At 35.8% G+C, this 72089-nt stretch overlaps 4 protein-coding genes across 6 annotated transcripts in view; 1 reads left to right on the top strand and 3 right to left on the bottom strand.

The window, feature by feature from the left end:
* Positions 1-4568: 4568 nt before the first annotated feature.
* Positions 4569-7165, bottom strand: LOC123526992 (trichohyalin-like). Its single transcript, XM_045306250.2, has 3 exons — positions 6399-7165; positions 5667-6070; positions 4569-5428 (listed from the first exon to the last, which is right to left on the bottom strand). Exons 1-3 carry the CDS (start codon positions 7163-7165, stop codon positions 4569-4571), a joined length of 2031 nt encoding a protein of 676 aa, XP_045162185.1.
* A 10144-nt stretch (positions 7166-17309) lies between these two features.
* Positions 17310-53312, top strand: LOC123527800 (uncharacterized). Its single transcript, XM_053523741.1, has 18 exons — positions 17310-17497; positions 25726-25771; positions 26022-26278; positions 31445-31515; positions 32940-33182; positions 33761-33865; positions 34171-34226; positions 34908-34993; positions 35565-35658; positions 36923-37025; positions 38446-38623; positions 40107-40247; positions 41908-42047; positions 46566-46778; positions 47662-47759; positions 48288-48415; positions 50591-50656; positions 50958-53312. Exons 1-18 carry the CDS (start codon positions 17401-17403, stop codon positions 51281-51283), a joined length of 2448 nt encoding a protein of 815 aa, XP_053379716.1. The 5' UTR covers positions 17310-17400; the 3' UTR covers positions 51284-53312.
* A 2082-nt stretch (positions 53313-55394) lies between these two features.
* LOC123527799 (methylenetetrahydrofolate reductase (NADPH)-like) lies at positions 55395-66032 on the bottom strand. 3 transcript variants are annotated; one of them, XM_045307475.2, is made up of 10 exons: positions 65893-66032; positions 65123-65367; positions 64124-64365; positions 63389-63505; positions 62901-63094; positions 62126-62692; positions 61599-61781; positions 60109-60207; positions 59480-59602; positions 55395-58395 (listed from the first exon to the last, which is right to left on the bottom strand). In XM_045307475.2, exons 2-10 carry the CDS (start codon positions 65347-65349, stop codon positions 58132-58134), a joined length of 2016 nt encoding a protein of 671 aa, XP_045163410.2. In that variant the 5' UTR covers positions 65350-65367; positions 65893-66032; the 3' UTR covers positions 55395-58131. The 3 variants fall into 3 exon arrangements, with proteins under 3 accessions (XP_045163410.2, XP_045163409.2, XP_045163411.2); XM_045307474.2 differs by having other exon boundaries at positions 65911-66031; XM_045307476.2 differs by having other exon boundaries at positions 65907-66022.
* A 3498-nt stretch (positions 66033-69530) lies between these two features.
* The window catches only part of LOC123527798 (MICOS complex subunit Mic10-like), a 7921-nt gene continuing 5362 nt past the window's right edge, over positions 69531-72089 (bottom strand). The window contains exons 3-4 of the mRNA XM_045307473.2: positions 71958-72067; positions 69531-71020 (exon numbers count right to left, since the gene is read on the bottom strand). Coding sequence (XP_045163408.1) covers positions 70994-71020; positions 71958-72067 — 137 coding nt within the window. The 3' untranslated portion in view covers positions 69531-70993. The remainder of the gene's footprint in view (positions 71021-71957; positions 72068-72089) is intronic.

The following is a 72089-nucleotide window of genomic DNA, read 5'->3' on the forward strand; positions in this document are numbered from 1 at the left end:
TCAGTGGGAAAGACATCAAAAATGGGTATTTTGTTAGTGTGACCTTGACCTTACTTGAGTTAGTATAAGTTTGTCATTTATGGATGGATTTTGAAATAACTAGGCATAAATGTGTAGCACAGTTAGATGACTTGTCATACTGAAGACCCAGGTCCATAGCTCAAAAACAATGTTTCTATTTCTTTTTTGTTTCTATTGTTATTATCAGTGTAGTAGTACTTCAAAAGAACTCGTAAACTTTGTATTTGAAGAAGCTCAGACAATTTTTTGTTGATATATATACAGATTTCATGACCAGGAATAACTTACACTTAGTTGAAAAATAACATTGAGGATACTGGTGGAAAACGTCATTCGTCAGATCTAACTGAGCAGGCAACCCAAGTATGGTCACTGTAGTAGCAATGAACTACCCTAGAGTCTGCGGCTAAACCAATGGTGTAGACGTGGTCCAGACAAGATCCTGATGCATGTGTAGGACTGGAAACTTGCTGGATAAATCCCTCAGATGATAGTCTGTCAAACACATGAGACTTTCTTGAGCCAACAATGTTTTGATTGAAATCTCCTGTGCATATTATGGGACAGTCACCACTTAAGAGTCGTATTGACTGAACTTGATTATATATTTCAGTATCACAAGCTCGTAAATCATTCCCTATATTTGGAGAATTGTACACTGCTATCAAATAAAGAGGCTTGGTCGATTTCGGACCGAGGTTGACGGTTATAATCTGGAGAAATCTTTCCTGAACTTTGTCGATTTCTTGACAAGTAACAAATGAACGACGCTTTGCCAACACTGCAACTCCACCAGCATTACTTTCATTCTGATGTGATGGTTTGTCTGTTCGTAAAACATAGTAGTCTTGTGAAGGGATTTTTGAAGTCCTACTTTGTTCAGTTAACCATGTTTCAGTAAGTATCACTATGTCGGAAAGACTGAATAGAGGGTCACTCAGAATATCAGCTTCATGTCGCAGATATGAAAGCACATTTAGTACAGAAACAGTCAACACGGCTTGGCTTGCATTAAGGAAGTTGTAAAACAATGGACACTTTTGTGTCATTTCAAGTTGGTTCATTTCTGTCTTGACATCTTTACTGGAAGTTATCTTTCTTGCATCAAAATTCAGTAAGTGCAAACCATCAAGACTTTTCACTCTACTGAATGCAACATATGCTTGTCCTGGCGCGAATTTGTGTTCTAACGAAACAACAATGCTGTCAAGAGTGAGTCCTTGTACCTTATGTATGGTGCAGGCCCAACAAAGTTTCAATGCGAACTGGTACCTTGTAATCTTTAGATTTGTATTCTTCTGTGTAACTGTGAAGGAGGCCTCTACTCTCAAGATTGGTGTAGCACCAGGGCATTGTTTAAGCTCTAATGCAAAATGTGATTTTTTTCTTGTTGCTTTCCCAACTCTGTCCGAGTCAAACAAAAATAATACTGCTAATACTGACTTGGAAGAACTTGTTTTAGACCTTACAAAACCAACAACTTTACCTTGGCTTCCATTGACCAGCCCATCAGAAACATCCATATTTCGTACTAACATAATCCTTGAAAGCAAAGCTAGTGTTATTTCACTTGGCAAACCTCCTGTGAATTTTGAATCACCTCTGGGTTGATAATTCTCCAAGCTTTTTGGTTTTTTGTCAACTGCTACAATAGTCTCAACAGGATGATGTTCACCCATCTTTCTAAGTTCTTGTTTATTATGGCTGTCTACGTCTTTGTTCCTTGCATAGACATACAGAACATCCTTAGGAGCCTGATCAAGGGGAACATCTCTTGTCTGAAGCATGCCAATATCAGCTTGGGTATGAGAATTTGTGCGAATTCGGTTTAAAAGTTCTGCAAACATTTGATCTTCTTTTTGTCTCATGATGTTGACAAATGGCTTGAAAAGAAATTGCCTCCATAATGACCCACTCAATCTGGCAATCTTGTTGGACACTGGTTTAAACACAAATTTCTGTTTTACTGGGGGAAGTTGATACAGGTCTCCAAAGACCAAAACAGAGACTCCACCAAATAACCTTTTATCAGATTTAATCTCAGATAGTCTGTAATGAAGCTGTAGTAGAAGATTTGAGCCCACCATTGATATCTCATCAATAATCAGCAATTGAAGATTCCCAAGTTTTGATCTCAATGTACTTCTCTTATCATCTGCTAGTTTGCAAAAGCTTTGTGTTTGTCCTAGTGGTAAGAGAAACGCAGAGTGGAGAGTGGTGCCTGAGATGTTGTGCGCAGCAGTGCCTGTTGGAGCAGTGAGAAGCACATGGATGTCCTCAGGGTTTTCGCCTTCTCTCTGAAATGTTCTCAAGGCCATTTGGTACGTAGCTGAAATAAGGTAGGATTTTCCTGTACCTGCACCTCCAGAGATCAACAGGAACAATGGTTCTGGTGTAGTGCCAGTTTTAGCTGTAGATTTGTCTTCACACCATTTCTGAACTATTTGAAAGTCTCTCTTTGCTCTTTATTAAGGTTTCTAACTTCCTGATAATATTGGTCCTCAGAATGATATCGAGGTCTTATTTCAATGGAATAGGTTGTATTTGAAGTTGCAACAGGCATATCATCTGGAAAGGAAGTATTTTCTAAATGTTCTTCAGGGTTCAAAATTGCAAACTGTTCATCCTCTTCATAGCCTTGTTCATCTTCATTTTCCTGAAGTGTGTTTGGAGATATTTGATCGAAAGCGTGTACTGGTGGACCGCAAGTTTCAAATTGTTCAAGTGCCATTGAAATTATTTCACTGTGGTGTTCAACTTCAGCACGATTTTGTTCAATGATATCTACACTTTCATTGTAAAGAAGTTCATATGATGAAGCACTAAGTAAATCAGTTTCTTCTGAAATCCATGGTAAAAATAGCAACAGTTGAGAGTAAAAATACTCTTCTGGTTCTTTAAGAACTGATTTGTGATGATATCTTAGTACAGCTTTCTTCTTCCTTCTTTTCATTGTACCAAGGTCATTTTTCAAGTTTATGATGTCAGTGGACTCATCTGTGTCATTTGCTTCCTCTTCAGAATTTGGCTCAGTTTCACTGGCAGAATGAGCTGGTGAATAAGTGACAGCAAAATGAGCTAGGCACATGTTTTGAAGTGACAATGGTCTTGCACTGTATCGATCAACGATAGATGTGGTGAATATATCCTCTTCATCCTCGTCCATTTCTCTGACAACTGACACTGGTTTCAGGAATGATACTCTCTTGTGCGGCAGGTCTGCTGGAACAAATACTGTTGAAAAACTGGATTTAAAAAGTGGCAAACTTAAAAGCCTATACACAGCTTCCTGTGCGCTTAACTCTCTTGCATTAAGAAATGCATTAGCGCATGATTTAAGTTGATCACTCCAATCATGATTGCACATCTCCTTTGCCACATTTTGGAGAACCTTGGACATCTCTCTTTCATCTTTCGTAATATAGGCCACCATGTACGCTGTACAAGCATACGGGTCTAAACAGTATTGGACATCTAAATTTGCTTGCCAAGCTAGCAGGAGAGTAGTGTTGTAGCAGTTGATGAAGATTTCTTTAGGTTGCCGCTTCAGCACAACAGTTTTTCCTCTTTTAGTTATTGACAACGCATATAAATACTGTTCAACAGTGAAGTGTGTGGCAATCAAGAGATCATCAATAGACTCAATTTTGTGATCTTTGTCATCGTGTAGAACTTGAACTACATTATACAGTATATCTGCTGCAGTCTCCATTGTAGCCGCCGTGAAAACGTCATCTTCAGATTCTACTGGAGCAGCTATTAAAGTACATGGTGAAGGAAGTTTGGGAAAACCAAAGCAACATTCTGTTCCCTTTTTCCTACAGGTTGCAGTGTGGTGGTGTTTTTGTACTGTAGTAACAAGACTGTAAAGCTCTGGGTTGTCTTCTTCTGTAGGTATGGAGCATGTTATAAACTTGTCAATGAACTGAACAATGTCCTCTGTAGGATCAGAAAGCTTAGGTGCATTTTCTGTCCACAAGATGCAATGGGCATGTGGAGAACCTCTTTGTTGGAATTCAATTCTGCAGGAATAGTGTACTACCTTGCCAAGAACTTCAGCTGGACTAAGTAACAGGTCATTAAACAGGCATGTTAGTCTGTGATCAAAGTGTCTTGCAGTTGTAACAGGGTTTGATCGCAACAATGCACATCTTTCTTCCCAGCTTAAACTGTTGATTTCCTCATTCGACAAATGTCTGCCCTATTGTCTCAAGATGGTGTTTATAGTGTCAGGCCACCTCAAGTCTGCCGAGGAGAATGTAAGAAAAAATGTGAAGATCCCAAACTGTTTTACTGCAGCCATCAGTTTGAACATAGCTTTCTGCCAGTAAGGGGGAGAACCACGTACAGTTTGGAGGAAATGGTAAGCCTTGTCTTTAAGAATCAAATTCTTCAGCCTGTTGGGATCTTGAAGAAAACCAGCTTTGATAGTTTGTTCTGATGGTAGGGAACGGTATGATTTTCTCACTGCTATTGAGATATTGTCCATTACCTGTTTGTGTTCAGTTATGTATTACTCTGTGTTGTTTGCAAATTCTCCACTCTTGTTAAGAATACGCGTTTCTTTCAGTATCAAAGCCGAAGCAACCTGTATGGAATAACTTCGGGAAGGCCTGCTCCTCACAACCTGGATCCAACATTATGTGAATTGGATGATGTCCTTCTCCTGGAGCAATACTTATTATCTCTGAAGCATCAACAGCCGGGTCAGATGGTTGGACACAAGTGTCAAACTGAGATTCTTCATTTTCAAAAGTATCTGGCTGTATCATATCGATATCACTTGAAATGGAATCTGAGTCAGAAGACACAGTACTGGCACTATCGTCATCTTGTCCTTCCTCTGATGTTATATCTGGATTATTATTCAGTGTAGATTCCTCTTTGAAATGTTGCCATGCATCTTCATTTTCCTCTTGGCATTTTGCTTGCCAGTTTGGTGTTTCCACTACATTTTGATAATGCCTGTTATTTTTGAGAAGCCACTGGAATGCCTGTTTTATCTTATGTGGTCTAATGTTTTGGTAAGTGACATGGCCTTTGTACGCCCTTTTTCGTTTCAACTTTACAGGAAGAATTCCAGATTTTGACAATGTTCTTGGAAGGCTTGAGCAAAGTTCAGATGCATCAACTGGTACATTTACTACCCTGCCCATTACACCACGCTGTTTCCCTTTTGGCAGCTGCACTATTTTCATAAAGGGGTATCTGCGGGCCAGAAGTCTACTTTCAAAATCAGTTAATTCTGAAATGATCACTGGTGGTTTTGGCACAGACATTTTGTTATACTGTGCCTGTGGTGGAATCTTATTTTTGTTAATATGCCTTTTACATGTAAGACATATATATTGAAACCCATTTGGTGATATTTCATCTGTGCTTAAAAGTTGTGACAGTTCACTTTTCACTGAAAATTTTGAAACACTATTTCTGTAAAGAGTTCTATGGCAAACTGTACACACATATTCAGGAGAATCTTTTATATCTTTTTTAAATTTAGCCATAGCAGTTTCTATATACACTGGATGCCTTTGTAATGTTTTTTGTGCTTTGTCTTGTTTTTTTTCTGAAATCACTTTCTTCAGTTGTTTCACTTCGTCTTTTTGTAAATTTATTTGATCTGTCCATTTTTTTTCTATTATTACTTTCTTCAATTGTTCCATCATGTCGCCTTTTCATTTTATCTGACCTGTCCTTTACTTTCCTGCTTTCAGTTTCAGCATACGTTTGACTCTGTCTGAGTTTATCTTGATAGAATTTCTCCTTTTCTTTTCTTAGCACATGTTGTTCACTTGTCTGAGCCTGTTTTCTTGCAAGTTTATCTGACCTGTCCTTTGCCTTCCTGCTTTCAGTTACAGCATTCGTTTGACTCTGTCCGTGTTTATCTTGATAGAATTTCTCCTTTTCTTTTCTTAACACATGTTGTTCACTTGTTTGAGCCTGTTTTGTAGCAAGTTTATCTGACCTGTCCTTTGCCTTCCTGCTTTGAGTTTCAGCATTGGTTTGACTCTGTCTGTGTTTATCTTGATAGAATTTCTCCTTTTCTTTTCTTAATACATGTTGTTCACTTGTTTGAGCCTGTTTTCTAACAAGTTTATCTGAGCTGTCCTTTGCTTCCTGCTTTGAGTTTCAGCATACGTTTGACTCTGTCTGTGTTTATCTTGATAGAATTTCTCCTTCTCTTTTCTTAACACATGTTGTTCACTTGTTTGAGCCTGTTTTCTAGCAAGTTTATCTGACCTGTCCTTTGCTTTCCTGCTTTGAGTTTCAGCATTGGTTTGACTCTGTCTGTGTTTATCTTGATAGAATTTCTCCTTTTCTTTTCTTAACACATTTGTTCACTTGTTTGAGCCTGTTTTGTAGCAAGTTTATGTAACCTGTCCTTTGCTTTCCTGCTTTGAGTTTCAGCATTCGTTTGACTCTGTCTGTGTTTATCTTGATAGAATTTGTCCTTTTCTTTTCTTAACACATGTTGTTCACTTGTTTGAGCCTGTTTTGTAGCAAGTTTATCTGACCTGTCCTTTGCCTTTCTGCTTTGAGTTTCAGCATTGGTTTGACTCTGTCTGTGTTTATCTTGATAGAATTTCTCCTTTTCTTTTCTTAACACATGTTGTTCACTTGTTTGAGCCTGTTTTCTAGCAAGTTTATCTGACCTGTCCTTTGCTTTCCTGCTTTGAGTTTCAGCATTGGTTTGACTCTGTCTGTGTTTATCTTGATAGAATTTTTCCTTTTCTTTTCTTAACACATGTTGTTCACTTGTTTGAGCCTGTTTTGTAGCAAGTTTATCTGACCTGTCCTTTGCCTTTCTGCTTTGAGTTTCAGCATTCGTTTGACTCTGTCTGTGTTTATCTTGATAGAATTTCTCCTTTTCTTTTCTTAACACACTTTGTTCACTTGTTTCAGTCTGTCTCTGTTTGAGTTTACGCATCTTATCCTTTGCTTTCCTTAGCTCTTTTTCATCATTCGTTTCTTTCTGCCTCTGATGCTGTTTACGTAATCTATCATTTTCTTTCCTTTTCTCACTTTGTTTTGTCAAATTCATTTGTTGAATATTCTCTGGATTAATGACACCAGGCTCTATTATTGTGTGTTTGCTTGTTTGTAGATTCTTTTTAATTCTGTCTTTAGTTTTTCGCATTTGCATCTCTTTTTAAGTCTGTCTTTTTCCCTTTTCAGCATTAATAGATTCACGCTCCTCTTTTAGTGTTTCTTTCATTACATTTGATTTCAGACACTTCTCTATTTGTTTTTTCAATTTCTCTTTCTGTTTATTTAAACCAACATTTCCAGTACTTCTTGTTTTTACTGGATTACTGTTTTTTTGCCTATCAAACCTATGCGACACTCTATTATAAACAATATGTGATGATTTTGTGGTTTGATCCCTTCCCTCCTGTGACTGTATTGAGTTCTGTGAAATCTGTTTTACACCTTCATTTGTAGACTTGTTTTTGTGATAGCCTGTTTCTTTTTAGCAGAAAGGACATTTTGATCTTCAAAATATGAATGCAATAAAGAATCCATTGGAAAGTCTGACACAAAATGATCAATAAAACATTTTCTCAAATGAGTTATTAGGCGACTTTGTCGAACTGTATACTTTTGTGGAGGTCTACCAGTCAACAGCATGTAGGCATTGAAAATTGCGAATGGTCCACAGTCATTAGACAATCCTTGGTGCTGCGGAACAAGATATTTCAGTTCGATGCCGGATGAGTTACTGTAGTCATACAATATTTTAATCTGTGGCAGCAGACTATGAAGTCTTTGGGAATTTGTCAATGAATCGTATACTGTTATTGTCTTTCCCGTTTGACAAGTAACAACATAATATTCACTTAGATAATGAATTTGTGTTGCAAATACACCACTAGGAACTTTTTCTGAATTGTGTAAATTGTGTTCTTGCAAGATATTTGCGTAGAAATATGAAGGACGTAACAACCCATAATTCACATTGAACTGTCTCTTTAATATAAGTGTAAAATAGTCCATTACACGTATATCTAAAGTACTTTGAAATACACTTTCTTCATTGATGTCAGTGAACTGGCAGGGATCCAGAAGCTGCATATCTCTTGACTGTATTGCCACTGAACCCTAAAAAGGTAAAAAAATATATAAAATTCTATGCTTTTTTTGTTACATTGAATTATATACTGTGGTACAAACTAAGATACCAAGCAAATAAATCTGAAAATTCATAATTTTCTGCCTATTTGTCCATATGAAAACTCTCGAAAACGGTTTTAGTTGCAGGAAATAACCATAATAAGTGTTAATTGAAATAAATTCCTTCAACTAAAACTTAAGAATTGATTCAGAAGTAAAGATTATTTAAATAGCAATATCTTATTGTAAATGAATGTAATATTCATGAACAAACTATGATATATTTAATTTAGTTACACATACTGAACTTTCATCTGGAAGTGTACATTCACTAAGGGTGCTGTTGCTTTTTTCCTGTGGCCGCAAGCTTAAGCTACTGTCCCTATCTTGCCGTTTTCGTTCCCTCTCCTTTTCCTTTTGACATCTATTCATGACTGTATATTATATTCTTCAGTGAAGCTTGACCTGAATTTTTTTTTATTCTTTTAATTGTCAAAAACAAAGCAACCAGCTCATAACAATAATAACAACTTTCTTATACCATTCTTAGTTTATTTGAAATTAAAAAATTGTGACCTACATACCATAATGTGAATTAAGGTAGTTACAGAACTCAAAACTCATATTTAAAGATTCAAGTTAAACTATTTAAACAATATACTTAGTAATCAATGTATTATGGAGATTTCTTGCGAGTGTTAACCCCCTAAACTTATTGCGAAACTGCATAAAATAATAACTGGAAAAAAAAACTTGTGAAATGCTTGTATTTTAATAGAAAATTGATAAATATGTTTAAGCATTCTAAAAAATGAAGTATTAAAATATTTTAAATTTAACTTCCAATTCAAAGTACTTTTTCAAGTAATATTATACTCAAATACAGCTTAATGTTAATGCTTGAAATATTGTTTCATAGTTCAGTTTGAAAATTGTCTGTATCAAGGTCTATAGAACTTTGAATGGTATAAGAAATATACTGTCATGAGCTGGCTACAACATAGCATTTTATAAGTGATAAAAATTAGCAATTTGGGAACTTTGTTAATCAAATACATGTACAGGAAATTGTACTAATATGTAGACAAATTCAATAAATCGATCTTCGATATCAAGATGGTAATGTCATAAACTGAAAACATTACTAAACTAAACTCTACCTAGAGCATAAGAAAAACACAAATAGCCCTCATGATATTGGATTTATAAATGATAAAAAATGAACAATTTGTGAACTTCGTTAATCATATACAGATAAAGAAAGTTGTGCTACCGGTAATCTGTAGACAAATTTTAAAAAACCTATCTTAAATATCAAGAGGGTAATGTCTTTAACTGAAAACATTATATAGAATGAACTAAATTCTGTCTAGAATATAAGAAAAACACTAATAGCCCTTATGATAATATCCTCGCGCTGCAATTTAAATCAGTTCAGGTTTTACTAGTTATTTAGTACCGCTATAGCATGAAGTCAAAAAGATAAATTTAGCTGACTATAAGATAGGGTGAAGTAAACCATTGATATATAGATAATCAGGGATGGTGCATACTTGATTAATCATATTTTTTACCACATTGTACAGATATGAAGACAAAATCAAGCAAACTTTTTGTAGAGGGTAAATACATGTAGTTATTATATATATACATTATAAGTTCTTAATCACAAAATGCAATAGACAATACACAAACTCTTCTTAGAGTAAAATGTTTACACATAACAATATGAAACACTGATAACAGAAACTCCATGTACACTTTAAAGTATTAGAAGGTTGTCAAATGATGACATGCTATGGCTTGTCCAACTTTTAATCTTAAAATCTGGCACATCCACTCCCCATGTTCTTGTCTGCTGCCATCTTATTCTCTGATTCACATTCACTCCCCATATTCTTGTCTGCGGCCATGTTATTCTCTGATCCACATTCTCTCTCCATGTTCTTGTCTGCTGTCATCTTTTTCTCTGATCCATTCCCAAATCCGCTACCCACGCTCTTCTCCGCTCCACTCTCTGTTTTGTCTCCTCCACTCTCCACGCTGCTACTCTCTTTTTTGTCTCCTCCACTCCCCACGCTCTGTTCCGCTCCAGTCTCAGTTTTGTTTCCTCCACTCTCCGCTCCACTCTCTGTTTTGTCTCCTCCAGTCTGCACGCTGCTACCCTCTGTTTTGTCTCCTCCACTCCCCACGCTCTGTTCCGCTCCAGTCTCAGTCTTGTCTCCTCCGATCTGCATCCTCTTCTCTGCTCCAGTCTCCATCTTGTCAGTGAAAACATCAGCAAGACATGCTTCTAATCCTTTATATATTTCAAGTCTCCTTCGCAGATCTGCGTTCTCCCGGTGAAGGTGGATATTATATTGTTGTAATGAGGAAGTCTGTTGTTGTAAAGCACAGTTTTTCAAGTTAATGTCATCTAGTGCTGGAACAGTTGACTGCAAGAAAATCTTACTTTCATTTAGTACTTGTTTGACTTGTTGGGTTGCCCCTGCAGTGTCTCTATTACTCAAATCATACAGTGCAGCTTTACAGTTACTTTCCAACTGCACATGAAACTGACTCGCATGATTTTTGTAATCTGGTAAGTTTATTCTGGGTTTCTTAGGACTTTCGGATGAGGTAGATGGGGACGATTGCAATGAAGTATGATGTTTGTTTGGGGTTGTAAAAAGTTTAGTAGGGGTTGCCATGTTGTTAGTGAACTGAAAATAGATAGATAATACTAGCTACAATGCAGAACATGCAAGAAACCCAAAGCATATATAATAGGAGCGACGAAAAAAGCCATGGGTGATTCAGCCTCCATGTAAAATACTCAATGCAAGTTAACTTTAATTTAGTCTGAAAAACTCATTATAAAAAGGTATATGTGTAATCGAAAGGCAAAATACAAGCAAATACTAATGAATATGTAATAAAGCATGTGGTATGCACACTTTTTAATACTTTGATTCATAGTTTTAGAAATTTAATCACTCTTTTATTCCTCAATTAAATGTAAAATGAAAAATGATATTGTACCAAACAGAACCAATGTGGAAAGAAAATAATGGAAGTGTTAAATTTCTTGGTAAGGCATCTGAAAAGACTTACAAAGATCAAGCAGTACTAGTAATATCTACAGATACATTAAGCAACACAGATACAGTGTTAGTTACTCACTGTGACACAATGATAAAGCAATAATATCTACAGCTACATTAAGCAACACAGATATACAGATTGTGATTTCAACTTCAGAATGCACATTTGGCTGACTATGTTACATGGAGTTACCGGGCACACCACACATGCCTTAATGGTAGAGTAGTAGAGTGTAATTATGAATTTAATATATAGGGTTATAATATTTGCTATGAAAATATTGTGTAGAAAGCCTTCACCAAATATCTACAACAATTAAGGCATGCTCTAGGAGGTACATCCATGGTACAATGCATTTAGGACTGTTTTAATAATGTTTTGAAACAGATTGACTGAATGACTGAAATATACTGCTTTGTTTTTGGCAGATTTACTACAGGGCCTCTCTTCCCTATGTACCTACCTGCCTAAATGGTAGCATTCCCATTGGCAGTGATTTTATTGAAAAGATATTAAATAGTTTGTAATAAATTTTCCTCGAAAAATTTTTAGCATGTAAAATCAAATTCTAAGTTTGCAATTATTGTACCATTACCATAATGGTTAGAAAAAAGCCCTACTTACTGTCAAATCAAAAACATAAAGCTAAATGCATTGTATACAGAAATTCCAATAGCTTTGAGTGTAAGGTACTGTTTTTCTTTTGTGCCCTTATAAAAATACATATCATAGTATAAACCATGGGTAAAAGTTGAAAATTTAAAAAATCCTGAAAATCTTTATTTTAGCAGTAATTTTCCTACTGTAAAATCCTGAAATTCCTGAAAAATCCTGAAAACTTTTACCCATGATAAACATACCTCTTCATTAATTTTAATGAAGCATCAATTTGAATCAAAACATAAAAAATACATAATGTACTCACCTAACACATGGCTCTAAGTGTGACCTTGACCTTTCAGCTACGGACCTGGATCTTGCGCGCGACACGTCGTCTTACTGTGCCACACATTCACGCGTAGTTATTTTAAAATCCATGCATGAGTAGCAAAGATATGGACCGGACATGCCTATCAATGCACTATCATGAAAAATGACCTTTAACATCTAAGTGTGGCCTTGACCTTTGAGCTACGGACCTGGGTCTTGCGCGCGACACGTCGTCTTACTGCGATACACATTCATGCTAAGTTATTTGAAAATCCATCCATCGATGACAAAGATATGGACCGGACACGCTTATCAATGCACTATCCTTTAACGTCTAAGTGTGACCTTGACCTTTGAGCTACGGACCTGGGTCTTGCGCACGACACGTCGTCTTACTGTGGTACACATTCATGCCAAGTTATTTGAAAATCCATGCCTATCAGTGCACTATCATGAAAAATGACCTTTAACATCTAAGTGTGGCCTTGACCTTTGAGCTACGGACCTGGGTCTTGCGCGCGACACGTCGTCTTACTGCGATACACATTCATGCCAAGTTATTTGAAAATCCATCCATCGATGACAAAGATATGGACCGGACACGCTTATCAATGCACTATCCTTTAACGTCTAAGTGTGACCTTGACCTTTGAGCTACGGACCTGGGTCTTGCGCACGACACGTCGTCTTACTGTGGTACACATTCATGCCAAGTTATTTGAAAATCCATCCATCGATGACAAAGATATGGACCGGACACGCTTATCAATGCACTATCCTTTAACATCTAAGTGTGACCTTGACCTTTGAGCTACGGACCTGGGTCTTGCGCACGACACGTCGTCTTACTGTGGTACACATTCATGCCAAGTTATTTGAAAATCCATCCATCGATGACAAAGATATGGACCGGACACGAAAATTGCGGACAGACCGACAGACTGACAGACCGACAGACGGTTCAAAAACTATATGCCTCCCTTCGGGGCATAAAAATGCCTTTTCAGAAGACAGAGCAACAAGAGAAACACCCTTAAGGGCCCGACGAAACAGGCCAGAAGACAGATATCAAAACAGTTCAGTCCTGGTAGGATTTAAAGAGTCCTCCCCCTCTTCCGTCAGACACAATCAAAGAGGGAAGCGTAGTGTCCAACTGTAAACGGGTTGAACACTAAACATGCGGTATGTCTCAAAACAGTTGGGTCGTAACCTCTTTTAATAAAACGTTTTATAATTTTACCAAATACATTTGGAAAATTACCATGACCCAAGATCTTACGAAGTTTGTAAACCACATCCCCATAAAAAACGGGTTTTGAAAAACCTTCTCGCGGAAGTGTCTTTAAATTACTATTGAATTTTAAAACTAAATCAGAATTACGATAGTAAAATTTAGCAAAATATTTACACAATTTGTAATAACGGTAGCCTTGCTGAAGAAGTTTACTTGTAATATATTGATTACGTTCATTGAAATGCTTTACACGACTACACGCTTTGGCAAACCGAATTAATTGAGAAATATAAACCCCATAAGATGTAGCCTGAGGTACATCCCCATCCAAATGGGGAAAATTTACAATACTAAAATTAAAATCATCCCTCTTGTCATAAATTTTGCTGTGTATAATATTGTCATAAATAGAGAGATGTACATCTAAAAATGAAGCACCAGTATCCGAATTGTTAGTTTTAATTAACTGAAGCTCCCTAGGATAAATAGTACCCACCAACTGACCAAAAAACGGATTATCCATATTAAGAATATCATCCAGATAGCGTGATGTATTATTAAATACAGTTATAATATCTGCCTGCGTATCTGGAGAAAGGCTCAACATAAAGTCTCTTTCATAACAATATAAAAACAAATCTGCGACAAGAGGTGCACACTTTGTTCCCATGGGAATACCAACTACTTGTCTAAAAACTGCATTCCCAAAGCTGATGTAAATGTTGTTCAATAAAAAGGAAAGGGCTTTACAAACTTCGTCACAGGTCCACATTCTATAATGTTTAATACTATTGCTAGTAAAAAAAGCTTTATCAAAATTGCAAGCGAGAAATGTAGCATTCTCTCTGGCTAAAGTCTTTTGAATTAGGGCAGTTAGTTTGTCATTTATTAAGTTATGTGTTAAAGTGGTATACAAAGTAAAAAAATCGTATGTACTGACTGTAGATACCCTGTAATTATTAATTTTAAACTTGTCCAGGATTTCGCCAGAATTTTTAATCGACCAAAATAAGTGTTTACCAGAGGTTTCGTATACTTTATCACAGTATCTTTCCACGTGGGCTTTCACAGCAGTTAGACATGATGTTAATAGTTTTGAAATATTTGTAGTTGTACAAGAGCTTGAATTAGCGATGAAGCGATTATTATATGGTTGTTTATGCAATTTAGGAATCCAGTACATGGTTGGTAGTTTAATTTGTTGATAGTCTATACGAACTTTTAAATTAGAAACTTCAGTGATGTGATCAGTGACCAAATTATTTTCAACAGAAAGACTCAATGTATCAGTTTTAGTGCTATTTAGTTCGTTTTGTAAAACATTAATATAATTTAGACGTCAAATGATGATAATATTGTTGGCCGCCTTGTCTGCTGGACCTAAGACATACTTAGAGTGAAATTCTTGGATTTCCTTTTTCAAATGTCTTAAAGTAAACTTGGGTTTTGGTGGAAGTAGGTGTTCATTAGTTTGATAAATTTTTATTCGAGAATCAACAATGTTAAAAATATTTCGTTTCCAAGATGCTGTTTGTTTTGAACCATTACGATTAATGTGATTAACAGAAAATATTCAGTTATGATTTCTTCTCATCTTGGTGCTGTAGTATACCATACTTCCTTTTGTTTAGAATATTTGCCAAGTTTTCACATTTCGAGGTATCAGTTTTAATGCTTATATTTTATTCGGGAATTATGGATTATCATTAATGCAAATAATTTTGTTAATAGTACATAAACTTCTTAAAACGGATCCGTTATACAAGATACTGCTATTGCGATAACACCATTTCTTTAATCTTTTAGTGTACACATTTGGTTTTTTTAAGGGAGCTCTGCTTTTTAGGTGGCACATAATTTCATGGAATTGGGGACAACCTGGACCATGGGACAACCAGAACCAGACAACCCTGACCATATTAAAGACACACACAATGGCCTTCATTAAACAGAAACCCGCCTACTTAGCTCAGTAGGGAGAGTGCAGATCTACGGATCGTGGGGTCATGAGTTCGATCCCTGGGCGGGGCGTATGTTCTCTGTGTTGATTTGATAAAAGACATTGTATCTGTTATCATTCGTCCTCCACGTCTGATTCATGTGGGAAAGTTGGCAGTTACTTGCAGAGAACAGGAAAACTGGTTAGGTTATCTGCCCGCCATTGCATAACTGCAATACTGTTGAAAAACGGTGTTAAACCCAAAACAAACAAACAAACATCAAATAGATTTATTGCTATTTTTATTTATTTATTTATTTAAATAAATTTATTCATTTATTTATTTATATTACATGCGAGGCTCTGCTGCGCATTTTATCAATTTTATTCAACGAGTTTAAAAAATTCAATGTGGAAAGTCACAAATGGAATATTCTTTTTATCACATGTTAGCCTTTCCTGTCGAAACATCAAAAATTCTACTTTCTTTTACTATATAAACAAGTCAATTTAAACAACGTCTTCTATATCATTTATAAACGACGTCGACGGATACTTCTATCACATATACGGGACCCCATCATCAGTATCTTTCATTTGAATATTTTTTAATGAAAGTTTATATTAGTTATCTGTATGGGAGTCACAAATGATTCATGCTAACCGCGCTCACTTGCAGCTGATTTAAGTTTGTTGCATATAATGATTTGTTGAAGTAGTTCTACGTTTATATAACTTGACCTTTTGCTCTGCTTATGTCGGTCAATAGCTATACATAGCTAATGTTGTCTTTATATGTTACACGGACTTTAAATAAAATTTGTATCTTGTATCTTGTATCTTGCTTTATTTTTGTTTATGTACGTTTATGTTTATCGTGTCTCTTAGTGCCTATCTGCCTTTACCGTTTTAATGAATTATGTGTTGAAGCATGCAGTTGTGATCGATACTTATATATGTGATACTTCAGTACTTCAAAGCTCTGATGATTTGAATGGTTTTAGGAAGGGAAGGAATGTATTGTTTACCTTTATTTATTCCATTATATTATGTTACCAAAGATTTACCTTTTAACCGGAAAATATTCATCATCAATTAATAAGTTTCCCAGATGGTGTACTTAACTTAAGGTATTAGGCCCCTAATAGTAATGTTTAAAAAATGGCATTTGCTTGGTATATTCTTACAGTTGACCGTGCTTCGCACTTTGTTGCAAATTTTTAAAAACTTTTACCGTGCCGTTTTTTTTTTTATAAATTTTGTGTAATTTATGGTATGTCCTCATGCTCAAGTAGAGAAATATTTCAAAGTGGCGGCCTTTATCCAAAACGTTTGCAGAGAATTCATTATACCATTATTTTTTATAAAAGAATCATCAAACTACTGGTAAACAATTATAAAACTAAGAAATAAAAGTGTCAGTTTCATTTTTTCTAGGGTGCCTCAAGTAAACAGATTTAATGAGACAGAATTCTATCTCCAACATTGAAAAATTAAGGTCTAATCCTGCGAGTCTGTTTTAAATTTTGCTCCCTTCATTCAAAAATAACTGTGGGGCAGAAGTAAAACCTACCTACATTTCTTCCACAATATGTAATCTAAAGAATGAAGGCAAAATAGAGAACTTTTACCGCACGTAACTCAGTATTTTTAAAGATATCTAACTCTACCCCTTCTATTTCAGAGGTAAATTCACTTTGAACAGCAAGAAATCGCTTATCAAATGAATATTTTCCATTTTTGTACAATAAATCAATAACAAGTCTTGAAAGAAGTAAAAACTTACTAGAAAAAAAGAAAAATAAGAAAAACAAATTTTGGTCACAGTGGGGCTTGAACCTATGCCCCCCTGAAAATTGCAGTCAAAGTAGGTTTATGGTAGAAATTGAATACTCTTCAAAAAGGAGATACTCTATTATGGGCCTAATACCTTACGAATACCTTTAGTGTGTTACCGCTCATTACCGTATCTTTGGGTTCCAATGAATTATTGCGACATTTCGCTGGACTAGTTTCCGGCAAAAACATATGCACGTGTGTATTCTCAAAATTATCGATATTTTGCCTTTATTTCCAAAGTATGGGACGAAAAAGGGACCCACTGGAGCAGAAATTTTCGGGGAAAGGACGGAAAGCGAAGAAACAGCCGCCACCGATGTTACAGAAGACGATGAAAGGTAAATTATGTCAAGTGACACAAAAAACTTGTTCGGGTAAAATAGGCTTCAAGTTCAAGTTCGCCTGCTATCCGTCTATTAATCGAACGAACAAACTGACTATGACTAAATCACTTAATAACTAAATTATGACCCATTCTTTCATGTGTTATGCATGGATATAAACCCTGGGAGAGAAAATACCAAGGTCCCTACTGGGGCTTGAACCACAGACCGTGTGATCCGTAGGCAAACACTCTAACCATGTCGCTCAAGAGTTAACCCAACAGCAGGGCTGTTGGAAGTGGCCTATAAACCTACTATCACTGCACTTCTCCCCCTTTACTTTTCAGAGCTCACTACATCAGGTCGGAGACTTCCCCTGGATTGAGAGACAGTCTCTCGATCTAAACATTGTCTCTCGTTCGAAAGACAAAATGTCTCTGGATTGAAAGACTAAAATTACCTTAAGCAATGAAAATCAATGAAAGAGTACTTAAAACTCTCTTTTTAGAATGCGCAAATTTATTTCAAATATAGAAAATTATCTTTCTTTTATCAAATTTTCAAAATCAAAATTATTTGGGAATTTTGCTTAAGCATTATAATACTTAAACAAACTTCTATGACAATGTGTTTCTTGTACAATTTACTTGAAATAACAAGTTGTTTCAGTGAATAGATAATGCGACTGTACTGGTACTGATGATAAACCCGGACAGAAAATAAGGTTTTGTACCTGTAACTTTTTTATTTATGCAGATTGATATCAATGGTTGGGATCAAAATAAAGCTTAGCTCTGACTGAATAATTGACATAATTTAAATTTATATTTAGCAAGCAAACTCACAAGAAGTGAGGCCATGAAAGGGATATGTAAAATGGGGACTGTACGAACATCGACTGATGATAAATTCGACCACTTTGTCATTTAAAAAAAAATTCTCCATAGTATTATATTGAAACTTTCCCAAAATGATGCAACAGTCATTCCTGATCAAGTAATGAAAAGTGACCCAATGTCAGACCTTCATGCATGCGCAAAAAACATCCCCTTCCCCAGTATTTTTGAGTAAATATTTTTTAAACAGACAAATGTAAGTCATTTATTTATACAGAATATTTACCAATTTCGTTTTCTTTTACACCAGTTGGTGCTGTAAGTGGTTGCTATTAGACAACATGTTCAATTATATATAAAAAAAAACAATTGCAACTGAATAATTTGAAGGTGGTCGACTTTATCATCTGTTCGAGTTTATCATCAGTACCAGTAAGGAAATTATTGCTTTAATAATGATTTCATGTTTTTTCAACACTTAAGCTAAATACAGTCTTTCCATCGAAAGGCATTTTGTCTTTCAAACGAGAGAGAGTGTTTAGATCGAGAGACTGTCTCTCAATCCAGGGGAAGTCTCCGACCTGTACATGTAGCTCTCCATAATGACCCTCCATGCTTTACTCCATGAGTCCATCAAACATCCTCGTTGCCATTTAAGTAAGCCCTATGAGAGAAAATACCAAGGTCCCTACTGGGGCTCGTGATCCATAGGCGGACATTCTAACCACATCGCTAAAAAGTTAAGAGAACTTCCGCCATCTTGAATTTAGAGTGACCTTCATTTGAGGTGTGAAAATATAGTGAACAAAAGCTTTCAAATCCAGCTGTTCCATAGCACAAAACAGCTCAGTTTGCAAGACCTGAACTAAAAGTAGCTGTATAAAAAGTAATATTAAAATTTGGAAATAAACAAAGCAGGTATTTTCCCCAATTTATGGTTAGATTTATAAATACTTTCAACAGGGATCGAATTGAGCGGTCGCTAACTCGCAAAATTCGAGTAAGAATAAAAAAATGCGAGTAGAAAATCATGGCACTCAAATATTTTTGCGGGCACGTTCGAAAATCGGGGAATTCGCTTAAACTGTCCGTTTCTCTTTTAAAACTTCTTTGGGGCAGTTTATTTACCGATAATCACGTGACTGCTTGTCGCTTTATACAATAGTAATTATTGGAAATCTATGTAAGCGTCTAGGCAATATTTGTTTTCATTGCAAAGTTCTGCGAAATGGAGAGGAAAATAACATGTTTCTTGGTGCAAAAAGGCCTGCGGAGATCTAAAATGGTAGCAAAACTAGGGGCAGTGACCTGAGAAAAACTTAAAACTTCAACGTCCAGCCGCTAGACTTGTTTTCAAAATGAAGAGTTCTTTGATCAGTGATGTGACAACTGCAATTGTGGGCAAAATATTGCAGACGGCGGTACCCGTTTGAAACTTTTGTTTATGTATAATTCATTTTCAAATGGTGTTGCATGGTTCATTTTATGCCAGATTAAAAGAAAAATGGATTAAAAATCTAACTGAATTACAAGGTGAGTCTGTGGCATTTGATTTGATGAAATTATAGCGTGACAGCCTTGAAGCAGATACAAAACCTGAGACATAAAGGAAATACCAAACTTTGAATAACTTGTGATGCCCTGTATAATCTTAATGCACTGGTCAGAGATACAAGTAATTAGTTCATTCAGGTAATAAATACCTACCCAAATTTAGTGGTTATCTGCAGACACAAGTTAGTGTTTGAAGAACTCGAAAGGGTACTTTATCTCGACAAAGGAAGTCAGTGTCTCAGCTGTGACACAACGTTTCAACTCAGATATTTTTACATATACAGTTGAATATCGTTACCTCGATATCGGTTAGCTCGATACTCCGGTTAGCACGATGTATTTTAGTCGGTCCCGATTTTTCCCTATATATTCTAATGTAATTATTTATCATTACCTCGATATGATTAGCTCGATGAGATTTTTCAGTCCCGTCAACTTACCTGTAATGTTTTTACACCTGGTTTCGTCGATATCACAGCGTGTCAAAAAATATCCATGTTATTTGTAAGGTGTGAAAAGCAACCTATTGTTGTCCGGCGATGTATTTATCATAATCAAGTTAGTGTGTTTGTTATTTAATCTTTAATCCAATTCATATGTTAGGAAGTTTGCATTTAATTCCCAATAATTAGTCTTATAATTTATAAAACAGCGTGCAAGCGGGCAACTTGTTTTCAAATATAACAACTAATTTGGATGAAATATTTTTCTATATCTGCCATTTAGGATTGAGTAACAATATGCGTATTACACAGGCAAAATTTCGTTATCGAAGCACAGTCAAAATGACTACTCAACTAGGAACATTACAGCTGCATTCAGACTTTATGGAAGGAATAAAATGCTAATGTTTATACGTATATTTTGAAAAATATAAAACTTAAATGTAAGTATGTACTATTTAATTATTTAAAGATGTTTATTTGTCAATAAAATTAAAATCGTATTTTCGTTATATTATTTCTTTCCCCTTTCAAACCCTCTAAAAAAAGCATTGGATATAGTGACAATAAAGACGTCCGACACAAGTACAGAGTTGTCCCAGATAGTCGATATCGTTACGTTGAACTTCGGATACGTCGATGCAATTTTTACAGTCCCTTGAATATCGAGGTAACGGTATTCGACTGTATATGTTGATATTTAGACATATTCTTTTTAAAGAAATTAGTAAATTAGATTATTTCATGACGGAACCGGTCACGACTGAAGGTGAAAAGTCTGTGACAAAAGACCCGTCACAGAAAGTAGACTCATCCATGACAGAACCAGTCATGGCTGAAAATGAAAAAACAGTGACAAAAGACCCGTCATGGAAAGTAGACACATCTGTGACATAACTTTCCGATGAAGGGAAACAAACATCTGTGGTGGAAGAACCATCATACAATATATGTTTTGAAGAAGAAATAGAAGCTGGACAGTCAGTGAAGTCAAACACATCTGTCATGCACCATATTGGTTAGAAATTGGAAACTTCAAACTTAACGATGAAGAAAAATATATTCTTTATTTGCGAGTGGATTAATGATAGGATAATAGATGCAGAAATGATTCTTCTGAAGAGATAGTTTCCACATAATTATATGGGGTTTGGACAGTTGTTTAAATGCGGTCAGTTTGACGTTTCCCCTGGCATATGGTAATTTCGTTCAGATTTTCAACAAAACTCCAGGACACGGTTGATCCCACTGGCTTACATTGTCAGCCATGAAAGAAAATAAATCAGAAGTAAAAATCTACGATTCCAGCTTCATGTCTCTTAGTGTTCCAGCTCAACAAGTAGTGTGTAATTTACTTAGGAAGGATACACCATCAAAGAAAAAGAAATTTGACAAAATTTTGTTGAAATTCATGGACTGCGCGTTTCAGGAAAACGGAAACAACTGCGGTCTGTATGCGATTGCAGATGCAACTGCAGAAGCTAAAAAAATAGACCCATGGACTCAAAGCTATAATGTGGAACTTCTACGTGGTCATTTGACTCAATGTTTGGAAAAAGGTAAACTAACACCATTTCTGCCGAGTCTAGGACTCTTGAGCATGCAAGTGGTGTTAGAAAACTTAGATACACCTCTTACCTAAAAGTATTTTGTACATGTAGAATGCCTGAAGATGGTGTGTAGTTTGTGACAGGTGCAAAATAGGCGAGGGACTGCAAAAAGATGATATATAAGGTGATGACTAACCCTAAGAAGAAAAATACCAAATGCACAAGAAAAAAATGATTGTATATTTTAAAAGTTATATCATTATTAATAAAAATATCAATTTTCACGATTTTGTTGTCAATTTCTAACCAAATATAAAGAAACCAATCATCTGAAATCTACGAAACGTTCCGTAGATCACAGATTCTATCAGTTGTTATATGAAACGTTGTGTTACAGTAGTTTATCGAGTAAGTTCTCATTTCTAAAAATAGATAGCGACAGGGGTTTTAGTCCATTGAGTAGCTCATCATGGAAAATTCAAGGTGTCATGGATATTAGATGTATTTTGCATATTTATGTTGTCGTGTACATCACGGAATTCAAGATTGTCAGGGGTTTTAGGTGATCCCATTACGCTTCCTTGGTGACACCACTAAAGTAATATTAGAAAAGGTAGTGTCTAGGAATACGGATCGGTACTCCTAAAATCTCTTTCTAGAGGTTCGGATCCATACTCCTACACAACCTGTATTGTCTGGAAGTATGTACCTCCTTTTTCCATACATTGTGGGTTATTATCCCCCGACGAAAGTCGGAGGGATATAGTTTTGGCGTTGTCCGTCCGTCCTTCCGTCCGTCTTTCCGTCCGTCCGTCCATCCGTCCGTCCTTCCGTCTTTCCGTCCGTCCGTCCGGAGCCATATCTAGGAAATGGTTGGGAATATTTATTTAAAACTTCATATAAATGTTCACCACAATGAGTTCTTCCGGCCCGTCAGGTTTCAGTCAGATTGCCCAAGTAACACCAGAGTTATGGCCCTTAGAAGTTTCTAGTGTTAACTATATAGGGTACTATAAATATGGCAATTTCTGCATCATAACTTTTGATATATTTGACCTAGAACTATGAAACTTAAACAGAATTTAGATCACCATAATGTGGTTGTGTACACACAATTTCATTTGGATTTATTCGTAAATTAAGAGTTATTGCCCTTTAATTGTATAAAAATCCACATATTTGTACATAACAAACTTACCATTTGGTAGAATTTCATTAAATTTTTTTCATTCTTTTCCATGAACATTTATTGTAAACATGTGAAGTTGTGTACCCACACCTGGTCACCCCCTTACCTTGATCACACACCTCCCCCCTTATCCCCTGACATCCCCCCACCCCCCCAAAAAAAATAATTCATTCCTTATTTTAGATTTTTTTCAAACAAACTTCATATACATGTTCACCACTATAAGGTTATGGGGCCCATCAAGTTTCAGACAGATTGCCCAAGTAACACCAGAGTTATGGCCCTTAGAAGTTTCAAGTGTTAACTATATAGGGTACTATAGATCTATAGATATGCCAATTTCTGCATCATAACTTTTGACCTATTTGACCTAGAACTATGAAACTTCAACAGAATTTAGAGCACTATAATGTGGTTGTGCACAGACAATTTTGTAAGGATTTCTTTTTGTAACTTCAGAGTTACTGCCCTTTAATTGTCTAAAAATCCACATATTTGTACATAACAAACTTACCATTTGGCAGAATTTCATTAAATTTCTTTCATTCTTTTTTGTGAACATTTATTATAAACATGTGAAGTTGCGCACCCACACCTGGTCACCCACTTGCCTTGGTCACACCCCCTCCCCCTCCCAACCCCCCTCCCCCCCCACCTCCCAAAAAAAAATTATTATTTTTTTCATTTGTTATTTTAGATTTTTTTCAAACCTTCCAAGTTGTACCATTCCCCCACCTCACTTCTCCATCCAGTCATGCCCACCACTGATCATGCATCCTCTGCCCCCCCCCCCCCCCCTCCAACTTCACCCTTTTACCTTTTTTTTTTTTTTCATTTTAATTTTCAATCAATATTTATAATCAACATGTGAAATTTTGTTTCCTCTCCCGTTCCCTTGCACCCCCACCCCCTAAAAAAATAAATATATACATATATCTATATATAGATATATATATTTCCATTCCTTTTTTTTTTTTTTTTTAAATGTTCAAACCTTCAACATGTTAAGTTGTGACTGCACAAACCTTGCCCTCAACCATGTTCAAGATATCTTACCTGTGTTCTCTCAAGGACATCTGCTCTTTTACGTTCAAATGTACATGTTAAACAGCAACACCTGGTGCCAAACCACTCAAAGACAACATTTCGTTCCAGTTAAACTTCAAGCTCACATTTCAATTAACTGCATTTAATTTTAAAAGCTAAGCTTATTACAGTAAGCCAGGGATCAGCCTAGGTCAAAATTTTAGGGAGAAGTGACTTCTCCCTCCACAGAATTTAGGGAGAAGTTGAGAAATTTAAGGAGAAGAATCGGCATAGCATTCAGTTTCTTGCCCATATATATCCACTTTCTGTGGGTCTAGCTGTAACTTATAAACAGTAAATATTTAAGGAAATTGATTCTTGCATTATCATTTTCATGAATTTCTAAATAAAGTATAAACTTAGCTATGAAAAAGTCGCCTTTAAATTTTTATCCGAAATTTACATGTCCGAAATTAGTAAATTTAACAGGTGCACGATCAAAACGGCGTGAAAATTTTCATTAATGTTTCGATTCTCGTACTTTTATAATGCCCGATTTTTGCACCAATTTGTTCAGATTTATACATTTAATGTATTCATTTATTATTTTTTCGAAAATAATACCAAACTCGTAGTTAATGGCGATCTTTTTACAATATTTTGTACGGCAGTTCTGACGTCCGCGAAATCATTTTTTATCCACAGTACCCGTGCCGTTCATTTACAGAAATTGACCGTAATTATGGTAATTGAAATAATTTTTGAAGTAATCTTTAATAAAATGAAAGAATAATATACAATTGTTGCATAAAATCATGCTCTCGTTAAGTTTATCGGCTTTTTACACGCCGATTGAAAATTTTCAAAATGGCGGCGGCTTACAATATTATTTCTTGACACTGTTAGATATTAACGCTACGATTGGCTGAAGTTTGACAGGCGAGTAGGCGGGGTTGACTATGGATTTATCGATAATTTAATCTAGAATATGCATCAAGTTTTGCAACTTAAGTAAACAGATAATAACTCGCTGAAAAACTCGGCGATTTGGATTTCGCCCGGAGGCGATAATTAAGCGAAGTGGCCGACTTTAAAGCGACGATATCGCTCAAATCGCCTTGTAGGCTGATCCCTGAGTAAGCATATCCCATTCAAATTAAATTCTTTAGTCAGGATCAAAGTATCATACATTTATTATGTACTCTTTAATTAAACATTTGTTTTCTGTTAAATTGATTTTGACTAATGAAATTATTTGCTTCTTATTAACATCCTTAACTTTTTGCCGGATATATCTTTTTGCCATTCCTCACCACAAACCCTTTCGGCGGGGGATACCAATTCATCGAATTTGCTTGTTTACATCTTGAATTTGGCTGAAAATGAAGTAGCAAATAAGATTTAAGCAATATTCACCTTAAACTTGAATCTAAATGGTTTTCAGAAACCAGTGTTCACTTGGTGTTTACATTTTCTTTCGAAACATAAATAACCAAAACAAAAATTGCCGCATTTATTGAAAATGTGACTGCAAAAATCTTTGTTTTGTGTAATTGAAATAAAATAGGTTCTTTTCAGGATAGTTAAGATTCACATGTTTGCTTTTTGCAGAGTTAATACAGTAAGAACTTGTTTCTCTTTCCAGATGAAGATGATTCAGAGAAAAAATTAAGCAGCCATCAGAAGAAAAGGTAGGTCCATCTTCTTTGTGCATTAATAGAAATAAACCTAAAACTATGCTATTCTCAGCATCAATTTTATGCAATTAGTTATTCTACATTGTATAAATTAATAACACAAATAGTAATATTAATCCAGCTTCACTCCTAATTTTGTGAAAATAAAGGAGGATTTTTTTTTTAACTGATGTTGTTTTTTTCCACGAATGACAACAAAGTACATATTGTCACTGTTTTACATTATCACTGTTTTTATTTTCAGGTTTAAGAAAAGGCTTGAAAAGGCAGAAATACGTAAAAAAGAGAAAATTGAAAAACTGAAAAGCAAGGAAGCTGCAAGAAGGAATTCTATAAACAAGCAACCAAACCAGTTATCAAATGCACAACAAAACAAGGGAAAATCACAGCAGAAAGGAGCTGGAAAACAAAATGGAAAGAATGCAAAGTTTCAGCAGAATCTGCAGAAAACACAGAAGAGGAAGTTAGAAGATGATTCTGACGAAGAATCAGAGTCAGATGGTTTGTAGTTCTAATATACTGTTAAAAAGGTTAATTTTACATTGCAGAAATTTCTGAGATTTTGCAATTGGAAAATATTCATAAAATAAGTTCTGCATAAGTTTTAGCAAAAGAGTACGTACTGTGAAATATGATCGTTGACATACCATCGGTTTCTCAACCCATATCTTATCAGTAATTGTTAGCAGCTTTTTAGCCCACCATCATCAGATGGTGGGCTATTCAAATCACTCTGCGTCCGTGGTCCGACGTCCGTCCTTCCGTTAACAATTTCTCGTTATCGCATCTCCTCAGAAACTACCAGGGGGATTTTGACCAAACTTTGTCAGAATGATGTATTGGTACCCTAGTTGTGTCCCCCTGAAAATCAGACTGGTTCAACAATTCTTTAGTGAGTTATGACCCTTTGTTTATTTCTATAATTTACATAGATTTATATAGGGAAAAACTTGAAAATCTTCTTGTCCAAAACCACAGAGCCTAGAGCTTTGATATTTGGTATGAAACATCATCTAGTGGTCCTCTACCAAAATGATTCAAATTATTTCCCTGGGGTCTAATATGGCCCCGCCCCGGGGGTCACATGGTTTATATAGACTTATATAGGGAAAAACTTTGAAAAACCTCTTATTCAAAAACGCAGGGCCTAGGGCTTTGATATTTTGTATGCGACATTATCTAGTGGTCTTCTACTAAGATTGTTCAAATTATTCCCCTAGGGTCAAATATGGCCCCGCCCCGGGGGTCACATTTTTTACATAGACTTATATAGGGAAAAACTTTGAAAATCTTCTTGTCCAAACCACAAAGCCTAGGGCTTTGGCATTTGTAATGTAGCATCATCTAGTGGTTCTCTACCAAGTTTGTTCAAATCATCCCCTAGGGTCAATTATGGCCCTGCCCTGGGGGTCACATGGTTCATATAGACTTATATAGGGAAAAGCTTTTAAAATCTTCTTGTCAATAACCTACAACATTCAAGTTTGGACCACCTGTATGGTTTTGAGTGGCAAGATGAACCTTGACACGAGTTGACCTTGATTTTGACCTAGTGACCTACTTTCACATTTCTGTAGCTACAGCCTTCAAATTTGGACCACATGCATAGTTTTGTGCACTGAAAAAAACTTTGACCTTGATATTGACCTAGTGACCTACTTTCACATTTTTGAAGGTACAGGCTTCAAATTTGGACCACATGCATAGTTCTGTGTTCCGAAATAAAATTTGACCTTGATTTTGACCTAGTGACCTACTTTCACATTTCTCGAGCTACAGCCTTCAAATTTGGACCACATGCATAGTTTTGTGTTCCGAAATGAAATTTGACCTTCATTTTGACCTAGTGACCTACTTTCACATTTCTCAAGCTACAGCCTTCAAATTTGGACCACATGCATAATTTTGTGTACCGAAACAAACTTTGACCTTTACATTGACCTAGTGACCTACTTTCACATTATTGAAGATACAGGCCTCAGATTTGGACCACATGCATAGTTCTGTGTTCCAAACTAAAATTTGACCTTGATATTGACCTAGTTACCTACTTTCACATTTCTCGAGCTACAGCCATCAAATCTGGACCTCTTGCATAGTTTTGTGTACCGAAATGAACTTTGACCTTAAGATTGACCTAGTGACCTACTTTCACATTTCTGTAGGTACAGGCTTCAAATTTAGACGTACATGCATAGGATTGTGTACCGAAGCAAACTTTGACCTTGACATTGACCTAGTGACCTACTTTCACATTTTTGAATATACAGGCTTTAAATTTGGACCACATGTATAGATTTGTATTCTGAAGTGTAATTTGACCTTGGTTTTGACCTAGTGACCTACTTTCACATTTCTAAAGCTACAGCCTTCAAATTTGGACCACTTGCATAGTTTTGTGTACCAAAATAAACTTTGACCTTAAGATTTACCTAGTGACCTACTTTCAAATTTATCAAATTACAGCCTTCAAACTTGATGCACATGCATAGTTTTGTGTATACAAAGAACTTTGTCCTTGAAATTGATATAGTGACCTACTTTCACATTTCTCAAGCTACAGGTTTTGAATTTTGACCACATGCACAGTGTTTTGTACGGAAATGAAATTTGACCTTGAGCTAGTCAATAAGTCTTAAAATTTTGGAATTCTCAAAAATGGCACATTGGTGGGTGCCAAGATCACTCTGTGATCTCTTGTTACTTTTTATGCCCCAGAAGGGAGGCATATTAGTTTTCAACTGTCCGTCCGTTAGTTCGTTAGTCACAACATTAACTTTTTGCATGAAGTCACTTTACTCGCGAACCACTGCACCCAGGACCTTCAAACTTCACGTGCTTATAGTACTTATTGAGTACATCACCCCTACTGACTTTGGGGTCACCAGGTCAAAGGTCAAGGTCACAGGGGCCAACGTTAACTTTTTGCATGGAGGCACTTTACTCGCGAACCACTGCACCCAGGACCTTCAAACTTCACATGCTTATAGTACTTATTGAGTACACCACCCCTACTGACCTTGGGGTCACCTGGTCAAAGGTCAAGGTCACAGGGGCCAACGTTAACTTTTTGCATGAAGGCACTTTACTCGCGAACCACTGCACCCAGGACCTTCAAACTTCTTTTGCTGATAGTACTTATTAAGTACACCACCCCTACTGACTTTGGGGTCACCAGGTCAAAGGTCAAGGTCACAGGGGCCAATGTTAACTTTTTGTGTGAAGCACTTTACTCACGAACCACTGCACCCAGGACCTTCAAACTTCACATGCTTATAGTACTTATTGAGTACACCACCCCTACTGACTTTGGGGTCACTAGGTCAAAGGTCAAGGTCACAGGGGCCAACGTTAACTTTTTGCATGAAGGCACTTTACTCGCGAACCACTTCACCCAGGACCTTCAAACTTAACATGCTGATAGTACTTATTGAATACACCACTCCTATTGACTTTGGGCTCACCAGGTCAAAGGTCAAGGTCACAGGGGCCAACGTTAACTTTTTGCATGAAGGCACTTTACTCGCGAACCACTTCACCCAGGACCTTCAGACTTTACATGCTGATAGTACTTTATGAGTACACCAACCCTACTGACTTTGGGGTCACCAGGTCAAAGGTCAAGGTGCTGCGGGGGCATTTGTCACCATTAGTGACAGCTCTTGTTTTTTGATAGTTTCTTATTACAGTAAACAATTTTCTTTGATAAAAAATGTGATCTTAATCAATCAGATGTTGATAATTATGTCTCCCCCAGGAGACATATTGTTTTTGCCCTGTCCGTTCGTCCGTCCTTCCGTCCGTCCGTCCGTACGTACGTCACACTTCATTTCCGAGCAATAACTGGAGAACCATTTGACCTAGAACCTTCAAACTTCATAGGGTTGTAGGGCTGCTGGAGTAGACGACCCCTATTGTTTTTGGGGTCACTCCGTCAAAGGTCAAGGTCACAGGGGCCTGAACATGGAAAACCATTTCCGATCAATAACTAGAGAACCACTTGACCCAGAATGTTGAAACTTCATAGGATGATTGTACATGCAAAGTAGATGACCCCTATCGATTTTGGGGTCACTCCATTAAAGGTCAAGGTCACAGGGGCCTGAACATTGAAAACAATTTCCGGTCAGTAACTTGAGAACCACTTGACCCAGAATGTTGAGACTTAATAGGATGATTAGTCATGCAGAGTTGATGACCCCTAACGATTTTAGGGTCACTCTGTCAAAGGTCAAGGCCACAGGGGCCTGAACATGGAAAACCATTTCCAATCAATAACTTGAGAACCTCTCGACACAGAATGTTGAAACTTCATAGGATGATTGTTCATGCAGAGTAAATGACCCCTATTGTTTTTGGGGTCACTCCGTTAAAGGTCAAGGTCACAGGGGCCTGAACATTGATAACCAGTTCCGATCAATAACTTGAGAACCACTTGACCCAGAATGTTGAAACTTCATAGGATGATTGAACATGCAGAGTAGATGACCCCTATTGATTTTGGGGTCAGTCTATTAAAGGTCAAGGTCACAGTGGCCTGTTCATGTAAAATCATTTTTTGGAAATAACTTGAGAACCACTTTACCTACAATGTTGAAACTTAATAGGATGATTGGATATGTAGAGTAGATGACCCCTATTTATTTTAAGGTCACTTGATCAAAGGTCAAGGTCACAGGAGCCTGAACAGTGACTTGAGAACCACTAGGCCAAGAGTGTTGAAATTTAACGGGATGACTGGACATGCCAAGTAGATGATCCCTATTGCAGCCAACCATCAGTGTCTCTTTGACTTTCGCTCCTGACCCCTAATGACTTCTTGCCTATAGGACTTTGCATTGGGGGAGACATGCGCTTTTTTACAAAAGCATTTTCTAGTTATTCAGCTGTCCTTGACTGCCAACATTTCATGTATCACATTTATAAAAACATAATATGCAAATATTTCCTCAGGCTTATTGTCTACTTCCCACATTTCGTGAAAAGTTTGTGACACAAAAATGTTCATTTAATATTTGAATTGCAAAATAAGATAGGTACAATTATTCAGACATCTATCTCTATTTATACTGCACCACACCCTTAAGGCCTAGGGTTTCATCAGTTACTGAAATGGTAGGGGGAAGTTGCAGAGTAAAGGGGGTCAAGGGGTCCTTCCAGTTAGAACTTAATTTGCTACAGGAAAAGTAGCTAGGTTTTCAGACATCTATAGAAGGGGAGATCCCACCCCCCAGCTCTTAATGATACCCCGGCACCCTTCTTGGTATGACATTCAGGTAAATCTTGACATTCTTACAAGTATTCTAATGTTTGAATGTTATAGTAAATGAGCCAGGCTGCCTAGCTAAATAAAAAGATCGCAGGTCTGTGAATTGTGACAGTGGGATCATGAGTTTGATCCCAAGGCGAGATGTATGTTTGCTTTGACAGTTTTATAGAAAATATCTTGTCTGAAATATTGGTCATATACTTCCGTTTCATGTGGAGAAGTTGGCACTCACATGTGTAGAAATTGTTCGTACTGGTACAAAACCCAGGAACAGTGGCTAGATTAACTGCCCCTTATCACTGATATAATGCTGAAATATGGTGCTAAACACCAAAAATAGATAAATAAATAAATAATGATTTAAATGAAAATATGTTCACGCTTCGGATTTATTTTAGATGACTCTTCAGATGAAAGCGAAGATGAGATAATGGACACTGCACCAGCTGGAAAATCCAAACAGTTAATGGTATGTGACAAGGTTTTTGTACCACAGCCAAACTTGCTTTCCTTATAAACAAGGAAGAGGGGAAGTGTGACTGTGCTGTGCGATGAAATCGTTTTTGCCCCATTTGGAATCAGCTCTTCCATGAATGGATCCTATATTGTTACTGACAATTTATGCACTTTGGCAAACAGCTTGTTCATATCAAAGAGACGTTTTTTTCTGCCGTCACCTATGGATGGTTATATTTCCATTCGCTTAAATCTTTCTATTTTGTTTGGATAAAAAAAGACTGTGTAAGCAGCACTGATGCAATGATGTGAAGGGGGTGAGACTTTCTGTATTAAAAGGAATCTTAAAATTTTTGTAGAAACTTACAGTACTCTGTATCATTGATTGTAGAATTTTATTATTTGAAAACACCACAATTTGCTATTGTTTATTTAATTTTCTGTATCAATTTTATAGTTATGTGAAAGCAAAAATTTTACACTTCATGACTGACAGTACAAAATCTCTCTGCAAAATCTCTCTGGACATTTTAAGTTACCCTTTCTGAGCTCCACGAAATTGCACACATGTAATGTTATTGTATCTAATACAGTTCAGAAACAAAATGGCTCCGCTGAGAGAATTCTTTTGAAATTGGCAACCGAAATTTCAAATTTTAAAAGAAAAGAACATTTACTAGGGAATTGATCCTTGCGACAAAAATCGGGATTTACCCCTCTACGGTAACATGCGATATACCGAATGAGATATATATGATCAAATTAAAAAATGTGTACTTCCGGCACGTGCACAGAGCGTCTGACTTCAGATATTTTGCAAGAATACGCTTTTTCCTTGTGCATAATAAGCGTCCACATAACTTGTCCGAACCGCAACGTCTTGCACATCAGTACAACTATGGATATATGGTATATATACATGAAGTGTGCACTTGTTAATAAAAGCACCTAGTGAGCACAATTCATATAAATAAATACACCTCTCCGGAGGGTGCTCCTAACCAAGAGGCAGAAACTACCTGGAATACAATACAATATGGGCAGTGTTATTTTTATTCCAAAATTTACCTTGAAATTTATAGGGAATCGATCCTACGCGTAGTGATGAAAATCGGGATCGGTCCCTCTACAGTAAGATGCGATATACCGAATGAGATATTTACTATCGAATTAAAAATATGCATCCTTCCATGCTGTCATTAGACAGTTTCAAATGTTATGGGATGAGTTGAAGTCGAATCGATTCCCGATTGAGGAAGTGCCTCATTTCATATTATTTATAGCTAACACTCTTTTCTGATAGTAAAAATTAAAATTGAATCAACAGAACTATATTTAAAGTTCACAAGTAATTTGACCGTGTTGTTGAAAATATGAATTTGTCCTGCTTTGTAGGTCTGAATGTAGGTGTATGATTAACTTAAAATGTGTTTGCAGAATGAAGATGAAGACAGTGAGGAAGGAGATGATAGTGAGGAAGATGATGATGATGATGATGATGATGATGACAGTGATGAGTTGGGTGATGAATTTGATACTAGTCAACAGATTGATGATAATGAGGATTCAGAAGATGAAGATGATGATGAAGAGGAGGAGGAGGAGGACAGTAAAGTGAAAGGTTACACTGATGAGAACAGCTCATGGTTGAAACCAGCTGGAAAAGGGAAACAACTCATGGTAAGACTAAGGACTTAAATTTAACTATTGACTCGCAAATGGTTAAAAATAGTGAATAATAGTATACTTACACACTTCTGATTTTGGTCATATTTTGTGTACAAGTATTTATAAATACCTGAATGTTATTTGATGTAATCTTTTCTTTTTTTCTGTCTGAATTATGATTAATTTTTGCCACAAATAAAATGTTGCGTGCTTTGGTAGAGGAGATAAGTTTTAGGTTAAGGATAAATACATTACACAGGTGGTAGATGTCACTTATTTTTGCACATGTAAAATCTGTATCTCAACTTCAACAAGCTATTAAAATTAGTAAGTCTCACAGAACGTTCGACTGACAGAATTCTTATATACAACCAAAGCTACCATCTCCTAGTAAAGACTATAACAGTAAGACTTGCTATGAAAGGTCACCATTAACTCTACCTAATATGAAGCATAAACTGAATGTCTTTATTGAATTAAAGAACCACCTGTCAAAGTTTCTCGATGGTCTTCCAAAGAATGGTTGACTATATTTTACTAGTTGAATATGTGAAAGAAGAATAAGAAAAAATCATGATTTGATTTTTCAGACTGAAGACAGTGATGATGATGAGGATGATAGTGATGACATGGCTGATGAATTTGATGATGACTCTGATGAAGATGATGATGATGGTGAAGAAGATGATGATGAGGTTCAGTTCTTTTCTTGAATAGAAAATATTTATGCAAACTAAATGTTTTTCAGTTGTTGTGTTAGTTTTAGGCAAAAGGTCTTAGTGTTTGATATTTGTTTAAAAGAATTTTTTGTCAGGGAATCAAACATTAAGATCAATCAACCTAGTGATGTTTCTGAAATTTGTTAGGAAAAAACCTCCCTTTATTTCATATTTAGTTTAAAACAAATGAAATTAGTCTTGACTTTTAGAATCAGAATGTACAGTTTATTACATAAGGTAGTATAAGGTAGGTTCTGAAAATAACATTTTTCTCTTAATAGATGTTGCCAGTTGAAAAAGCTGCCAAGAAATTAAAGAAGAAGGAAAAGAAGGATAAGTAAGTGTCTTTAATTTTGAAAAGGTCTTGCATCCAGTTTTTTGTCAAATTGTTCAAAGGAAGTCTGTACCTTTAATAAAGCTTGAAAAGATATTGCCTCCAGGTTTGTATCAAATTATTCAAAAAGAAGTCTGCACATGTACCTGTCTGTACTTGTGTCTGTACTAACCATGACATCTATGCTTTTGCTAAAGTAATTGGAATTGACCAGAAGTAATGTTGCAGTCTTAGACCGGTATGCAGTTCATAACATTGGAATCAGATTATGAATTATTGAAGGCCATCAAGAGATTTGTTTCCTGACTTAGCACGGTTCAGAGTTCAGATGTGCAGGAATTGAATATCTAAGCGACTGAACAATGAACCATTGTAAATTAGATGGTAAACCACAAGAAGGCCTCAGTTGTTTTACATGCTCATTAATATATTTTTCTAAAAATTATGCTAGCTTCATTATAATTTATGGAAGTAGTAATAAACGGGACGCCAGGCGGAGAATTAACGTTGTAATTGAAGTCCTAAATTAAATGATCTCTTGCGCGCCATCAACCATTGTTTATGGTAGAATATACATAGTTTTACCTTCTTTGTTTAAAGTCAATATGTGCCATGCAAGAATGTAAGTTTTACAATAAGGAACAGGATTTGGCTGTTTGTTTCATTGTATCTGTTATTTGACAGGAAGCTTGCTGAAGAAGAACTTCAAACAAACATAGCACAGACAGAGAAATACACACTGCCCAGTGGACAGGAAATAGAAAAGGAAGATATCCTTTAGTTTGTCATATTGCCATAGTTACTGTGTCTACACACATAACCAGCTTTTTTACAAAATTTCTCTTATGTCTCTTTTCATTTCTTTTATTGGGAGGAGTTAGATGAGGGGGTGGGGTGGGGGGTCAGAAATTTAGAGCAGTGGTGAACAGGAATTTATGTGCCATTTGGGAGCGCAATTTTGTATTTTTATGAGATTTGCTATATTTCCAGGGTCCTCATGCCTTCTATAATTGTTAATGGATGTAAGTGGATATTGATAAGAGGAAAGAACAGATTTGAATAATTTTACTGGCTCATTCAGGTTACTTAGGTAGATGTGTACTGTTCAGTTACCAATATGTCTGTTGATAATCAAATAATGTCTTTGTCTTCAGTCCAAAATTGAAATTAAATCCCAGTGAAAATGTAAAGTGCCCAGTCATTTATGTTCACAGTTCAAAATCAAAAATTGTATATCCCCAAGAAATAGCCACTTTTTCTTAAACCCAAAATTTTGAGCCCACCACCATTTTACAGTATTACCCTGAAGTTTTGTATTAAAATGCCTTAACTGCTTTTTACCTGCCACATCACCAGATCTGGCTATGGTTCAGCACAGAATTAAAGATGTTATGCATGTATTGGCTGATTTTAAAGAAAGAAGAGAAGAGGGAAAGTAAGATTTTATCTTATTTTTGTTAGTATCCGTGGCAACATAATTTATGTATATTGTTGATAAATCTAAAGACCAATCATTACTGGATAAATGTACTTTCATTATTTCAAGTCTTTAGCCAGAAATTTTGATATCACTCTTATTTTTATGCCCCCGAAGGGAGGCATATTAGTTTTCAACTGTCTGTCCGTTCGTTAGTTTGTTCATTCATTCGTCACGTTAACTTTTGCATGAAGGCACTTTACTCGCGAACCACTGCACCCAGGACCTTCAAACTTAATATGCTGATAGTACTTATTGAGTACACGACCCCTACTGACCTTGGGGTCACCAGGTCAAAGGTCAAGGTGCTGCGGGGGGCATTTGTCACCATTAGTGACAGCTCTTGTTTCTAAAATTCCTTTTGCCCTGTGGACATTTATATAAATTTTGATGAGCCTTGGTATGAATATTACTTACATAATCACTGCCAGTAGTCTCTGTAAAGTTTCATTAGCATATGTACATTATAAACAAAGTTGAGTGAAATATTGCCTATAAATAGCTTGTAGCAAGACTGAGGTTGCGATTGCGTGCACAGGAGCACTGGGATCTAGGTCAAGGTCACTGTTTCTAAAAGTTGAAGAAAACTGTGTCTACTCAATTGCACAAGTAAGAATGAATAGAATAAAATTTAACTTCCACCGTAGGAATCTTAAATGGCCAAGGTCAAGTCAACTGGGAGTTACTAAGCAGAGGGGATCTAGTACGTCCTCCCAATTAGCACTAAAGAAGGGGAGATTCCTCATAACTTCCCTCTTCCCCAGCACTCGACGAAACCACCGCTAAATATAGAAGAAACAGTGTCCACATATAATTCCTTTTAAGTAAAGATGATACAACGGGTAGCTTATATTGAGACTAAGGTTAGGATTACATATGGAGCCAGTGAGTTCAAGATTAGGGCATATCTACTAAATATAAAAGAAATGGTGTAAATACAGTAGGTAGCTCATATTTAGAGCTTATATCAAGACCAAAGTAAGGATTGCATATGAAGCCATATCAATTCCTCTCACTGTTACTACTTAATGAAAAAAGCTTGCTAATTAATTAGAATAGAGGCATTTAGTTGCATTTGTATTAATGTAGAATAATTTGCAGCCCAGAAAATCCTTTGTGAAATTTTCGCATCTTTTATTATCATTATAAAACCTTGTAATAAAGAAATCAGTTCAACACGTATACAGTGAAATATGATATAATTTGTTTGCTAATGTTACAGGTCAAGACATGAGTATCTTGGACAGCTGAGAAAAGATTTATGCATGTACTACAGTTACAATGAATTTCTCATGGAAAAGTTGATGAGCATTTTCCCAGCAGAGGTATGACATTGTTAGGTCTATTTTTATCAGTACAGGAAATGTTAACACAAAATTTGCAGTTTTAACCATTACGATGCTGGACACAATTGATTCTGCCTTTGCGACCAGTGTAGATCATGATCAGCCTGCACATCCATGCAGTCTGATCATGATCTGCACTGTTCGCTTTTTAGCCAGTATCCTTTTAGGAAGCACCCCTTTTAGCAGTTAATGGTACTGTCCAAATTGGAAGATGTTCATTATAGAAATTTAGCAGGGTAAGGGTGGATTATTTGAAGAGCAGAAGAGATATTACTGTCTTCTGTTACCCAATTGAAAAACCATCTGATATTGAAATGAGTTTAGTATGTTATGATGTAACATATGCATAAAGGCTGTGTCATTATTTCTGTGTGTAAATCCTGCATAAGTTACTGTAAAATCATCATATTTCAAACAGGAGTAAATGTACATAATAATACCCTGAAATCCCGAAAATAAGCCGGTTTTGAAAATAAGCTGGTCTCAAAAATAAGCCACCATTTCACTACAGGCAAAAAGGGCTCATAAATTAGCCGCACTCAAAAATAAGCCGTCCACTTTTTGTATCAGAAATAGTATCAGTAATCTTGTTAGGACACCATATAAGATAGCAAAAGTTACCAACCTGTGCATAGCAGAATGGTTAAATTGATAACACAATGCAGTTATCAGTTAGCATCGGATTATTTCATTAAGAAATTGTAATAAAACAGGTATGACAGAAGTTTAAGTATTTGCTGACGTCAATGTTTTTACCAAAAAGCAAAAAGTATGACATCTGCAATATTCTGGTACTCGAAAATACGCCGGTTTTTAAACAGTTACAAGATATATGTACTCAAAAGTTCGCCGGACTCAAAAATAAGCTGGTCTCGATAATAAGCCACCAAATCCTTACGAAAATTTAAAATAAGCCGCAGCTTATTTTCGGGATTTCAGGGTATGCTAGATTCGTCAGTTATAAATTGATTTTGGCTAGTTTTACAGACAACTATCCATATATGCAGTAGTTTTGTTCTTCACATATAAACAACTGAATTTAGACTAAAAGTCATGTTATCTTTTCTTCACAAAGAGTATTTACCTTGCCACTGGCTCAGTGGCCACTGGTTTGTAAATAATTAAAATGAAAATTTTTCAGATTGCCCAAACATGGGTATTTGGTTTCTGTTAAAACTGGTAGAATTTTAGCAAATGTTAAGACTATAATCATGCATGGCTTAGAAAGTAGACAAACTGTAAGGTTAAGCATTTAGAAATGTTAAGCATAAAATTGTAGAAAAGACCATTGATTAATAAGATCCCAAGTTTTGAATTTGAAGTGTTCAGTTAACACTGTAGTGGGCGTTGCATTTAGATTTAAAATAAAATGATTGAATCTGTCTAAATTATTTACTAGATTGTTGACTTCTTGGAGGCTAATGAAGTTCAAAGACCTGTTACTATAAGAACCAATACATTGAAGACAAGAAGGAGAGATCTGGCACAGGCCCTGATCAACAGAGGGGTCAATCTAGACCCTATTGGAAAATGGTCTAAAGTTGGATTGGTCGTCTATGATTCACAGGTTCCTATAGGTAAGAACTATGGTGTTTACTCATTTAGGTCACTGTGGAAAACTGTTACGTATAATCTGATCTTGGAGGCTGAGGTCTTTAAACTCAGTTGCCTATTTGGTTGTTTCTGTGCACAGGACTGTGACAGGAGGATGAGCAATTGTAAGGCTAGTTTCTGAGACTAAAAGTTTTGAAGCCAGGGATCAGCCTAGGTCAAAATTTTAGGGAGAAGTGACTTCTCCCTCCACAGAATTTAGGGAGAAGTTGAGAAATTTAAGGAGAAGAATCGGCATAGCATTCAGTTTCTTGCCCATATATATCCACTTTCTGTGGGTCTAGCTGTAACTTATAAACAGTAAATATTTAAGGAAATTGATTCTTGCATTATCATTTTCATGAATTTCTAAATAAAGTATAAACTTAGCTATGAAAAAGTCGCCTTTAAATTTTTATCCGAAATTTACATGTCCGAAATTAGTAAATTTAACAGGTGCACGATCAAAACGGCGTGAAAATTTTCATTAATGTTTCGATTCTCGTACTTTTATAATGCCCGATTTTTGCACCAATTTGTTCAGATTTATACATTTAATGTATTCATTTATTATTTTTTTCGAAAATAATACCAAACTCGTAGTTAATGGCGATCTTTTTACAATATTTTGTACGGCAGTTCTGACGTCCGCGAAATCATTTTTTATCCACAGTACCCGTGCCGTTCATTTACAGAAATTGACCGTAATTATGGTAATTGAAATAATTTTTGAAGTAATCTTTAATAAAATGAAAGAATAATATACAATTGTTGCATAAAATCATGCTCTCGTTAAGTTTATCGGCTTTTTACACGCCGATTGAAAATTTTCAAAATGGCGGCGGCTTACAATATTATTTCTTGACACTGTTAGATATTAACGCTACGATTGGCTGAAGTTTGACAGGCGAGTAGGCGGGGTTGACTATGGATTTATCGATAATTTAATCTAGAATATGCATCAAGTTTTGCAACTTAAGTAAACAGATAATAACTCGCTGAAAAACTCGGCGATTTGGATTTCGCCCGGAGGCGATAATTAAGCGAAGTGGCCGACTTTAAAGCGACGATATCGCTCAAATCGCCTTGTAGGCTGATCCCTGGCCTCAAACTGCGTGGTTATGCTAGCTGGCTTGAAATCACTAACCCTGCAATGCAGATGCTTGATTTTGAGATCGGTCAAAGGTCAAGGTCACAGTGAGTGACCTGGAACAGTTTCTGGACGATAACTTGAGAAGGCTTGGGCCTATGATCACGAAACTTAATAGGGAGGTTGATCATGACAGCAGATGATTTCTATTGATTTTGAGATCAGTAGGTCAAAGGTCAAGGTCACAGTTACTCGGAACAGTAAAACAGTTTCCGGACGATAGCTTGAAAAATGAAACAGATTACTGAATGCATCAAGGGGGGCATTTCGTGTTCTACGGCTCTTGTTCTGTCTTAATGTATTAAAATTATCATTTTCAGGTGCCACACCAGAGTATCTTGCCGGCCACTATATGTTACAGGGTGGGTCTAGTTTTCTGCCAGTGATGGCGTTAGCACCACAGGAAGGGGAGAGAATTCTTGATATGAGTGCTGCTCCAGGTGGCAAAACTACATATATAGGTATTGTATGAAAGTTTCCTGTAGCAGACGAAAAATAGTGAACAAGGCTACTGCTACAACTCTAGTGAACAATTTCCGACATCAAGTCATCTCTACTTAGAATTTCAAAATGAAGGAAAAGGACCACTTTGTCCCAGCAAATAACTAGGCTTTGAATTTGTACATTTCAACAACTGAATAAACTGAATTCAAACAGAAGTACTTTTGTTGAACAGTTTCCTTATTTGAATATACTTGTAAAATTATTATATAATTATAACATATTATTTATTGTACCCCCCGACAACAAAGTTGTAAGGGGGGGTATACTGGTTTCAGGTTGTCTGTCTGTCTGTCTGTCCGTCTGTCCGTAGACGCAATCTTGTGCGCACCATCTCTCCTTATCCCCTTGACAGAATTTAATGAAACTTCACACAAGTGATCAGTACCAACAGTAGTTGTGCATGGGGCATGTTAGGTTCTTTTAGAAAAAAAAATTGCAGAGTTGTGGGACTTTGTTTTTTGTTACTATACTATATACATAGACACAATCTTGTGCGCACCATCTCTCCTCATCCCCTTGACACAATTTAATGAAACTTCACACAAGTGATCAGTACCAACAGTAGTTGTGCATGGGACATGTTAGGTTCTTTTAGAAAAAAAAATTGCAGAGTTATGGGACTTTGTTTTTTTGTTACTATACTATATACATAGACACAATCTTGTGCGCACCATCTCTCCTCATCCCCTTGGCACAATTTAATGAAACTTCACACAAGTGATCAGTAACAACAGTAGTTGTGCATGGGGCATGTTAGGTTCTTTCAGAAAAAAAAATTGCAGAGTTATGGGACTTTGTTTTTTTGTTACTATACTATATACATAGACACAATCTTGTGCGCACCATCTCTCCTCATCCTCTTGACACAATTTAATGAAACTTCACACAAGTGATCAGTAACAACAGTAGTTGTGCATGGGGCATGTTAGGTTCTTTCGGAAAAAAATTTTGCAGAGTTATGGGACTTTGTTTTTTTGTTACTATACTATATACATAGACACAATCTTGTGCGCACCATCTCTCCTCATCCTCTTGACACAATTTAATGAAACTTCACACAAGTGATCAGTAACAACAGTAGTTGTGCATGGGGCATGTTAGGTTCTTTCAGCGACAAAAATTGCAGAGTTATGGGACTTTGTTTCTTGTTAACATACTATGTACATACAGTCTGCATATGCAATTTTGTGCCTGCCTAATCTACCAAACCCTTGCACACAATTTAATGAAACTTCACACAAGTGATCAGTACCAACCCTAGTTGTGCATGGTGCATGTTACATTCTTTTAGATAAATATTCTGCATAGTTATGGGACTTTGTTTTTTGTTACTATACTGTATACATACAGTCTATATATACATACAGTCCACATAATTATGCAATCTTGTGTGCGTCAAATTGCAATGTACTGTGTCAGTGCATGCGGGGGGGGTACATTCATCACCTTTAGTGATAGAGCTCTAGTTCTATTTGCCTTGTATACTAAAAGATGTAAGTGTGCCAAGTTATTATGAAGTTAAATATAGTTTTAGGAAGGTGAGAATGTCTATTGGTCAGCCTTTAGATTTTATTCACTTAATTAATATTCATTAAAATTAAATGTGTATTGTTTAAGCTGCCTTGATGAGGAACACAGGTATGTTGTTTGCCAATGATGCCAACAAGGACAGGTCTAAAGCCATTGTTGGAAACATCCACAGAATGGGTATAACAAATACTGTTGTGTCAGAATACGATGGTCGTCAGTTCCCAGAGGTAAATTACAACACACTTATTTTGATAGTGATACTACTGTTTGCAAATCAAATTGCCCTTTCACCCTTTTTTTAAATCGATAGACTTTTACCTTTACGTCACTAAAGCAGCGATGCTGAAGCTATTTTTGGATATCGTCTGTACAGGTAACTCCGCCTTCTATAGTATTTTTTTTCCGATACGGGTAAAAAGGACACTGAATGAACTTGTTTACATTGGCTGCATGACCGAGAATTTTACAAAACAAAATGCTGATTTAGATATCGTTGGAACGGAATGTAACAGATGTACTAATCTTCATTTAAATTTTAAATGAAAGTTGCCACAATGCACGCTATATTTAGGTGGTGCGGATGTGAAAAAAACACCCTCTTATACTTTATGTAGACATTTTCTGCCAAAATTTCAGTACCTTTTGATGCAGACTTATATCTCGTGTTTAGCTTTCACAATAATTATTAAACATGACTGACTTGTGGCCGAGTTGTTGGATTCGCGCATCATTGTTTAAAGGGCATAAGTTCAATACCCGGAACCGACAGTGCCTCTTTAGTTGAAAAAAGTTGGTAATTTCTTACGGAATATGTGAGTCTTAGTCTAACTAATTTGATGCGATCCTAGGAAACCAGTTATTTTCTTTGCTCAGAAGAAAATGTCTTTGCTGCCGATTTGGGTTTAAATGCTGATTTTGTTGCGAATATTAATTATGTCTCCCCCAGGAGACATATTGTTTTTGCCCTGTCCGTCCTTCCGTCCGTCCGTACGTCACACTTCATTTCCGAGCAATAACTGGAGAACCATTTGACCTAGAACCTTCAAACTTCATAGGGTTGTAGGGCTGCTGGAGTAGACGACCCCTATTGTTTTTGGGGTCACTCCGTCAAAGGTCAAGGTCACAGGGGCCTGAACATTGAAAACCATTTCCGATCAATAACTAGAAAACCATTTGACCCAGAATGTTGAAACTTCATAGGATGATTGGCCATGAAGAGTAGATGACCCCTATTGATTTTGGGGTCACTCCGTCAAAGGTCAAGGTCACGGGGGCCTGAACAATGAAAACCATTTCCGATCAATAACTAGAGAACCACTTGACCCAGAATGTTGAAACTTCATAGGATGATTTGTCATGAAGAGTAGATGACCCCTATTGATTTTGGGGTCACTCCGTCAAAGGTCAAGGTCACAGGGGCCTGAACATTGAAAACCATTTCCGATCAATAACTAGAGAACCACTTGACCCAGAATGTTGAAACTTCATAGGATGATTGGTCATAAAGAGTAGATGACCCCTATTGATTTTGGAGTCACTCCATCAAAGGTCAAGGTCACAGGAGCCTGAACATGGAAAACCATTTCCGATCAATAACTAGAGAACCACTTGACCCAGAATGTTGAAACTTCATAGGATGATTGTACATGCAAAGTAGATGACCCCTATCGATTTTGGGGTCACTCCATTAAAGGTCAAGGTCACAGGGGCCTGACCATTGAAAACCATTTCCGGTCAGTAACTTGAGAACCACTTGACCCAGATTGTTGAAACTTAATAGGATGATTGGTCATGCAGAGTAGATGACCCCTAACGATTTTGGGGTCACTCTGTGAAAGGTCAAGGTCACAGGGGCCTGAACATTGAAAACCATTTCCGGTCAGTAACTTGAGAACCACTTGACCCAGAATGATGAAACTTCATAGGATGATTGGTCATGCAGAGTAGATGACCCCTAACGATTTTAGGGTCACTCTGTTAAAGGTCAAGGCCACAGGGGCCTGAACATGGAAAACCATTTCCAATCAATAACTTGAAAACCTCTCGACCCAGAATGTTGAAACTTCATAGGATGATTGTTCATGCAGAGTAAATGACCCCTATTGATTTTGGGGTCACTCCGTTAAAGGTCAAGGTCACAGGGGCCTGAACATTGATAACCAGTTCGATCAATAACTTGAGAACCACTTGACCCAGAATGTTGAAACTTCATAGGATGATTGAACATGCAGAGTATTGATTTTGGGGTCAGTCTATTAAAGGTCAAGGTCACAGGGGCCTGTTCATGTAAAATCATTTTTTGGAAATAACTTGAGAACCACTTGACCTACAATGTTGATACTTAATAGGATGATTGGACATGCAGAGTAGATGACCCCTTTTTATTTTGAGGTCACTTGATCAAAGGTCAAGGTCACAGGAGCCTGAACGGTGACTTGAGAACCACTAGGCCACGAGTGTTGAAATTTAACGGGATGACTGGACATGCCAAGTAGATAATCCCTATTGCAGCCAACCATCAGTGTCTCTTTGACTTTCGCTCCTGACCTCTATTGACTTCTTGCCTATAGGACTTTGCATTGGGGGAGACATGCGCTTTTTTACAAAAGCATTTTCTAGTTCAAATTAAACTTACATGTATCAAATGGGGGCTTCAATTCCTCATTAATTAGCTTGACTATTCAAAGAATAGTCTAGCTATTCTACTCGCCCTGGCGTCGGCGTCGGCGTCACACCTTGGTTATGTTTTTGCATGCAAGTACATACAGCTATCATTTAAAGGCATATAGCTTTGAAACTTATTTATTCTTTTTCTAGGTCAATTACCAACCTCACTGGGTCAAGTTCCATAACTCTAACCTGTATTTTGAGCAAATTATGCCCCCTTTTGGACTTAGAAAATTCTGGTTGAAGTTTTACATGCAAGTTACTATCTCCAAAACTAATGCAGATATTGAATTGAAACTTCACATGTGTCTTCGGGGTTATAAAACTAGTTGATAGCACCAAGTCTCATAACTCTGACCTTCATTTTGGCCAAATTATGCCCCCTTTTGGACTTAGAAAATTCTGGTTAAAGTTTTGCGTGCAAGTACATACAGCTATTTCTAAAAGGCATATAGATTTGAAACTTATTTTTTCTTTTTCTAGATCAATTACCTACCTCACTGGGTCAAGTCCAATAACTCTGACATGTATTTTGGCCAAATTATGCCCCCTTTTGGACTCAGAAAATCCTGGTTTAAGTTTTACATGCAAGTAACTATCTCCAAAACTACTACAGATATTAAATTGAAACTTCACATGTGTCTTCCGGGTTATAAAACTAGTTGATAGCACCAAGTCCCATAACTCTGACAATGTATTTTGGGCAAATTATGCCCCCTTTTGGACTTAGAAAATCCTGGTTAAAGTTTTGCGTGCAAGTACATACAGCTAATTTACCAAAAGGCATATAGCTTTGAAACTTATTTATTCTTTTTCTAGGTCAATTACCAACCTCACTGGGTCAAGTTCCATAACTCTTAACATGTATTTTGAGCAAATTATGCCCCCTTTTGGACTTAGAAAATTCTGGTTAAAGTTTTACATGCAAGTTACTATCCCCAAAACTAATGCAGATATTGAATTGAAACTTAACATGTTTCTTCGGGGTTATAAAACTAGTTGATAGCATCAAGTCCCATAACTCTGATTTGTATTTTGGTCAAATTATGTCCCCTTTCGAACTTAAAACTCTTTTGATATTTAACATTTTGGGTAATAATTTCCTGCTTCTGTGACAATATTTCGAATAGTCGAGCTTGGCTGTCTTACGGACAGCTCTTGTTCATGTGAGAATTATCATAATTCCCCAAAATAAGAAATATCTGGAGATTTGGACTTATGCGAGTTTATAACTGGTTCTTTCCGTGAACGAAGAAAGGTTTGTAAATAACTGAAATAGTGTTTAAATGACTTCAAATAAATAGATCTAGTAGATAAATAGGCCTACACAGCAAAAAAAAACTACAAGTAATCCCCACCGAAAAAATGTAAAATAAATCACCATATCTATAATGGAGTTATATAATTTTGCGGTAGCTTGAAGGTTCATTGATACAGTAGATCTATCTTTCTATAAAACTTCATACCTTGCATGGTTGGAAATTTGGATAATAATTGTCATAACAAACAAAAAAACGCTGTTTCCGTTTGGACGTATTTGAAATATTCTGTATTCAACTTTTAAAACAACATATTTATTATCACCTTATTTTACTTTACAATGTATGCAAGTACGGCGATACTGGGCTTGACATTTCATAGACAGAGTCAGTGCATGCGCTTTGTGTGATGTCAAGATAAAGAAAAAAAGATGCATTCAACTCTTTCATGACAAGGTGAAGGAATAATTTATTGCGAATGGGACTGGTTTAACCAGTCGGGATTAATCCGAAAATAGCTTCAGCTTTTGTGATGTAAACATGCAACTCTATCAATTAAAAAAAAATTGAAAGGGCAATTTAATCTGCAAACAGTAGTACATAACTCCTTGCATTTTGATTAGTATACACAACTTGTATTGTATTTTGATAGTTATGCACAACTTTTACATGTATTTAATTGTGAAACACAAGTCTTAGCATTCTGGTCTTACTTGTATTTTGATAGTTATATATAACTCTTACTTGCATTTTGGAAGTGATACACAACTAACTTCTAAGCTGTAATGTTTTGTTCAGTTTTTCGTATTTACTGTTTAGGTGTTGAAGGGATTTGATCGTGTGTTACTGGATGCGCCCTGTAGTGGTACAGGGGTCATTGCCAAGGATCCTGAGGTGAAGATCAATAAAGATGAGACAGACATACAGAAATGTTCACACTTACAGAAGGAATTGATTCTAGCAGCCATTGATTGCTGTGACGCTAATTCTAAAACAGGAGGCTATGTTGTGTATTCTACATGCTCAGTGATGGTAGGGTCAATGTTCTTATCATCTGTAAATCTAGGGTAGTCTAAGGTGTAGATGTCTCGGTGCCTCGTCTGTAATTTAGATCAAGGATGTGGCATTGTTTGGATGTTTTATTATCAAGGGAGAAGGCTGAGAAGACTAGTAATAGAAAAAAAAAAAGATGTAGAAAGCTTCAGTAGAATCGGCAGGCTTGGGATATGAAACTTTCATTACATGTTTTTCAGTGAATTATCAGAAATATATCTGGTATTTTCACCATGAAAAATATGAAGTACATTTTTGTATACATTTCACTGTGTAAATTTATTCAAAACACAATGTGATTCCCAGTAAAATGATACTTGGGTGTGTTAAGGTAATTCTCCCTCTCCAGAGGTCTATTGTTGCTCAGTAGAAAGGAACATTGGCACATGACCAATATTAGTCTGTTTACTGTACATGTTATAGGTTTCAGCTTGCCAGCTTCACACATATTTATAAATAAGAGAACCAATCAAAAAGGGTTGACTTTCATCTGTAAACTGACATTGATTTTAAGAGTGTGTTATGTTTAACATGGTATATTTCCAGTCAGAGGAGTTTGTTTTAAAGCTAGTTAAGTTAGTTTTGTTCTTGTACTTACAAATTGCTAAATTGTACATAATACTACAGACATCATTTTTTCAAGATTTGGGCTAAACAGGCTCTTTCATTTGGGTTATGAGTCGGTGGATTTCAACTTAGAATAATGGAAATTCCAGTTCGTGAGGATTGAATTTCATTGATCGATGTAACAAAAATTAGTATCCATTAAAAGTTAGTCAGCATATATTTTATATCATGAAACTATATTTTCAGGAAATGTTTTTGTCTGGCATATACATATATGTTGTTTGTTTATTTGTAGATTGAAGAGAATGAGTGGGTAATAGATTATGCTTTGAAGAAACGTAATGTTAAACTGGTCCCTGCAAGTCTCGATTTTGGAAAAGAAGGATTTGTTAAGTAAGTTCATCTGTTCTAATACATATTTTAGGTCATAACTTAGATACTGGGAATTGGGTCTAGCCAAATTTACTTGGGGAAATATATTTTAGTTTTGCATGCTTTGTTGGTAAATAAAACACTGTTTTGAGTTCAGATGTGTAGTAATTTAATTAATTACAGTGCATCTGAACTCAAAATCACATCTAAACTCAAACCAGTGTTTTATTTGTCAACAAAGCATGCATAACTAAAATCTGTTTCCATTCTGACATGTTAGAATTACACCAGGAAGGGATACTAATCTTGAATCCTTTTTTAGGCGAAATAGCAAAAAGTAGGACATTTTGTGAAATGTGTTTTAATCGACAAGACAATACACGATAAAATCCCTCTTTGTTTATGTAAAGGGTTAGAATTAAGAATACAACAATACTTGTGTGATCTTAAAGATTTGAGTAGATAAGCCATGAAGCTCTTATGCCTTTATGCTGTTGTTTGAAATTTGTAAGATGACTTAAGCTTACCAGGAATGGATTTTATTTTCAGTTTTGAAAAATTCCGGTTCCATCCAAATATGAAGATGACTCGAAGGTTTTACCCACACACTCACAATCTGGATGGATTCTTTGTGGCAAAGCTGAAAAAGTTTTCTAACAAGATACCTGGTAAAGAAGGTAAGTGGTTTCAAGATTGTTTTTCTCTGTTTATCATATTTTGTTAAATCCAAATGTACTAAATCCATTGCTGTCCATATGACCATGTCAAATACATGTCTACTAAGTCCATTGTTGTCCATCTGATCATGTCAAATGCATGTCTACTAAGTCCATTGTTGTCCATCTGATCATGTCAAATGCATGTCAACTAAATCCATTGTTGTCCATCTGATCATGTCAAATGCATGTCAACTAAGTCCATTCATGTCAAATGCATGTCAGCTAAGTCCATTGTTGTCCATAAGATCATGTCAAATGCATGTCAACTAAATCTATTGTTGTCCATCTGATCATGTCAAATGCATGTCAACTAAGTCCATTGTTGTCCATCTGATCATGTCAGATCCATATCTGTTAAACTTGTTGTTACCGTGTCAAAGCCAAATCTACTATTAAAATCCATTGTTGTCCATCTGATCATGTCAGATTCATATCTACTTAATTCCTTGTTATCCATCGCCCCATGTCGTTCTTGGACGATCTGTGTATGAAAAGAACTGGAACCACTGCCTTACCCTTGCATGATCGTAAGAGGCGACTAATAGGGTCTTAACACTTGGTTTTGCAGTAACCTCATGTTTTTATTTCGATGTAAATGAGATGTGGAACCAAAAGTTGTAGTCCTGTTTGGCGCCATATAACCTATACTGTGTTGGTGCGCCATAAAACCCAAATTAATAAATAAATAAATTGTTATCCATCAGTGCATTTCAATTCCTTGTTGTGTATCTGTACATGCCAGAAACATTTCTTCTAGATCCTGTGTCCCTCTGTGTCAAATCCATATGTACTTCATCCCTGGTTATCCACCTGCCCATGTCAAATCTATTTCTACAAAATCCCTTGAAATCCCTTGTCCATCCTTACTTGTCAAGTCCGTATTAAGAAATCCCTTGTTGTTCATCTGTTTGTGTCAGATACATTTCTACTAAATTCATTGTTCTTCTCTCCTCAAATCCTTACCTACTAAATATATAATATTGATGGATTTTCATGGAACTGGAGTCACATATTCACCTTGTCAGACCCTGCTCCACCAAACATAAGGTCAAGGTCACAAATCATAGCCAGTGGTTGAGTCTTGGCCATAATGCTGGGCCCATATAATCTGAAATCCTTATAGGACTTATCAGTTGCAATTTACTGCAATCTGATCAAAGCCATAAGTATGTTCAATCAAGTCTGCACAAGGTCAGGGTCACAAGTTAGATGCGGTGTTAGTCCCAAGAGAATACTTTTCTTATAACCTTATTGTGGAAACAAATATTTGATTGGATGCAGACTTAATGAATTTGCTATTTTGAACTGTTTATTTATACACGTATGTAGAATGATAATATGAATTCTTAATATGTGTATTGGTTAAGAATGTTTAACAAGTAACAGACATTGTGAAATTCTAACTTAACAATGTTTAGCAAAATTTTATAATTTAATTTATGTTTAGAGACAGAAATTTTAATAATTTCTGTATTTAAAGGACCTTTTCTGAAACTCCAAACTGTTTTACCTGTTGTGGACTTGGAAAAGAATCTGATGTTAAAATTTTTTTTCAATCTTTTAATGGATTGATAGGCTTTGAATTTTTAAGTTTAACATGTCCAAAACGTTACAAAGTGATACTGATTTCCCTTGGGTAATGGATACATTTTACTTTGACTTTATCATAGATTCCCTGTTATATATAAAACCTCAGACTTCGTATTAAAACCAAAGTGAGAATTCCATATAGTAATTAAATGAAATTGTGAAGTTTTGTAATATGATGCATCCTCTAGGACATGCATGGCTTGAATTTTATTTCTGAAGTGGTGTAATATTTATTTCTAAAACTTACCGGTACATGTTAAGTGTAAAATGCTTTATTTTACCTATGGCAAAATAAAAATGGTCAGTAAGAATCCAGAGGTCATTTGAAAATTTTGAATGAATTCAACATCTAATTAGGTATTCTTTTCCTTTTAATAAGTATCATTGGTTGGTTTTCTATGAATGAAAATAAGATTTGAAAGTATTTCAGTATTACTATGATTTTTCTCATGTACCTATTTTCAGATTCATTTTTGTTAGAGATTACATCATTTATTTATGTACCTTGGATTAAATTAAGTGTGCATTTTCTTTTCAATCTAGAAAAAAGTGGAGAAGGCTCTGTCGGAGAATTAGGAGGATTTTTCAAGTCGGAGAATGAAGATGAAGGTTTGTTCAAGCAAAATTAAGCAAAAAATTACCATTTGGCGGAAATATGTTACAACATTGTTTTTGTTAATTTATTTATTGGTAGCAGCAACATTATATTTTTACAGAGAGGTAATTAAGTCAGAGGATTCGGCTAGTAGATGGCCAGCCTTAGCTACCGTATATATAAATGTCAAATAGCCCAAATTAGTGTTGTTTTGAGGAATAAAGCCTATATGAGGCAGCAGATTAAATAAACATTATTAATATTTATGATAACGAATATTTACGATACTATTAAATATTTATGATACTATTATAGAGGACCAAGATTCATCAGTAGAGGAAACAGCTTCAGGTGAAGAGGAAAAGGAGACTGGTTCACCTAAAAAATCTAAAGACAAAAAGAAAGAAAAAGAAGGCAACCAGTCAAAAGAAGTTTCTGAATACAGTAAAGACAGTAAATCACCACAAAGACAAAATAAAAAACACAAAGGAAACCAAAATGAGAAAAATACGGACAATAAACCAAATAAGAAATCCTTTTTCTTTGCACGGAGAAAGGGGAAAGGTGGGAAAAAAGGAAATAAATCAAACTTTAAACCTGGAAAGAACAAAAAATTCAAGTCTGGAGGCCCAAAAAGATAGGGACACAGGATTTTGGTGATATTTTTAAATCTTATTAAAACTGGTAGCTAACTCGTCCAATCCTAAAATGGCTGAAGCGTGGGGAATAGCGAGTTTCCTACCTGCTAATAGCAACGGATGATCGACTGTACCATACTGATAGCTTGTTGTGAAAAAGATAAAAATCACTAAAATCTTGAAGTCGTAAGGTATGGGAATACAGATGTATGTGTATTTACAAATGAGAATGAAATTTGTGAAACATTTAAAAATTAAAAATTTGCAATGAAATTAAAACCAGATAATCTTTGTGAAAGCAGGCTTTGAAATAGAAAGGGAAAAAATTAGGATGAGCAAAAGTGAACAGTGAAGGGTAGGATAAAGGACTGTATGTGTACAGTATTTTTTGTATACTGTACATTAGCAATGGAAGTGGTTAGCATTTAATTAAGTAAAAACTTAAACCTGCGTTAGCAGTTGTCTGTATTAAGCAATCAGTCAGCTAACTTCCAAAATTGATACTTTGTTCAAATTTGAACCAGCCCAGAGTTATTTTCCCTTATTGATGGTAGACAGTTCCAACATATTTCAATTTGATTTGACTGGATTTCAGTGAAGTTACATTTTTTCACTCCTGAATTTTTATTGTTCAAAATTTTCATCTCGGTAGTTACATAATACTATATATTTTGCTTGTAATACGAATATAAAAATCCAAGAAATAATGCAGAAATGCTAAACTGATTTCTTTTTATGGCACTGTGACTTGCACTGATAAACATATAAACAATGAAAAACGAAAGTATTTTTGAGTACAGTCAAAGAATTAGACAAGTGACTTACAGCAAAACATGAACAGATTGAAGACTTCTTTAACCCTTACCCTGCTAAATATCTAAAATGGACCAGTCCATCATTCAATCTGGGCCATACCACTTATTATTCAAAGGGGTGTTCACTGAAAAATTACTGACTGAATAGCGAACAGTGCAGACCATGATCAGACTGCACGGATGTGCAGGCTGATCTTGGTCTGCACTGGTCGCAAAGGCAGAATCAATTGCCGCCAGCAGGCTAAGGGTTAAGGTTGTGGCATAAATGACAATTTTCCTGCAGATTATGGGAGCATTTGATTGACTAGACATTGCCAAGCTTGTGGCCATTATACAACTGTATGGTTTCACCATCCTCACACAAATTGCTTTGAATTAGGGATGATTGTTTGACATCATTCCTGCACTGAGGTTGATGTCCTAATTGTAAGTAAATTGTAAGTACAAGTACTTGTCCCTTTCTGTTAAGAGATTCCTTTGGAAATAAGCGTTCAACTGTGCATGGGACAGTTTTATGTTGATATTGAATGATACAGTTTCTGAGCTTTTATAAAGGGGCTGACCAGAATATAAACCTGTACTTTGCCAAAGACAGTTTTGAATAAAGTAAAGTACATTTCATTATTTTGATAATATTCCCAAGTACTATATTACTATTAAAGGAAAGTCTTAACTTTTAGAGTGCATGGAATTCAAGGCATGGATTCCCCCCACCCACTAGATATATCTACTTGTTGGTGTTTTGAAGGTATAGGAGAAACAGTAATATTATTGATTGGAAATTAGAAATTATTTGCTCATTTTCTGAAGTAATTTTAATATACTGAAAATGGTCTATTATAATATCAAATAATTTGTGTATTGCAGAAATTGTTTATGGACTGTAAAATGTGAAATTTTCCCAAGGGGTTTGTTTTTGCTATGCTCACTATATATCTATATTTGCAAAAAAAAAACTTGTGAAAGTGTCATTTTTGTACTAAATAGCCTTACTTTCACAGTTTAGCGGTATATTGCAAATATCCTGCTATACGAACTGATTTCAATTCTAGATATTGCAAACTTTTAGCCTCACGGAAATATTCCATTTTAAAGTATTTGTTAATATCATCTTGTTAATGAAATATATGTAAATAAAATTAGCATGAAATGGAAGATGATACTTGTGCTGTTTTAACTCTTTCACCTGATGGAAATAAAGATTCTATTACCCTTGTGTCATTTTGTATGGTGTAGTATTTTACATGCCATCATTTAAAACTGGAATTTTATTATATCTAATTACATTGAAGGTAAAACATGAATTTGTTTGTTTTCAAAAGTATGATAGGAATTTTATTTTCATTGTTTTGTAGTATATTTATGACGAGATACAATAGGTATAGGAAAAATTTAACCATGCAGGTGTATGTGAGGCTAGTAAAAGGTCTTGAGATAAGACGTTTGTGTTTAATAATGTTAGAAAATTCTCCCATGTGATCACATGATGTAAGTAGGAAATTTTCTGTCCTTGTCAGTCATGTGATAGGGTATCATTATCAATAAGGTCAAATTTAGAAGAAAAAAAATATCCATAAATTATCCATGTAGTTTATTAGATAGTGATAAATACACAAAGGTGGAGTATGTCAATAAGTTTGCTTTGTAGAAACTTTTTCATGGTCGTAGTAATGTATTGAAATATACTGGCGTAGCAGTATAATCTGATGGATTGCCTACTAGCTAGATTATATAAATTAAATGAAGTCATAAATCTGAAAATGACTAAATCGCACATGAACCACCAAAATCAGATTTCATATAGTAGCGTTTTTCTCATATGTTTGATGTATAAACTTTTATTAATTTTTTGTCAAAAAAAACAATGTTTTTATTATACAAAAAATGTGAAATAAGAATTGATTTTCAAAACGGGGTTTATTAGTAAAAAGAGGGAATCTGTTCAGTGCACACCTTCCGACATCACATGATTAGGGGCAGTTACATATACGTTTGCATGACTTTTCATTTGACTGCTCATTTGGTGATGTGTTGAAAAATACCGCCATTTCATCTTAATTAAATCAAGGTTTACAAATTAAATTCACAAAAAGCTCTGGAGAATAGTTCGAACCTGAATATACATGTACTTTCAGAAACAAGAAACTTAACCATCTAGTTTCATTTAACTATATGCAAGTGTTTAAGTGATTTATCGTTGGACGAAATGTTTTAGAACAATTTCACAAATAAACCACATGTGTGTTAGTCACTTTAAGGTGTCTTACAGAATTGCTATTTTATATTGGGTTGGTTGTGTTGCAGAGTTCTGTTGCAAAAGCTTTGAGGCATGAACAGCTTCTACAAAGAATTCCAGTGAAACTTCATACACAAGATAATTGTAGAGATATTTGGTCCTCGACAAAATGTGTTTATTTATGCATTGAAGTTTGTGGTACAAACTACTTTCACACTTTCAAAAGAATTCCAATAGGACTTCATACACGAGATTGCCATGAAGTATAAATGTGACTGGCCTCTTTTTTGCTCAAGGATTTGTTTCATTACTAGTATGCACCTTTGGACTTGTACAAAATACATGTACAGTACTCTGTTTAGTGTTACAAAATTTAAGTATGCTTGTTAAAAAAGTAGTCTGAATCATCTTTAGAGTCTGCTTCCTGGTAAAATCCACTAGTGACTAAGTTTACCTGTATATAGAGTTCAGATACCAGTCTGGAAATATAACCTTGCCATTGGTCAGTTTCAAAGTTGAGCTCTGAATCAACCAATCAGATTTTGGAATTTTGAGACTGGTTTCCAAACACTGTTTCATGACCAAAGACCCTAGTGTTTTGTGAGGATCTGAATCATTACTCTAGCTCCCTTTGACACTACAACTTTTAGGTAGATTTGATATGTTTTTGTTTGGTTTAATGTTACACTGACACAATTACAGGCCATATGGCAACTTTTCAGCTTTTCATGGAGGAGGAAGACCCTAGGTGCATCTTCATGCATTTTTTCAGGCGGGAACATGCACCTAGTTAGAACCACCTACCTTCAATAAGCCAGCTGGATTACTTCCACAGGTGAAAAAATTCTTTACCCCAGGCTAGGTTTTGAACCCACAGCAAAGGGCAAGTGATTCAAAGTCAGTGATCTTAATCACTTGATCATAGAGGATGCATCCTTTTAAGTAGGCACACTGTAGGCTACACATTTAAAAGAAATGACTGTGTATCATTTCACTGTTCAAAGCAAAGACCTTTAGGTAAATTTTACGCTGTAAAAGCAAATAAAGATAACAGACCACAATGTCATGTACTTTTTCAAGTTTTATTATTTGTTCCACAAAGTACATGTATTTATCACAAAATAAGCAAGCGTTGCCCTTGTAACTCGGCATAATACCAACCAGAAAATTCCAAAGTTTTGCACGAAATGCCCTAACGCAAAACTTTGAATAAGTTGCCCTTACGAAATATACAAAACTACAAAAAAAACAAAAACCAAGTATTAAATATATTAAAGTATAATGCTACTGTAAAGTGAGACATTTGCTGTTGAAGAAAAAAAACCTTTACCCTGTATTGTAAGAAATTTCCAGAATTTTGATTTTTGAACAAGAGCATTTTTCCAATGCACTAACTACTGAGGACCTATTCCTAAAATTGCAAAAAAGTTTTTACTGTAAACTGTATAAAGCAATCATATAGTTGGTGCACACCAATCCTTAGAGCACTAACACAGTCATAGATAGCATTTATATAGCTCGTGCATATAGATCTGACATATCAGTTTCACTGAAATACTCGTCTATTAAACTGCCTACTCACTGGGGCATGTCTCCAGTACAAAACACAAATTTGTTCAAGTTAAACTTGTACACTTGTCACGTATTAATCTTATATTAGGACTTCTAGAGTATTATTTTAATTATTCCTACAGAAATATTGTATATTAAACTGGCACTTGCCCATAAAGACTAATTCAAAGTAACATGAACACCAGATTTGAAGTTATAAAATCAAATTTGAAGACCAGTCTGAGTGCAGCCATACCACTGGTCAATTTCAGAAGTAAGCTTAGAATCATCCAATAAGATTCTGGAGATGCAAGACTGGTCTCCAAACTTGTTTTCATAATCTTTGAACCAGGAGTCAACACAAGGACAACAGCATACATACAAAGAATACTGTATAGTTTTTGAAAGAACAATACAAGTTTATAATACTGACAATACATGGAAAATTAATATATTTCAAAACTGGGTATAAGAAAGTCTCAGTTTATTTACATTTACACAATCCAATCTAAAACTGCAAAATTATCGCTTGTGTTCTGCACTTGCCAGATTTTCAGTATTCTTTCCCCAGAATAAAACAAGAATGAATAAGCTCTCTTGGCATAATGAACACGGCAAACTTGAGACACTACTAAGCAGGCCATTAGTGTAAAGATATAATACAAGAGAAAGAAATTAAATTATAAAGCACTTGTCTGACTCATCCCACCTATACAGCCTAAAAATTAAACTGCCCTCTCCCCAATTCAGCGATATTGAAAACAAATTTCTGAAATTCACCTGATCAAAATAATGGTACATGCAAAAGATCTACACTATTAATTTATTAAAGAAAGCTTTATTTTACCTCCACAAACCAAAATGTCATTTCTTAAGATTGAAAGAGCAATTTCATGAAATAAATTAAGCACACTTCTTGCTTTCTATCTTATCTATGTAGAATCACAGCATGTGAAGTAAGTGATTTCAATGATCTCTGATACTGTAAAATCATTTAATTTCGTGGGCATGAAATTTCGTGGTTTTGGTCAAAACGGTATTTTCATGGGGATATGAAATCGTGGATTTCAACTTTGAACATAAAATGAATGGGAATTGTACTTGTTCGTTGGGATTAAATTTCGTGGTTTGACTGAACCACGAAAATTAGTCCCCCACGAATATTAATGATTTCACAGTATTATGGCACTTGCACAACATATGGCAGTTGATTCACTAAATTCAATTCATAGCATCAGGCCATGACTGATAAAAAATACATGACAGTTAATAAACTAAATCCAATTACAGCGCAAGACCAAGACTAATTGGAAATACATGGCAGTTAATAAACTAACCCTTATTAAAAGAATTAAATTAGTTTCTCATATTTTGCAGGTATAAATTAAAACACTAGGTTGTTAAATTTGGACGTCCATTTTTGTTCCTATAATCTTCAAGGATGAAAACACAAGAAAAAATCCCAAACAAAAAATACCTTAACTGTGTGCTTGATTTTTGTTTTGTCTGCATTATAAAATGTCATCTCTTAAAACTACATGTCAAGCTTGAATAAATCTGCAGAAAAATTACACATCAATCAACAAAAGCATAAAAAATAGTCCTTCAATTACTTTTTCTGCATAAATGTCATTAATCCCTCATGTAAAGCACTAGATTCAAATAATGTAAGTGTTGAGATTTTTTTGTCATGAGTAATGTACAACGTAAACAAGTAAAATACAACAACAATAAAATAATGTTCATTACCAAACAGCACTTATAATCTAAAATTTATCACACACATATTCCATGACACTTCTAGAGAAGATTTGTTTGTTTTAGTACAAGACTGAATAATGTTCCACAGAGTGAACACCAGATGCAATATTTTCAGGATCGGCACAATGAAAGTGTAAAATCTGGTGTTCACAAACACAGAATACTTTGATATTGCTTGTAAAACAACCAAATATTCTTTTTATTCATGTTCTTCAATGGTTTTAGCCAAGATTTACCTGTAGAATTTTGCATGTTATGCTTAATATCACTTACATTACAAAGTCATAATATGTTAGAAAACTACAAATAGTTCTTAAGAGTTTTTTCGATTTTTTCGGCCCTACATTTTCATATTTTTGTAACAGTGAAATTTTTAAGTATAATACATACGGTAATTTTTATTTCAATATACCACTGAAAAACATGAAATAAATTTCATTCTTTCTTTTTTTTCAGTGTGTTTTCGGGTCAACTTCTTTTGTCCTTTTTCAATTTCCTGCTCCATTTGCCAAAAGTTCTGTATCACCTGTTTCCATAGCAACTCCATTTTCATCTTCATCATGGAAATCTTTTCCCGCCAACTCCAGCATCCTGTCAACAATTTCCCACAAGCACGACTCTTTCGGGAATTCATGGTCCACAAGGTTTACTAGAGAGTAATTGTCATGAATGTTCTCGATTATTGCTCGTGATCGACTTGCCTCGGGATACAAGTTGCCCCAGTTCTTTATCCACAGTGCAAATGCCTCGTCCTGTGAGAGAATATAGAGATGCTTGGTTAAGTACAGATACACAAGAGAAAATGTATTTGTATGAGAAAAACAACTACCAGTACAGTCGAACTCTGTTCCCTGTAACTTGCATAACTCAAACACTACCCTTCCCCTGAACTCATCCTCAGGTTCTGGCAGTCGGATCTCTATGTGTGACCTTGACCATTGAGTTATGGGTTTTGGTCTTGCACTTGACACATCATCCTGATATGGAGAATGTTTTTACCAAATCAGTTTAATATCCCTCTATTCATGCAAAATATGTACATGAAGACTGGACCTAAATTTGACTTAGAATCTTTAACTTCTGTAGTTACGGATCTAGTTATGGTGAATGTTTGTACCAAGTAATTTGAATATGATTTCCTTCCATTTATGAACAAGTTCCAAACCAGACATTAAAAATGACATAAAATTATTGACCTCTAAGTATGACCTTTGAGACAGGGATCTGGGTTTTGCATAAAACACACTGCCCTGTAATGCTAAAGATTTGTGCAAAGTTATCTGAATAACCATACATGCATAATAAAGTGTAAAAGAAAAATAAACTTAATCTTCGAGTGTGACCTTGACATTCGAGCTAGGGGTGTGGTTCTTAAATGCCATACATCATCTTGATATGATGGTCATTCATGCACAGTTATTTCATATTCTGACATTGCATGACAATATTATTGTCTGGACACGTTTTGCCAAACACACAAACAAAAACGTACAGACAGGGGTAACACTTCAATTGTGCTCATATGCTCACTCCCCAACACCCATTTTTAACAGTAGGGTGCATAACAAGCAAGATTATTTGTTTTGGGCTTAGCACGGTTTTTCAACACTATTCTGTGACCACAACGTCAGATTGAGTTTACACAATCAGTGTTCCTCCATATCTGCCAATGTCTCCACATGAATCAGTGGGAGAGGACAAATGAATTGTCTTCTATCAAACTATAATTGAGAACATACGTTCCGACCTTGGATGGAACTCGTAACCCTTCAATCCGTAGATCTGTGCTCTATACTAAGCTAAGTAAGCAGGAAAAAACAAGATTAAATGTATTACCTTCCATACAGTAAATGCTATTGGATCTACAACAGTTGGCTGTATGATTTCTTTGCCTGGGAACACTCCCCATGTTACTGCTATAGGTTCATCAGTGTCACAATTGGTATAATCTGCTTCACCCTGAATAAAAACAAGATTAGTTACAGATGAACATATCACACTGTGATCACATTTGCTCTAAACTGTTGAAAAAGGGTCAGCAGTTGTTAAGAGCTATCACTGTATTTCATTTTCATTCAAATTGTGGTGTTCAGAGCTTTTATCATGATGCGGACATTTACAAGTTATCAAACAATAAAGTATTTTCACAAATAGATTTTTTCACTATATATTCACCACTGGGTGGCATAGCTTTGGTTTAATAGCTGTGTCAAATTCCATTAGTCTGATAATGCACTACTGAAACAATAACATTGAAATATATTTACATACAGTACAACACTGACTGCTCAAAGCTGCAAGAGGATGTACAAACTGCTCGAAGAAACCTGGGCTTTGAGCTATATAAATGTAGATTACATGAGGAAAACTGCTGGAAACAAAGTCGGCCCTGATGCTTGAGACAACGATATTCAAACAATGTTTCTGTGTACATAAGGCAACTTCTGTCAAAAATTATCACTTACATTATAGTTTATGATATGATAATTGACGAGAGGATATTCCGGAAGAATTTTCTTCAGTGCTCTGATGTTCTTTTTGCTTGTGAAAAACTCCAAGTATGCCTGCAAAATAACAACAGAAACTTGCATGGATGCTCGATAAACAAACTCTGTAAACAGACTCTGTAAAACTAATATGTGACCACAGCAATTCCCAGCTTTGTAGCCGACCCTATTTCCTATGCTCAAAATATTAACGAGCCTGTATCTAGTGAAACAAAGATCCACTCCTAGGCAAGTAATTTATTAGAACAATTTTACAATCACATTCTTCAGTAAAACTTATCCAACATCCGCATTCAGACTAGACTGATTTCAAAAGGACAATAACTCCAGAAAAAGTAATCGAACATGGATGTCCCAAAAATATACACGACTGCCCACTTCATGCTGATGATGTACAAAAAGTTTCAATTCATTTGGATGGAAACTGTAGAAGGTTAGTATATTAATTTATTAAATGCTTTGATGTAGTTGCAATATTTCATAGTTCAAAAAGGGCCGTAACTCCAGACATTATAGTCAAGAAAATATGTGCGTGTCCACTTCATGTTGATGAAGCACACAGCTTCATTACATTTAGATGGAAACTGTAGGAGGACTTGAGTACACAATATTCTGATGTATATGTAATATTTCAAAATCTAAAACACGGCCGTATTTACTCCAGTAAAAATAACCAGACATGAAAGTCCAGATTATATGTGCGTGTCCACTTCATGTTGATGAAGCACACAGCTTCATTACAATTAGATGGAAACTGTAGGAGGACTTGAGTACACAATATTCTGATGTATATGTAATATTTCAAAATCTAAAACACGGCCGTATTTACTCCAGTAAAAATAACCAGACATGAAAGTCCAGATTATATCGTCCCCTTAATGCAAAAAGGTACCAAGTGCCTTCTTTATTCATATGCTCATGGTACCTTTTTGCATTAAGGGGACGATATGTGCGTGTCCACTTCATGTTGATTAAGCACACAGCTTCATTACAATTAGATGGAAACTGTATGAGGACTTTAGTACACAATATTCTGATGTATATGTAATATTTCAAAATCTAAAACACGGCCGTATTTACTCCAGTAAAAATAACCAGACATGAAAGTCCAGATTATATGTGCGTGTCCACTTCATGTTGATGAAGAATACCAAACTTCATATCAGTTGGACGAGTTAAGTTCACAATATTCTGATATAGATTTAATATTGTTAAGTCTAAAAAAGGGGCCATAACTCTGAAACTAACTATAGAACATGAAACACCAGATAATATGTACATGTTCAGTTTATGTTGATGAAGTATATCAAGTTTCATTTCAATCAGACGGGAACTGTAGAATTTGAGTACACAAGAACGTGTTACAGACGGACAGTTCCAACACTATATACCTCCCTTGACTTCAACACAAAGGGTATAAAAGTGTGAATTTTTCCCCTCAGTCTTACCTTTTGGTAAATATAGCCATTTGGTGCACCCCAGCCAACATTTTGGTCTGATGATGGTGCCCCATTTATATTTGGCTGGGAGTTGATTGTTAGTACTCCACGCTCGTTGATGCTTGCCAACTTGTCTGTAATCAAGTTCGTTTCTGGCGATAGTTCCTCATCATTCCATGGCACTTTTGTCACCTAAAAATAGAATGCAATACTTCTTATCTACCAGCTAACAACTGCACACAATTTTCCTATAACTCTGAATTATGTATCATAGCTTACTTTCCAAATATAACCATCAATACCATATTTTCCCTAAGTCTTGGGGCACCCTTTATCTTGGGACACCCATAAAATCTGTAAAAATAATTATTTCATGCATAGAAGTTGAAACAAAAGAAATTATCAATCTTTAAAACTGAATTTACATGGCAGAAAACTGTTAATAAAATATCTTCAGCTCATAATTACAACTCTACTAGCTTTTGTTACTACGGCCCATTTTTCTGCCTACCAGTAGTAAACACTTGCAGTCTTACCTTCACACCTTCTTTGTTATTTTCTCCAGTGATATAATTTCTGAATACATCAAATACATCTTGTTCACTTTTCAGTTCATGTCCCCACTGTTTTAACAAGTCATCTTGCGTTGCTTTACTTTTTAAGTAGAACAGGTAGTAGTCCTGAAGTTCATTGAACGCGGCTGCAGAAGAATTTCCCCATCGTCCATTTGGAAACTCATCCCAGTTTGATGTCCGATGAACGTAACTTTTTGGTCGGCACTGCCAAAATATTGGTCGGATTTCTTCCTCCATTCTGTTACAGTTTGCCGTTGGTTTCCATGGTAATGGTCTCCATGGATCCTCGGACCACATTCCGAGTCTTTTCAAAATTTCAATCGTCGCTACTTCCCTGTTTAGCGTGTAAAAATGAACTCCGTATATGTAACCAGTTTCAAATAGCTCTTTTGCCATTTTCACAGTCATGTCAACACCGTAGTTTCTGATGGCTTCGTCGTTGTCCTTTATTGGATTGATATCGTCAATTATTTCCTGCGGAACTTCTAACCTTGACAGTTTCACTATATGTCTCAGTGACTGATATGCCTGAAATAAGCAAGTTTTGGATAACTAATACCTAGAGCCTTATATATACATATCTAGATTTTACACGCAAACAGCCTCATATAAATTAAGCCAGGAAAATATCAAATAAACAGAACTTAATACTCTCTTCAGACAGACAGAAAAACTGACAGTCACACTCATAAACACAATTTAAATTTAAGTAAACATTGTAATAAAGTAGCCTTACTTGAATAGGTAAAAGTCCAGGCATTATAGGACAATCGATTCCGATCGCTCTGCAATCATGGTAGAACTTGATAAATGTCTCCGCCTTGAAGAACAGCTGGGTGATTATAAAATCTGCTCCTGCATCAACTTTCTTCTTCAAATTTCTAAGGTCCTCTTGATAGTCCTCACTCTCTGGATGTCCCGTGGGATAACCTGTAAATAGAGAATGTAAAATATACAGTTTCCATTACTGTAAAAAAAAATTTCTTATCAATGATAAATCATGTTGAACAGCCCAAAATATTCTCTAACAGCAGCCGGGTGTATTGACCGCAAAAAGTATTTGTAAGTTAGTTAATTACTATATTTTCAATCAAATCTAATGGTAGTATAATGGACGGCCTATATTAATTGCGAAACTTCACTTCCTCTCTAGAAAACCTACCAGTGAACCAGTTAACTTTTCAGCAAATTTTACATAACTTTTGGTAAGGAAATGATACATACCAGCCACACAGATGACAAAGTAGTCCCCAAACTCTTCCCTGATCAGCCTGACGAGGTCTGAAGCATAATTTAGACCACCCTCCTGATAAGTCCAGGTGTCCTTTCCATCTGGAGGATCTGTAAAAGTTCAATCTATCAACAACTGGCAATATTGAATTTGAAACGAATCCTCATTCTCAAGTAAGTAATAAGCAAATTATTTCTTTATTTATACATTTCATTGACAAACAACTACTTGTTCTTTTTTCTCTCAATTAACTTTTAAGTGTTAACAGCCAAACTTGGAAATGCATAATATAACCATTTTAACAAGGAAATTATGTAACTTGCAGTTTTAGTAAAACATTACTGGAATTTTAGCATAATTCTAAGAACTATATAATATTACCAGAGCTAATAAATTTCACTGTATAATCTTCATATTTGGTCATAATTTCAACAAATTAAAATGTATACTACATATTTATAAAGGTAAAGGTTTCTTATTTAATGTTGGCAGTTAATGAAAGTCCCCACCAGGAGTGAAAGGAATAATTTCCAGCTAAGCCTTTGGCAGGTGTAATTTTACCTCTCCAGTATGCAGTCACAGCTGGAAATTGAACCTGGGTTGCTAGAACCTTGGTCTATCGTGCTATCCACTGCATCACTGACTCTTTAGAATAATAACATTTGCATATTTGCACAAAATGTATATTACAGCAATTACCATTTACTGATAAGCTTTAACAAACGTACCTCCTCTCAATGCAAGCAGATTCCTAATGCCCAGGTTCTTGGCTTTGTGAAGATTTGCCTTCAGTTCATCAATACTTTGATCTGCGCATGTAATATGAAGCATGGTCTCGAGCCCGCAGTAATTTAACATGGTGGAAGCCATGCACGTGGAACTAGTGGGCTTCTCGACATTGCCTGGGTCACCTGCTGGATGCCAAGTGATGTCACAGAACAGCGGTTTTCCACTACCCATTCTCTCGAACCTGTAATCATTGATTATTTTAATGACTGACTGCTCAGTGATTTACAACAACCATATTTTCTGCCAGGTTTTTTCATGATGCTATTTATTATCTAATTTTATTCTCTGAAATAGACTGAAGTAATGCATTTTGACTTTTTACTTTTAAATTGTACATTTCTGCATTTTAATTACATTGTGTTGTCCTGTATAGTCACACATTTCGATAATACTCATTTTGTGGTATGAAGTCACTTGGAAGAAGAAGAAGAAGAAGAGATTGTAAGTTCCCACTTTGAGCAAACACAGACAATCAAATGAATAAAGATAGGTTAAAAACATTCCAAATTAAATGCAATCATATATAAACAACAGGACTGTATTGTTTGGATTTAACTGTTATTTCAATACCTAAATTGATATTTATCTGTTTATATAATCAATACATGACCTTAAAAGAACCAAAGAATTCATATTTACTCTTTGACCAAGACCTTATTTAATTAAAAAAATCTTGTATACAATGTGCAGTATAAAATTAGATATAAAATGACACATAAGAACTGAACATATCCATTAGTGAAGTTATACATTAACTACCTAATTACCTATATCAAATTTATCAGGACATATCGATTTAAAATGAAAATGAAAGTAGAAGCGTTCTCTATTTTTAGCATCCATGCTGTTACTAAAATTAGAAGCACGAGGACACCGCATGATTATGTATTTCCTAAAGCAAATGATGTTATTAAAACGGCGCATAATACAACACCTACCTTGCAAGAAGATTAACAGCTCCATTAATGGTCCTTGCGGGGAAAAATTCGAGAGAGAAGAATCTTGCACCTTTGTTGATACGTTTGTTGATTCTGTCAATTAGACGTTTGTAGCGGGGCGCTTTAGGGGAACTAGAGCGCGCCGGCTGGCTGTCAGAACCGTTAAGAGTTTTCATTTCGCTGTCCGCAACATCCCCAGAATCTTTCACTGCCACTATCTCTGGCATTTTTAAATAAGCACGATTCTAAAAAATGAATCAACATTAAACAAATGACTATTTTAAATACACATTATGTTTATAAAGTAAATTAAAGCACCTCCAATCAGAATTGATCGATTGTACTCCACAGATGTAGATGAAGTATTTAATGTATGTTATCTGTATTGTTAAAAAAGAACGCACAATTTTAAAACCATCTGCAACATAAATCGCACACACATGAAACCTGTTTGCTACTAGTCATGTTCTTCCGAATAAATGTAAACAACAACTGCGCATTTCAATTTTGCGTTTTGAACTGCAGTTTAATCTTTATCATTCGTGATAATCTATCAAATATTCCATTGATTTCACTTGATTTACTTCAAGCAGAAATAAAAACAAAATACGTTCGCAAAAATTGTAAGTTCCGTCTCGTACAATTCAACAATCACTGCTGAACCCCGCTTAGTTCCTCAAATTTTAGACAACTCTGCTGGTTGTCAATATAAATCTAGAGTGATGCGTAAAAAGAATACAATCATTTATTGAACAAATGTCAATGCTTACAAAATCAGGCTTACGTACTACGATTTATCCAGTGTTTGCAGATTTTCATTCAATATTGAAAATAATTTGCTGTCTTCCTTCCTTTCGGTGTTAAGAGTATTAACTAGAGAGACTGTACATAATATTCGCCGGCGTATTTATGCATACCTTAGCCAATCAAATTGGAGAATAGAAGTTAGGCCATACTTATTACTTGATAGGGTAGTCGGGTTGAACGTTTTTGGTGATGTTAATTCTAAATGATACGTCCGAACTTTACCGCCCGTGTGCCTGTTGGAAAATAGGGCATGGAAAAAAAACTAAACCATTACTTCCAATGAAAAAATGGATTAAAACGTATGTTAAGTAAACTCTGTCTGCACTGTCATGACAATGTACATTTATCGCCGTAGCATATGTTAAGGCCATCCCCGAGAAAGACAAGATGGTGCATTTTGAAGCAATTTCTGACAAGAAAAATTAAAATGTACACACTTCTCGCCCGCATAACTGGAGTACAAGAAGGGATAGGGGTTTTGGGGTCTTCCCCGAGGAATATCGAACAAAACAGTGCATTTTAAGCCATTTCTTACAAAAAATCCGAGCAAATTATGTGGAGACGAAAATATTCCTCGTACAAACTTGTATAGTTTTGGGTTGGGGGTACGTCTTTCTCGAGAAACTTGGAAATTCTGCAAAGCAAATAGCTATTTGAGATACACAAATCTAAGTCAGGTTGACCCGTCTGTATAATAGAAGAACATGTATGATAGGGTTCAGGCATCTTCCGAGAGAAATTGAGAAAATCTTCTAGTAAGACATTAAGTCATTTTAATCACAATATTGTTAGTGTAATGTGATTTATGTGCAAAAGTACACTTTTGATTATATGAGAAATGCTTCGGGAAAAACAAATGAATGACCTATCTTTGGGAGTTATCATTGAGTAAAATCAGACAGGTAAAATGATACTGGCATGGTAGACTGGGAAAAATCCGTCAATCTGGGTTCAATCCGTCTACTGACCTCACTTTGTGTTTAATCTGCGGTACAAGAACTCCCCATTGAATTATAACCGTAACAACCCCCTCCCCGCAGATGTGCATTAAAATATTGAAAGAATATTAATTGAGAGACCGTTTTTGTAATATACCTTCAACAGAGCCCACCATTTTAGTTCTATTTTCTATTCTTTTCCCCGGAGGAGGCCCCCCGAACCCCCAGCAGCAGGAGGGGGTAACCTGCACCCTCCTCCGTCTGTGCGTAACATTCATTCAAGTTTTTGTTTAAAATTTCTTCCTTCTGGTATTTGTTCAAACTCAAAATAAGACCATGCACATGTATAGTTACGGCGGGCCTGAGATGTGCAAACCGAGCAACGGTTACATTCAAGATTGTCAGTGCATTTTTCACCTTCCATTGTTAGATTTCTTAAAGGAACAGAACGGTCCATTTATACTTCAGATTTTGATTCCTTATTTGAGGATGACTGGGTGGAGAGGAGCGAGGTGGGGGAAGGTTATAACTTTGCATGTTGATAAATATTCGTGTTTGAAAAAAAATTTTAAAAAAGAATTAAAAAAATGCGAGTGGGAGGGGCGTGACCAGGGCGGTGGGGGTGACCGGATGTGGGTACACATGTTTGTAATAAATGTTCATGGAAAAAAATGAAAGAAGTTTAATTTTAATGAAATTCAACCAATTTGTTAGTTTGTTATGTACAAATATGTGGATTTTTAAATAATTAAAGGTCAATAACTCTGAAGTTACAAAAGAGATCCTGACGAAATTGTGTGTGCACAACCACATAATGGTGATCTAAATTCAGTGTAAGTTTCATAGTTCTAGGTCAAATATGTCACACGTTATGAAGCAGAAATTGCCATATTTATAGTACCCTATATAGTTAACAATAGAAACTTCTAAGGGCCATAACTCTGGTGTTACTTGGGCAATCTAACAGAAACTTTACCTTCGGCGGGGGATAATAAGAGCTGTTTGTAAAACATATTGATGACATGTAGAGGGTAACTGGATGTGGAATTTTCAATCTCAAATATACTAGTAAGCTGTGACCTTAATCTTATGACTAAAAACTGCGGTCATCTATTGACCATAGGCAATCATGCTATTAAGTTGGCCGTATAACCAAGCGTTTTCAAAGTTATTAACCAAAACCATCTCAAGGTCACCGTGATATTGACCTTTGACCAAAAACAATACAGTTCATCTGTTGACCACCGGCAATCGCCCTTTAAGATCAATAGCCCTATGCCCAATCATTCTGCAGTTTTAGACCGCGATCTTTGATCTACTGATCCTCAAAACGACAGGGGTCATCTATTGACCACATGTATCAAACTACGACATTTGAAAGTCATAGGCCCAAATGTTTTCCAGTCGTAATCAGTCTCAAGGTCATTGTGATCTTTGACCTACGAACCCCCAAAACAACCCAGGATATCTACTGACCACTGACAACCATCCACTTTATGCCTAAACCTAGGCTAGTTATTGATTGGAAACCAAATGGTCTACAAGCACAACCTACCAATTGTCATGAGCAAATCAATAATGGGATTTTGATTCATTATAAAAGGAGTAGGATTTTGATTTTTCAAAGGAAATTTCGTAAGAGCATCCGATTCTTTACAGGAGAAAAGATTCATTTTGGACAATCATGACGTATCTAATCTTTATTTCGTTAATAGAATTGATCGGGAATTCGATCTTTATGAAACGCAAGTGTGGGGTCTTCCTCCACCATCAAAGGTAGAATGGGCTTACAAGAGATCACACAGCGACTGCTGTATGCATGTTGATCAGTAGTGCCCTTTGAGGCCGTGTCATTAAGGCAAGCAGTTCTGCCAACTACTTCTTGCATGCAAAAGTTAAGTCAAGACAAGATCTACCTCTACCTGGACCAAGTATGACCTTGACCTTTTGAGATCAGACTTTGAGGTAGAGGCCTGGGTAGTTATAGTCCAGACAAAATCAGTCATGTCTGTGATATCTTTACCTTTCAAAACCTGGGTCTTGCACACCACACAGTCTCATCGAGACAAAAAATCCACGAGTTACTTCAGTCTGTCTCCATGCATGCCAAAGTTACAGTCCGGACAAGATCAGACATTACAGGAAGAATTTTGCATAAAAAAACTAACCAGACAATTGACGGAGTATGACCTTGACCTATGAGATAGGGAACTTGGTCTTGCGCACGAGGCAAGCATTTCATTCCGTTCTTCCCACGACTGCTCAATGCATTTAGTCAGGACACGATGGATAGATGGACACACCTGCATCAAACAGTCATTTGGATGTTAGCTATGCCAGTCTGTCTGCAAGTTTACTCAACCAACTTTGTAGTGTAAAACTAGCCAATCAAAGTTTAGTATGGAACTGAAAGGTCTGGATCCCCGGGCGAGGTGAACGTTTCTGGCCTAATCGGACAAAAAAAAAAAAAAACATTTGTCTATCACTAATTCATGTGCGGAAGTTTTCATTTACTTTCAGAGAAGGTTTCAATCAGAATCCATAAACACTGGTTACATTAAGGAGCCACAGTTGCGTTAATGAAACACTGCTGAAAATGGTGTTAAACCCACATCCAAGAAAGAAACAAAATAACCTGGTCCAAGTAAAAAGAACTACCATAATCTTTTTTGTAATTTCATTTATTTTCTAATGTATTGATTAACATGCTCTTTGAGCTGCAATTTACTGTTACAATATATATTTTTCTGTTGTTTTTTTTTTAAATACATACAATAACATGATTATTAACAGTTGTTCAGTTCCACTGACCTACACAGAATCCAACTTAAAACTAAGAAAACACTCTTTCACTTAAGTTAATCTTCTTCAAAACACAGTCAAAACTGCCTTAAGAATCCAGTGAGCAGATTTCTCAAATTTTGTTCCAATTTCAACTTGTCTTATGCACCCAGATTGGCACAACCTAAGCTGGCTGCCTGCTTAAGGCAAATGTCTGCTTAAGAACTGATGAAATTAGAACAAAAGTCAATTTGGGAAATCCATTCACTGGATGCTCCTGGCAAGTGACTGCTTATTTCAGGTGGTAGCCAAGGCAGCTTTATGAGAGAAAGAAGTACCTGCAATAGTGTTGCACAGACAAAAGTCCTTGCTGGTACTGTTTTTGTAAATTCTACAAATAAACATCACATGTAAATATTTGTTTCAGGAAATACAACTATACATAGCACATGTCACAGAATAACAGCAGCTTTACAGTTAGTCTAAATAATGAAACCTCGGGTAGACCGATTTTACATTTTGATATTTTACGTTGTCTACCTAGAGGAGAATATCGAGCAGTCAAAAAATAAAACAATATTCGACTCTTGAGTACAATTATTTGGACTACTTTACAATGGAACTGCTGACATGCACTGGATTCTATGAAAACTGGTAAAATACAGTTTTCAAACTTGCGTCCCTTAATTCCAGACAACTGAAGTAGTGGTGAAACAGGCATTCAAACACTGTTATGATAGGTTTCCCTATATATATATATATGTTTAATCTTAATCCCTGCATGTATTTGTCTTTTCTTCCCTGCATCAGCCTTGTTTTGTGGCACTAAGCATCGAAAATAAAAAGTGTGGGTGTGACACAGGGCAAGTCAGAAGTATACATTTGTTAAAAACATTGTTTTTTCTAACGGTGATATGTATTGTAAATGTATGCTTCAGACTTGTTTAGTCAGTATAATAACAAATCTGATACATTGTTAAGTAGATAACTTGAACATATTTCTAAACACAGGCAGTTTAAAACAGTAGAGTATCACATATTAGGACCGTGTTTGCCAAGACATCGTTTTAATCTACATTGAAATTTTAACAGCAGTTTGAACATGTTTTAACAACAGTAGAGTATCTCATATCTTGTAAATAATATTAACATGAATACAAAGTTTTTGTTTTCAAAGACATTATTTACCCTTTGCTGTAAACTACCAGCACAGGCAAACTATCTGTGCCAAAGAGTGAAGTCTTTAGATTCCAGCTAATCATCCATTTTCCACTTTTACAGAAACTTTATACTATCACATTATTATTTCATTTAAACATTAATATACTTTATACACTCTCCACTACTAACTGTCATTCCCATTTTCTGTCTCCTGAAAAAACAACAACACAGACTCAATAAATATCACCATTTGAAAAAACATTTACTGGTAAACATAAACTAAGATGAAATTAAAGCCTCAGTGGTAGTAGGACTTTATTTATACTAAAATAGTCCTGTCCCATATGCACCACGTTTTTCATCCTGTTATTCATTATATATGATTAAATAGCTAGATTTCTGTCTGTTACAAAAAGTGCCTCCATTTGAACAAATTTGAGAGAGGACCTTACTTGACTCTATAGACCAAGTTTGAAGAAGATCCATCAAACTGTCCTTGAGGAGATGTTGTTTACAGTATTTCTATTTTTAGCTCTAATAGCCCCTGTACAGAGCCAAGTGTCCCTATCTGAACAAATTTGAGAGAGGACCTTACAGTGATGCTACAGACCAAGTTTGAGAAAGATCCATCAAGCAGTTCATTATAAGAAGTTGTTTAAAGGCTTTACTATTTTTAGCTCTAGCAGCCCCAAAAAGAGACCAAGTGCCCCAATTTGAACAAACTTGAGAGGGGACCTTGCCAGGCTGCTACATACCAAGTTTGGTGTAATTCTGAACAGTAGTTTCAGAGGAGAAGATGTTTAAGTAAAATGACTGACACCGAACCATCCACATAAACTTATAGTTCACCCTGAGCCCTTGGTTCAGGTGAGCTAAAAGTTGATTTTGCTTTGTTTTTGTTTGGTTTAACCTCTCACCGACACAATTATAGGTTATATCTCAACTTATATGGCTACTCTCAAGCTTTGATGGTGCAGGAATACCCAAGGTTCCCTCCATGCAATATTTCATCAGAGGTGGGAACCTTGGTAGAACCGTCGACCTTCGGTCATTTAAAATGATGCTAGAATGATCCTATCTTCAGTATGGTTGTACCTCTAAAATATCATTTCAAGCTGCACTTACTCTGTGAGCCAAACCATACTTACTTTAACTAATTTTCCATGTATAATGTAGGGTGTCTGAAAGTCGTGTTGACAATTTGAATATCCCATACCAAGGCCAATACCAGCTAACAGAGTGACAGGCCACGGCCGTCCTGAAACAGCAAAGTGGTATAT

Source organism: Mercenaria mercenaria, chromosome 14 (assembly GCF_021730395.1).
Source record: "Mercenaria mercenaria strain notata chromosome 14, MADL_Memer_1, whole genome shotgun sequence".
Classification (NCBI taxonomy): domain Eukaryota; kingdom Metazoa; phylum Mollusca; class Bivalvia; order Venerida; family Veneridae; genus Mercenaria; species Mercenaria mercenaria.

Coding starts and splice junctions, on each gene's coding strand:
- LOC123526992 (XM_045306250.2), bottom strand. CDS start 7,165: ATGCAAATGCGAAAAACTAAAGACAGAATTAAAAAGAATCTACAAACA. Junction 6,071..6,398: donor AGCAGGAAAGCAAAGGACAG/GTTACATAAACT, acceptor ACATGTATTAAG/AAAAGAAAAGGAGAAATTCT. Junction 5,429..5,666: donor TGATGGAACAATTGAAGAAA/GTAATAATAGAA, acceptor CAAAATTTTCAG/TGAAAAGTGAACTGTCACAA.
- LOC123527799 (XM_045307475.2), bottom strand. CDS start 65,349: ATGCCAGAGATAGTGGCAGTGAAAGATTCTGGGGATGTTGCGGACAGC. Junction 60,208..61,598: donor ATGGCTATATTTACCAAAAG/GTAAGACTGAGG, acceptor GTTATTTTGCAG/GCATACTTGGAGTTTTTCAC. Junction 58,396..59,479: donor TAGCATTTACTGTATGGAAG/GTAATACATTTA, acceptor ATTCTCTCACAG/GACGAGGCATTTGCACTGTG.
- LOC123527800 (XM_053523741.1), top strand. CDS start 17,401: ATGGGACGAAAAAGGGACCCACTGGAGCAGAAATTTTCGGGGAAAGGA. Junction 26,279..31,444: donor CGAAGAATCAGAGTCAGATG/GTTTGTAGTTCT, acceptor GATTTATTTTAG/ATGACTCTTCAGATGAAAGC. Junction 38,624..40,106: donor TGATTCACAGGTTCCTATAG/GTAAGAACTATG, acceptor TATCATTTTCAG/GTGCCACACCAGAGTATCTT.